This window comes from Portunus trituberculatus, chromosome 27 (assembly GCF_017591435.1).
Source record: "Portunus trituberculatus isolate SZX2019 chromosome 27, ASM1759143v1, whole genome shotgun sequence".
NCBI classification, from domain to species: Eukaryota; Metazoa; Arthropoda; class Malacostraca; order Decapoda; family Portunidae; genus Portunus; species Portunus trituberculatus.
The window spans coordinates 13097197-13162401 of record NC_059281.1 but is presented as its reverse complement, the minus strand read 5'-3'; the positions used below and the strand labels follow the sequence as shown (position 1 = coordinate 13162401).

Genomic DNA, 65205 nt, shown 5'->3' with positions numbered 1-65205 from the left:
GTTAAAGATCTTATGTAGAAAAGGAAATATGTATGAAACGAAGCATCACCAACTCTCAATCAATTTACAAAGTACTATTACGTCCATCTTATGAATTTACTTCTTTGATAAGCTGTCATGTGTTTGCCCCTAGCAGTTAAGTCCATTGAGGGTTTATTGCACGTGGAAGTAGCAGTAGTAGTTGTAGTAGTAGTAGTAGTAGTAGTGGTGGTGGTGGTGGTGGTGGTGGTAGCAATAGTAACAGCAGGAAAACACCACCACTACCACCACCACCACCACTATACCACTACCACCTTCACCACTAACCAGCACCAGCATTGCCTTTTGCCTTTCCCTATCAACAAATGCAACAAAAACAACACATTCAAGGTTCAAAAAGGGCAGTGACCACGTGCACATTTTTATATGAAGGTCATACGTCCACACACACACACACACACACACACACACACACCTGCTTTTTGCACACCAGAGAGCACACACACACACACACACACACACACACACACACACACACACACACACACACACACACATGCTAACAGGCACACACAACAACACTCGAGCGCAACCAAAAGCACACGCAAAACAGCTGGTGATTGAAAACAAACTAAAACTGAACCAAACAATATGAAACGGGCGACGAAGAGATGACATGTATATGCGTTCACTGCGACACACACACACACACACACACACACACACACGTACAGAATCATCTTCCCAGGACTAATGTGTGTGACTGCAACTCCCATCCGTGTGTGTGTGTGTGTGTGTGTGTGTGTGTGTGTGTGTGTGTGTGTGTGTGTGTATGTGTGTGTGTCCCGTCACACATGAGCCAGGCAGACAAAGCACATGAAAGGATAACAAGTGAGAATAACAAGGTGAGGATACAAGATAGAGAATAAAAGCGAAGAGAGAGAGAGAGAGAGAGAGAGAGAGAGAGAGAGAGAGAGAGAGAGAGAGAGAGAGAGAGAGAGAGAGAGAGGAGGGGAATGAAAATAGATAAAAAAAGAAGAGGAAATGGATGATAACAGGAAGAGATAAGGACGAAGGGAAGGAGAGGAAGGAGGAGGAAGGAGCAATAGTGAGTAAGAGGAAAACAGGGGATGAGGAAAAGAAGAATGGATAAAGGGAAAAAGAAGAAGAGAAGGAAGAGAAAGAAGATGAAGAGGAGGAAAATGAGAAGGAGGAAAATGAAGAGGAGTAGGAGGAGACTGAAAGAAGAAAATCACAGCGAGTCCCACATTTAGAAGGAAAACAGCAGGAGGAGGAGGAGGAGGAGGAGGAGGAGGAGGAGAAAGTGAAAGCAAGAAATTATAAAGAACAGCTTATGGAGTGGAGAGAGAGAGAGAGAGAGAGAGAGAGAGAGAGAGAGAGAGAGTCATTTCGAGCACTAGTACAAACATACGTAACATCACCAACATACACCTCCATCTCTCTCTCTCTCTCTCTCTGCTCCCCAATGGCCCCTCTACACGCGTGGCACGGGGACATAACAGCCCTGCCTGGCCCTGTAGGTTCCCGTATTGGCGGCAGCAAATTCTACAAATAATGGTCCATGCATATGCAAATGAAACAGAATTTATACATATATATAGTATGTCTGTTATCTACCCCCCTTCCCCTCTCTCTCTCTCTCTCTCTCTCTCTCTCTCTCTCTCTCTCTCTCTCTCTCTCATATACGCATATACGTATGAAAGGGTAGAGAGAGAGAGAGAGAGAGAGAGAGAGAGAGAGAGAGAGAGAGAGAACTATAGACTGACAACGAAATTAAAAGACTTCTACTTCCTTATTTGTTGTTATTACTCTCTCTCTCTCTCTCTCTCTCTCTCTCTCTCTCTCTCTCTCTAGTGTGTGGTATTATCGTCATAAATTCCGGTGCTTCTGTATCAGTGTTTTCAATACGCACGAACAATACACAACTGATGTATTTTATTTTTATTATCTTTTTCGATGTCAAGAGATGTGGCGGGACGTGGTCTGCTACTACACTCTCTCTCTCTCTCTCTCTCTCTCTCTCTTAGAAGAACTCGTGAAGCCAAATAAGTAAAGATGCAGTAAAGATGTGAAAGTCAATTGAGGTAAATGGAAGCAAACAAGATAACACGAATGAGGAAGTGAAGGATTAAATAAATGTGAGAAATTTTATATATTAATAGTCAGCCAGAGGGATTGTTTAGTTAATACAGCGTTAGTGTATTAATTAAACTGTTACAAATTGATCGTGGTTATTATTGTTACCGTTATCAGTAGTAGTAGTAGTAGTAGTAGTAGTAGTAATAGTAGTAGTAGTAAGTAAATTTATCAGAGCAAAAATGAAAGAAATAAACGCAATAGGAGGAAAAACAAAAGCGTGAGTAAGTAAATGAATAAATAAACAAACTAATAGAGAAGAGAACAAAGAGTAAAGGAGTGAGAAGAAGAGACTTACTGATAAATAATCAAAGGAACACGATAAACAGATAAAGACGCCGTTAGGATGATAATGTTATGCTGTCTGGTTACTTCTTATCCTTTGCCTGCTGATCCAAGGCCAAGAGAGAGAGAGAGAGAGAGAGAGAGAATATCACACAACGTAACCTCTCTCTCTCTCTCTCTCTCTCTCTCTCTCTCTCTCTCTCTTTCATAATTTTTCACGGAAGTCTTTCTCGAACGATTTATCTGCTTGCTTTGTTTGTTTGTTTGTCTGTTTGTTCACGTGTGTGTTTGTGTTGTTATTAGTCAGAATGTGCTTTGAGGTGTGTGTGTGTGTGTGTGTGTGTGTGTGTGTGTGTGTGTGAGAGAGAGAGAGAGAGAGAGAGAGAGAGAGTGTGTGTGTGTGTGTGTGTGTGTGTGTGTGTGTGTGTGTGTGTGTGTGTGTGTGTGTGTGTGTGCTTCAGTTATAATTAGTCTGACTAACATTTTCTTCCCAGTGAGAGAGAGAGAGAGAGAGAGAGAGAGAGAGAGAGAGAGAGAGAGAGAGAGAGCTCAATATCACAACCACTAATATATAAGTGCATCGTGAATAGAGCTGAACAATATGGTGAAGATGGTGATGATGGTGATGATGATGATAGTGGTATGTATGTGTGTGTGTGTGTGTGTGTGTGTGTGTGTGTGTGTGTGTGTGTGTATCTTCGAGGACAGGTGGTGGTGAGAGAGATGGTGAGTTATGGTGATGTTGGTAATGGTGGTAACAGTAGTGGTGATTGTGGTGATAGTGGTGATGGTGGTGATGGTGGTGATGGTGACAATTAAGTCATTTTATGTCTTATGTGGTGAAAACGAAGGGCGTGTGTGTGCATGTGTGCGTTTGTGTGTGTAGGCGTGTGGGCAGGCCTTGGCACCTTCCCCTTCTCCTTCTCCCCCTTCCTCCTCCTCCTCCTCCTCCTCCTCCTCCTCCTCCTCCTCCTCCTCCATCCCCTATGACCTTACGAAATATTTATTGCAACACACGTCCAATTCTAAAAATATCAACAATTGTACCACGCATGTGTGTGTGTGTGTGTGTGTGTGTGTGTGTGTGTGTGTGTGTTCAGAACCATAGTGCTCTCTAGTGTATCGTAAACACACACACACACACACACACACACACACACACACACACACACACACACACACACACACGAACGCATTTGTTGTAACTTTGGTGTCCTTCAAGGTAATTAAACTTCCCTTAATGATGTTTCTGGGACAAAAGACAAGTAACCTTAATTGTTGAATCGGCGCCACACACTGACTGCCACAAACAGTTAAGAGGTGGTGGTGGTGGTGGTGGTGGGGGTGGTGGTGGGTGTAGTGTAGGAGGAAGCGACATAAAAATACAAGTGGTGATAGAAAAATAACAGAAAAGAAGAAAATAAAACCAGGAAGGAGAATAGTAAAAGGAAAATAAAGCAAAAAGAATAATAAGAAAGAGAAAAACAGCAACAACAAGAGGAGGTGAAGAAGGAGGAGGAGGAGGAGGAGGAAGTAGAGGAGGAAGGATTAGAGGAGGAGGAGGAGGAAGAGAGATGTGGGAAGGGGAGGGGGGAAGAAAAATGAAACGGAGCTATTATAATTATCTTCTGTCTACTGACCTGGGAAGAGGAGGAGGAGGAGGAGGAGGAGGAGGAGGAGGAGGAGGAGGAGGAGGAGGAGGAAAGTTGGTAATTACTCATATGATGCCATTTTTTTTTTTTTTTTCTTTTGGCGGGGGAAGGATGTGAGGAAAAGGAAGAAGGAAATAGCAAAGAGAGAAAAGAAGAGAAGAGAGAGAGAGAGAGGAGAGGAGAGGAGAGTAGAGAAGAGAAGAGAAGAGAAGAGGAGAGAAGAGAAGAGAAGAGAGGAGAAAAGAAAAGATAAGAAATGAGATGAAGGATGGGAAGAAAACAGATTTGAGAGAAAAGGAAGACGTTGATAAAGAAGAAGAGATAGGAACATGAGAATAAGATTACAACACGCTAGTTGCTTAAGTCACACTCATTATAAGCGTGTCTTCTTTTTACTACATCCATAAACATTCTCTCTGATCTTCTCTCTCTCTCTCTCTCTCTCCCCGTGTCACCAATAATCTCCTTTTCTCTCGTCTCTCGCCTTTCTAGTGAACGAAGCTTATGGTGTAACTCATTTTGATAGAGTGAACATTTCTCAGGCCTTGCATAATCCTATCCACCCTCCTCTGCACAGACTCCAGCTTATCTCAGGCAATTGAGTCATAAAATTAATCTGTTTTCGCCCGGGATCGAACCGGGGACCTTGCGCGTGTGAGGCGCACGTGATAACCACTACACTACGAAAACGTTAAGAGATTAGAAACTTAGAAAGAGTCAACCCAAGAAAAGTTGAAAGAAGGGAAGGTAAAGGAGAGGGAAAAGATGGTGAAGAGGAAAGAATTAATGGTGAAGGAAAGATGAAAGGGAAACAAGAATGATAAAAGAAGCAATGAGGAATTGTAAGGAAGGGAAAATAGAAAAGAAGGAAAATTAAAGAACGAATGTAAAAGGTATAACTGTAAAGTAAAAACGAGGAAGAAACGATAAAAAAAAAAGAATAAAAGGAGAAACAATAAGGAAAAGTAAGGAATGGAAAAGAGAGAGAGAGAGAGAGAGAGAGAGAGAGAGAGAGAGAGAGAGAGAGAGAGAGAGAGAGAGAGAAGACAAAATATAAGAGACGAATAAGACAAAATGAGGAAAAGACACGTATAAAGAAAGAAGAGATGAATGAATAAGATAACAAAAGACACGAAGGGAAAATAACTTCGTGCCAATGTAGCAAGCAGAGGAGAGGTGTACGTAAACAAGAGTAACAGGAAACAAAGCCATGAAAAGTAATAACCTTGAGAGTCTTGTTCTGCACCAACTCGTTCTCACCTCAAGGTCTACTGTTCCTGTTCTCTACTTGACGGTATAAGTACATTTTTTTTATTTCGTGTGTGTGGCTTTCTACGCATCACTGACTATCCCTTGTGTGTGTGTGTGTGTGTGTGTGTGTGTGTGTGTGTGTGTGTGATTCGTTTTGTAACATTGCTTTAGTGATTCGGATAACATGCACCATTGAAGTGTCTGAAATGGTTGTGTTTGTTGTTGTTGTTGTTGTTGTTGTTGTTGTGGTGGTGGTGGTGGTGGTGGTGGTGGTGGTGGTGGTGGTGGTGGTGGTGGTGGTGGTCGTGGTGGTTATTTTTTTTATCACTGGTGTTGTTGTTGTCTTCATTTTGGTGTGATAAAGAACGGAGTTTCAATATTGCTTTCTTGTTGTTGTTATTGTTTTTTGTCATTATTATTATTATTATTATTATTATTATTATTATTATTATATTATCATTATTACTACTACTACTGTTATCAATTTACTATCTAATGTACACCTCAATTCCATCGTATGTTTCCCTTAACTCTATCAATTTATACATTTCAAACAATCACGCACACACATACATACGCACACACACACACACACACACACACACACACACACACACACACACACACACACACACATACTAGAATCACCAAACTTCTCCATCGTTCCCCCCGAAGCACAGTGGCTCTCCGGTGTCTGAGTGGCTGAGTGGCTGCATGGCGCTCACTGGTCAATAGTTCGATAGTAGAAATGTAAGATAAGTTGAAGTGAAGCAGAAACCTTCCTTCCACCACCACCACCACCACCCTACCGTGAGTGGTGGTGGTGCTGGTGTGGTGGTGATAGTGGTAGTGGTGGCGTGCATGGAGAAGGAGGAGGAGGAGGAGGAGGAGGAGGAGGATTGCGTGAGGACGTGTTTCTCCGTCCATTTATGAATCAATCGTGATGAATATCCAGTTTTGCCTCAGATATGGTGTTGGTGCAAGGTAAACAGTAGTAGTAGTAGTAGTAGTAGTAGTAGTAGTAGTAGTAATAATAATAATAATAATAATAATAATAATAATAATAATAATAATAATAATAATAATAATAATAATGATAATAATAACAACAACAACAACAAATGATAATGATAACAGTGCAAAAAAAACAATAATCAGACAACAACAATAACAATTACAACAACAAACGCGAGAAAACACAACAATAACATCTACGTACATCAACACAACGGACACTCACATCACTTCCTTCGCAGTTCCCAAAGGATACAAACAAAGGAAGGATATCCACCACCACCACCACCACCACCACGTCCTGTCAAAAACTCTCCCTCCCACGCCTCCGCACCACCACCACCACCTCGTGTCCTACAACCGTGACGCGCGGCGAGGAATGTGATATATTGGTAGAAAGTCAGAGCAAGGCGACAGGTGTGCTAAGGGTGTGGTGGACAGGTGTAAATGGTTAGGTAGGTACGTACAGGTAAGTAGAAAGTCGAGAGATAAGGAGATTGATAGAAATTAAGGAAATGGTATAATGATGCACGGGTAGATAGAGATATAGTGTTTGAATGGTAGATAGATTAGTTGACAGAGTTGGTTGATTGATAGATTGATACATAATGAAAAAAGAGAAACATATACAAATTGACAAAAAAAAAAAAAAAAGCCAGCTACATTGATAGATAGATGAATAGATAGATCAATAGACGGACATGTAACCAGATGGCACACACACACACACACACACACACACACACACACACACACACACACACACACACACACACACACACACACACACACACACACCAAGCACTTCCTGACATTGTGAAATACCCCCACTGTCACTTTATTTTCTCACCACTCCCTCACCACTCCACCGCCAACACTACCCTCCACCTATCTTTGCATGGCGAGTCCCACTAACTACCCACTCACTCTCCCATGCACAGACAGCCTTCTAACGTAACACTCCCACAGAGGGCGCTTATTATTACCGTCAGTGGTCGCTTGGCTGGCGGGGGCAATATGGGAAGGTTGCGTTGCCTGAGGAAGTAGGAGAAAAAGAGGAATGAAGGAAAGATGTGTGTGTGTGTGTGTGTGTGTGTGTGTGTGTGTGTGTGTGTGTGTAGGGTAGGGAAGGATGATTAAGTATATAAGGGAAGCTTAGGGAACAGGGAATGGGAGAAAGGAAGAAAAGGAAAGGGAAAAGGAACAGGAGAGATAATTAACTTCCAATATGAAGAGGGAAGGAGGAAAAGAAATGAGAAAAACGAAAAGGAGAAGGAAGTGAGAAGCAAAAAAGAGGAAAAATGAAAAATAAAGACGAGAAGGAAGAGAAGTGAAGGAGGAAAAGGTAAGATGAGTTGGTGGAGGTCCAGAGGAGAGGGAAAAAGAAGAGTAAAAGACGAAAAGTTACGTGAGAAGAAAAACTGAAAGGAAAGTCAAAATGAAGAAGAATGGAAGGTAAGGAGGAAGAGAAGGAAGGGAAGGTGTGAGGAAAGGGGAAGAGGGAAGGGAGGGAAGGGGAAGTAGTGCGTGGGAAGGTGATTAGAGTTACCGCGGATGACGAAGGAAGGGAAAGGAGGAAGGAAGGAATGGGAAGAAGGATGAGGAAGAAACGAAAGAGTTACGTTATCTTTTTTCCAGCCTTTCCCTTCTCTTCCCTTTCTCCTCCTCCTCCTAGTAGTAGTAGTAGTAGTAGTAGTAGTAGTAGTAGAACAATAATAAGAACAAAAATAAAAATGATCAGAAGTGGTAAAGTGGTGGTGATGGTGGTAGTAGTAGTAGTAGTAGTATAGCACCCACAATCAATCGTCCTTGTTATGAAAAGGAGTTATTTTTACAACTTTTTTCCTTCTTTCTTTCCTTGAATTACGAGTTCAAAGCCCCGGCTGGTGAACACACGATCAAAGTAAAGATTTCAGAGTACGATTTTAATGGTTTCTACTCCCTTTGATGTAGTTACCTATAGTAGTACCTCTCTGTACCCCTACTCCCTCTCCTCCACCACCATCACTTCGTCTATCAATAAGTGGGAAATACGTAGGCATATTCTACACGGGGTGCCTTGTGTAGGTTTGGCTTGGCTCCCAGCGGCTTCCTTCCTTTCCTTGTGTTTTGATATGGGGAGCTACACGAAGCTATCAAGCCTGCACGTGTTGGTTACCGTGTATCATTCACTTTACATAATAACTACACAATGCCCAGTAGTCATTCGTGATTAAAGCTCCCATGAATTTACTAGCTACCCATTTGGAAGTAACTTTTTTTTTTCTCTCTATAACTGTGAATATGTAAAATCCCCCTTTTGACACAACTAATCTAGCATCCATTAAGCAATTATAAAGAACTATATGTTTCCCTTTAACTTCACCAAATCTGTATCTTTTTCTTCCTCCCCATTCATTCTTGCATCCTCACCTAAGTAACCAAAGCCTACACGTTCGTCCTAGTCCTACGCTATGCCTGACCAGTGACCACCGCTGCACACATCGTGCACTGCTGCTATCGAGGGGAAGCGAAGCGAGTCGTCAAACTTACCTCCAATAGCGTCGGTGTCATATTTCCTCCAGTGTCGGTCATTGTTAAGAGATAACACCGCTAGCATTCCCTTTGCACCTTTCCGCCTTCCTCTTTCCTTGATACGTGATACGAAGATAAGAATGTTAAGCTCCACACTAAGAAAGATAAAAATCTTTAATTATGAGTTTTATAATAATCTTCCAAAGAAATATATAACTCAGATCTCTCAACTAATAATCAAAATAATCTTTCCTTATCGTCTTTACGCAATACTTGAAAGCATTACCCTATTTCCATTGATTCTACAGTATATGGATGCAAGAATCGTTAACTGCGCAGCACAGACTACGCATATTATAAGAAAGGCCAGAAAAAATACCAGAGCTTCTAATGGCAAATCCTCAATTTGTTTCCCACTTATTAGCTTCGTGCATAACACATTACCGTAATCGTCCTGTCCTGATGAACCTTCACTAATGGTGCCCCGATAATAATGAGTCTAGGAGCAAATGACCTCCAATATCTAATATAATTAGTTGCCTAGTAATGAATGGGAAATTATAGAAATATGTATGATAAAGAATAAATTAAGAAAGATGAAGTATTTAAGATTCATAGAAACATGTAATATTAAGAATAAATTAATAAAAGTAATACATTTAAGACCTGGAATGTGAGAAGGGTACACATGCAACCTGAAGAAAAAATTAAGAAATAAAGTATTGAAGAAGCATAGCAAATTATAACACTAAAAATAAATTAAGAAAGATGAACCATTACAAAATCATAGCAACATAGAAAAAATAACCCAATCTTCAGTTTACATACAAAAAAGGGGAATATAATATGATGGTCTATAAATTAATAAATAAACAAAACCTCAGGAAAGTTAACAAGAACGCACCTTACCAGTTACCTTTCCTTATGAACAATAAATGCATAATACAAAAGACCAAGATACAATTTATATTTTTAATTCCTCCTACAAACCTACTGTCACTGCAGACTAGATACATTAGCACAATACTGAAATCAAGCAAGTTTTTTTTTTCCTTTTTTTGTTCTCTTTTTTTGCAGGGGAGGAAAGGACTCAAAGTTGGATAATAGACAGTATACAGTTAGGTAATTAATAATGCCCAACACACACAGATGAACAGGGAATGTACAATATATACTCCTTTTTTTTGAGCTTACCACCGAGACATTGCACCTGTTAACAATTCCACAGAGTCCCTACAAGACCTGTGGCGATGTGAGCAAAGTTCTCGGTCCTTACATAAGAGTATCCTGCTTCATTTATGGCTCACAACTCAGAATTAATGGTTCATGCGAGATCCTCTACAATTCCTTAGCCAAAACGACTGAAAATTGTTTAGAAAGTGAGAGAAAAATTAGACCAGAGAGAGATTAGGTGGGTCATATAATTAGATGACTAAATTTGTTAGTAATTGAAAGAAGCAACCACAGTAAAGATCATTATGGGGCATGAGAACAGCAGGAGAATAATGTACAAAGAATGAAAATTATCTGCAAAGTGAAGGAAAAGGAGAGATACTGATTTAATGAATATTGTGATTGGCTGGCTAAGTTTCTGAGTTGAAAGAACCATCACAACTGAGATCATATGGAGCATGAGATCAGGGAAAGGACAATGACACTAGAGATGGTGAGATTCTAACTGAAGACTGTTAGGTGGTTAAAATAATGAAAAGTTAAAATGAGGATCATAACAAAGGAAGAGCAGATGAGATGGAATGAGAGTGAAGGTAATGTCTACCTTGCTGATTTAGTTATTATCCAGTTAATTAATGGGATAAAGAGGCAGACATTTTCAGGAATCCAGTGACACTATGGTAAGACAATGGCAGATGGCATAGTAAGGAGAATGACATGGCAGTGGGAGTGGGATAGAGGTATGTGAAAATCAAATGGTCAGAGAAAGGTGATCACTAAGAAAAGATGACAAGTCTTGCCTCTCCATCACTCCCTCTTTCCACTCACCACTCACTCTCCTCTCATTCACATCACTATTGCCATGGGTTCTGCCTTGTCACCTTGGATGAGAGTGCCTGGCAATGCAGCGCTTTCACTCACTCCCATCTCACCGTTGCCTTCACCCTCCAAGTCTCCAGGTTAAAGACTGGAGAAATATATAATCAAGCAAGTGAAAAAGGGAACAAGGAAGAGGAACAAGGAAGATGTTAAGTACATCCTGACCAACCCCCACAAACACCCATACCCACACACACTTTCAAATATGAGATAAGAAGTCCTAAGATATCTTTTATTCTTTTATAAATGTCAATTGGTATGAAAAATCACACTCGCCAAGTTATCAAAATTAAAAACCACCTCTAAAATCATTCATCAAAATTCACGTCTTCCCAAAATTACACTCAATAAGTTATCAGAATAAATAACTAGACCCAAAAATATCACTTAACTATTTGTCAAGATGAAAACCATCCTAAAAAATCCTTTCTAGTATTCAAATTAAAAACAAGTCCTCAAAAATTACCAATTTCTCACCAAAATGTAAAATCACATCCCTCCCCTCAAAAAATTATAAATACCATAAATAAAATAATACAGTAATATTAATAACAATCTTAAATATTTCTTTAATTGTTAAAATGAAAAACTATACCTTACTTTGCCAATAAGTTATTCAGCATTACAATTAGTTGAGTTTATGTGATGCAAAACAGTTCACGTGGTCACTCCACTGGGACACTGATCTAGAGGTGTCTCCAAACAGAACAACAATACAAGAACATATATGTATGGGTAATGAAAAAAATACATTGCTGAAATTCACCTCCAATAGCTATACATAAGAATATTGAGAAAAATCCTGAGACACTGACAAAAATTTAAATTTTGCAATAAGACTGTTAAAAGATACATCTTTCTGAAACATGATAGGAGACTCGGGCAATGAGCACTGGCTGTACCTTGATCTAGTTATAGTTTCCCTCTTTCACTTCAAATTTTTGGAGTGATTTATATCGGACTTCCCTAGAGTATCTGGGCCAGGAGGGTGCCGGCCCCCTAGAGAAGGACTTTGGATTGGCATTCGGAAACTATCATCCTGAGTGAATGCCCTTCCTGCCCTCAGACCATGGCCAGAATTCAAATATGTGCACCTGAAGACCCCTCAGCCCCCAAAGGGACTGCAGTCCCAGTGTACAAGTCTCCTTGAAAACACAACATGATAAATTAAAGTCACAAGTACACACAAGAAAAATTAATGTAATACTGTAGAGAAGAATGTTTCCTACACAACCCAATACTGGCCTTCAGCTTCCCTGCCAGCCAAGGACTAGATAGGATGATGAGAGCTGCTGGTTGCTCACCCTCTCATCCCACAGTGAGATCCTGGCTTGTGGCAGGACATGAAGGAATTCAGGACTGTCTTTACAGCAATGAGTGGACATATATGCATCATCACTGCACCACCAGGTACATCACAGGCAGGATGGAATGACGAGGTCCTCCTGTGTCCTATAATACTCATTCCTTAACCTAAATGTCCATCACTCCATCTGCCTCAACCTCAAGTTAATGCATCATAACAAAGCAGCAGCTTCTCTGGAAGTGCACTGCCACACCTCAATGGTCAATATTTACAGGAATGAGAAAAACAAGCTAAGCTAAAATGCCACAAGTCACGCCACAACACCTGCAACACACCTCACCAAGACTGAAATTGTCATGTAAAATCAGTTAACTTTGTACACTAATATTATGTCCAATAGTAACCAAACTCACAGTCCCAAGGATTACTATCTCAAAAAGGATCAATTAACTTTCATAGAGGACTGTTCCTCCTTTCAAATTTCACATTATAGCTGCATGGAACAGTTTGTTTCAAGTTCTGTAGTGAGCTGAAGCAACCAGGACATAATTCTGATAGTAATCTGAATACCTATATTACTTAACATAAAATGTAACAATGTTTTCATTGTGGATTAGAGCATAATATTTCTTGAAAACAAGTGGAAATGTACATTGCATATTGGCATCTTTAATTTATGTTAAAATTAAGTCTTATGTTAGAGCATTCCAGAAGCCTTGGATAAAACATGGAGGAGACCAAGCTAATTCATACTTTGTCTGCCTCCTCAACCATTAAGGTGGAGATGTCTTGTAAGATTCAATGTCTTTCATACTCTTCCTCTTTCCCATAACAGCACATTGAGCAGTAAACACCAATTTTTAACTTATCTTCAACTTTTAAACATTAACAATATAAACTGACTCACAACTGCACACCAGCCCCACACTCACACCTTCCAAGCCGCTGACTCCTCCACGGCTGCGGTCACAGTGGAAATGAATCACAACAATTAACACAAGCAAAATGGATTATAGTGTGTGTGCATAAACACACGCACACAGACACACACACACACACACACACACACACACACACACACACACACACACACACACACACACACACACACACACTTGGGGTACAAACTCAAGCAGAGAAATGAACTGTTCAGCAACACAATGCAGGTAACACTAACACTAGGGATAAATGAATGAAGCTCAGTGTTAAGTGACTCATCCTGAGCCTCATGACAGTCATCCGTGCACTCTGCACAGCAGTGAGCACTACTCAATCCAATATCACGTATCTAGAGCTGGACTAGTACTGACCGGGTGAAGTAAAAAACTGGATATGGCAGTGATGTTCAACTTCATCAAGGTGCACTGCGTCTTAGAACAAGAGAGAGATCACCAGTCATGGTTAACAACACAAACGTCTGCGTGTTTTACCCCCTGCTGTGGTAGGAGGATGGTTTGATGGCACACTGTGGCCAAAGTGGAAGAATGTTGCCACAGCATTCCCTGTACAGCATTAATTAAAGGTAAGTCACAGGGGCCAGCTGGGGACAGGGAGCATCCTCCTCTGTACTATCTCTATTTCCATGAGAGAAGATGATGTGTTATGAATATCTGGGTGATCTCCATTGAAGGGAATCTCAGCCTGGCATACAGAGAGACACTGACAGATTCTGAGTCTTTCTCATCCTGAGGAATGTGGATACACTACAACAGTGTATACATATTAGTAGTTAAAGCTGTCTTATATAACTAAATGCGTTTCATCATTACTTCCAAATACGTAGTACACCACTAATATGACTTCTCTTCATGACGAACATACTTAGCAGACACAGAGTTCAGTGCACTCATCTCCCACATCACTGTACATTTCAGTGTACAGCAATATATATATATATATATATATATATATATATATATATATATATATATATATATATATATATATATATATATATATATATATATATATATATATATATATATATATATATATATATATATATATATATATATATATATATATATATATATATATATATATATATATATATATATATATATATATATATATATATATATATATATATATATATATATATATATATATATATATATATATATATATATATATATATATATATATATATATATATATATATATATGACACACATGTACGAAAATCTATTAAAGTAACAATACCATAAATCTCAAAATATAAACTGTCATAACTTTCTTCCCAGCTTGCAAAATGTTGCATTCAGGAGCAGGAGGAGACCATCAGGGGATGCAAACAGTCTTTGGTGTAAGTAACAAGTGATTAAAAGATCAATAAAATACTTAATCTCTCTCTCAACTTGACAACCAATGAGTTAGTTTATCTTACTGACCAGATCACCTTAATGATTAACAACTACAACTACAGACTCCTTCATCCCTTGCCCTGACTCACTGTGACGAGCAATGGTGTGAAGTCTGGAATGTATGGAGAAAGCTCTCAATCATTCATTCACTTACACTCGCTCACTCACACACACACACACACACACAAAGCCCGTGCCACCAAAATGTGTATCCACTCAGTGCCTTGGTCGGTATATGGATGCCTTCTGGATGGTACTAGTGGAGCAGCATTAAGAGTCATGGCGTGCACGGCCCTCACGGCGCAGCTGTCCCCTGGTGCGAGCATTGCCTCCCCGCTGCCCGCCCTTCTGCCCGCTGCCACCTGACTTCTTGCCCGAGCCTTCCTTGTGAGCCTGATTTAACCAGGTAATTAAGTTTTCTGTTCCTCACTAAATGGCTAGTTTAGTTGTGAAGAAATATGGCATTCCTAGGAATTCATCCCTCAGTAAATGATAAATACAGGCAACCCCCGTTTAACAAAGGTTCACACAACAAAATTTCGCTACAACGAAGGTTTTATTTTACTACCATCTGCTCATTTAACGAACACCAAACTCGCTTTAAAGAAGTTTTATCCAGGTAATTTTTTCCAAGTTTGAAAGACCTGCCGTATCATGCAAGCCGACAAGCTTTTGAATACACCAGGAGCCGCAAATACTAAGGCCTGCCTCAGGAGAAATCCTGGGACACCTGTAGAATCAAGATCAAGCCTCTCGTGGACAACACACGCACCACTCACTCCCATAACAGCATCAGCAGCAGCTCGTCTTCACTCGCTCAACTTACCACCAAAACGCCCTGCAATGTGGCCTAGCATTCCTAAGAAGACCAGGAAGTCTCTTACTCTCGAAGTGAAGCTGGATATTATTCACAGACACGAGAGGCAAGAAAACTATAGCATTGCTGACCACCATCTTGACTCTATCTACTGTCTCTATTTTCAAGTCAGCAGACTCTATTAAGAAGGCTGGTGAGACTGTATCTTCCTTGCAAGCTAAAAGAACCACCTGAACTCGTGACTCTACAATGGATAAAATGGAAAGCCTTGTGGAAATGTGGTACATAAGTTTTGCATGCGGTACAATGATGCACCCTTTGTTTACATTCCACAGGTTGCCGGTTAGTGTCTTTCCCGTTTCACTCTCCATCCCTTCATAAATTTAAGATCATCAACATTATAAAGTTACATACATACATACATTAGTGTACATTATAATGACTTACATTAAACTGCCTAAATGTTAAACTTCATAATTTCTACTTTCATTAAACCTTTCACTGTACTATGATGCACTCTCGCTTTGCTTACTCTCAATGGAAGTTCAAGTCAGGTTAAACTTATTATAATCGGTTCGCTTAACGAAGTTTCGCTTAACAAAGTGTTTTTTGGGAACGTAATCCCTTTGTTAAGCGGGGGTTGCCTGTATAGGAAGTTGTGAGAAGAAATGGAGTTTTCCTAGCAAATTATTCCACATTATATAGAACATCTAATCAGTGGTGAGGGAGGGAGGAAGATAGAAAAAGAAAGAACAAGCAGTACCCAGCCTCACCTGTCCGTCCTGCCTGACCACACCATTGGCCATGTGCTGCTTGGCTGAGGTCACGCCATTGTGGGTGATGCCGTTAGCTCCTCCCTGGTGGCCGGCGGTGCCATTCTTGCTTCCCTTCACCCTCTTTTGCTACTCAAGGAGGAATACAAACACACACACACATTTAAGAACACTTGTCATAAAAGGAAATGAAATCTAGAATATTATGCTTCCCATGGTATTTTGTGTAACTTTTTTGTCACCTTCAATGAAAATAATCAAAACTTGCTTATCATTACTACATCTCATTTAAGAATGCCCACATCAGAGGAGCAGTGCAGCAGGACATTTTTAAAGCACATCTCATGAATATCCTTCTATCAACTTACTTCTCTGAACCAATCTAAACAGAAGCACTGAAGGAGGAGTGAGGGGAGGGGAGAGCCTTACCTTGAGCCTATAGTGCTGGACATAGAACTGGCCAAAGAGGATGATAAAGCTACTCATGTACACCACCAGAGCATACTGCATCCAAAGGGGGAAGTCACATCCCACTACGATGGCCCGGGCCCCCAGCACCCCTGCACTGGTGAACTGGATCTGAAACCAGGCAGTGAATCACTGTGTTTCTGTTACAGATTCACAAATGTAACACAATGTATGCTCTCCCTAAAAAACTTGGAGGGAGAACTAAATATCCATCTGTACACTTGGGCTTGTATTAGTAAACATTCCATTCCTTGAAGAAACTTGGTGTGGAAAACTGGTATTTATTCAGTTTTTTATGGTAACTGCTTCTTGCAGATAAGTGGAAAGACAAACTTTACTTGACATTCTAGTTCTAACTTCTTACACACACACACACACACACACACACACACACACACCACATAATGACTTATATATGAACAAAACCATCTGCATCAATATAATACTTTCCACACACACAAAACTTCTTTAGTACTCTTTATCTTCCTCCTTTGCCTCACCCATGCAGACCACATGTTTTTAAGGTGATACAGTGAAAAGGTGATGAAATTCTATACAACCAGGTGGTAAAGCTTTGAAAATCATGACATGTGAGAGAACAGAGACACAAAACAAGCAAGGAAGGTCGGTCAGTCAGTCAATAGAAGCTCTCCATTCAACATGTGTCCACCCCTGTGTCAGGTGTGAAGCCGCTGAGGTGCACTATAGGTGACTTAACAATAATTTTCAGTCTATATGAATTCACTTTTTTTGAGACAATACACAGCAGCAGATCTGTATGTATTTCCTATAACTTTAAACCACATGCACAGACACACACAAACATAACTAACTGACTGTCTTGATTCTTTAAGTCACCGCCGCAATGTTGCATCTTTATCTGTCTTCTACCGCTGTTTTCATGCTGTCTGCTCTTCTGAACTTGCTAACTGCATGCCTTCCCCCCTCCTGCGGCCTCGCTGCACAAGACTCTCTACTTCTTCTCATCCCTATTCTGTCCATCTTCCTAATGCAAGAGTTAACCAGTATCTTCACTCCTTCATTCCCTACACTGGTAAACTCTGGAACTCTCTACCTGTGTCTGTATTTCCACCTGCCTATGACTTAAACTCTTTCAAAGAGGTGTCAAGACACCTCTTACGTTAACTGGACCCTCCTTTTAGATTTTTGTTTTTCTCTTTCTACTTTCCTCTTAACAGGGCCTGGCAACCAGCGGGATTTTTTTTTTCCAACACTTTGTTTGCCCTTGGCCAGTGCCCTTGTAATGTAAAAAAAAAAAATAAATAAAAAAAATTAAAAAAAAAATTCATAGATGAATTTGGACCAAGAAAAAGCTTTCTCAAGCAAATTGCATACTAAATGTAATCTTTTAATATTCCAAACAGCACCTATACCATACACGGCACTCATTCTCACTCAAATACTTCACAGAAACAGGAGACAAACATGAAATTAAAATGACACAACACAGCAGAATGAAAAACTAGAACCTCAATGTGATCAGAAACAGAATGAAATGGCAATATCAACCTGACAAGAAGTCTCTACCAACTGGAGAACAAGTGATGATGATAATGAAGAAAAAGAAGGAGGAAGAGGAGGAAGAGGAGGGCCACATAAGACTCAGTCCCAAGATGCTTCAGGTATGGGGAGGGCGATCAACCCAAACAAACAGACCATCCCTACCAGCTGTATGCAGGTGATGTGCTTCTTCCACCACAAGTACTTCTGCACCGCTGGGCCAAAGGCGGAAAGGCCATAGTAAGCATACATGACCACGTGCACAAAGCTGTTCATCATGGCGGCCAAAAAGGCTGAAACATTTGAGGTGCGTTAAAAGGAGACGCTCCAGGAAGGGAGGACAATGCGCTTCAATTGTTCACGAATCTGTACTCTCAAATGTTTTGGCATCTGACTCCATGTTAAAAAGGTTCCATTGGAATAGACTCAATAAAAAAATCCTTAGTGTTGAGTCAGAAGGCAGCCTTAAAAGATTAAAGACAATTATGGATGATAGGTAGAACTGGGCAGGTGTGTTTCATAAGGGGATTGCCACACACAGAACTGACAATTTCTTGTAGCTTCTCGTGTGTGTGTGTGTGTTTTTTTTTTTTTTCATGTTAAACGGACTCAGCACCATATGTATGACAAAACACCATGGGAACCCAACAAATCAACTCCAATATCCTTTGAATGAACCATTTGAGAATACAGACTGCTGAGTAAAAGCTTGATAAATAGAAAAGGTTACTAATGTGGGAGGACTGAATGCACTCCCTCTACTTGACTGTGTCTCTTAGGTGTGTCAATAAAATGTAGGTGTGTTGGCAGCTTAAGTCATCTATCTACTATGTGTGCTGGTAGTCTTTAAAAAAGTGCTCTAAAAGGATAAAATAAACAGGCTCACATGAAGACCAGCCACTCCAACTTCTCTTGGGTAAAGTAAGCTTAGATTAGGTTATGTAACTTGACCTAATCTAACATATCCCAGTCCATCCCAGAAATTAGTTAGGATGGCTGGTCTTTGTGTGAGTCTGTCAATGCTTGGCAAGGTGTTGGTACATTGAGAGGCTGACAGGTGTGGTGTGTTCCAGGCCTAGTTGTGATTTATACTGTTTAAGAGACACACAAAGAGAAAAACAATATACAATAGAATGTCAAAGAAAATTACAGAGAACTTAAATAATTTCACTGCAGTAACAAGTGCATGAACAAAGATTCTGTTGTTAAATTGTGATATCAAAGGAACACTGATTCTTTCATTAACTATGTACATAATATATTTGTTTGATAATGCAGCCAACATCGTGTATGAAAGATGCATCCTGAAAAGAGAAGACAACCATGAAAATAATATCTGGTCAAGACAAGAGCTAGTTAGATTGATTACATAAAGAACACAGACATGAAAAACTGAAAGAAAGGGAAAATACAATGACCACACTTAAATAAAAGACAAAAAGACAAAAATAATAGAAAATAAATGAACACAAAAAAGCAAAATAATAAACACTGAAATAAAAAAAAACTATAAAAAATAGAAAAGACAAAGAAAAAAAAACACATCTAGGGAATCAAAATAGAAAAAGAACAGAAAATAGGAAAGAAGCAAAAACAAAAACCCAGAGTACAAAATATATGAAAAAAAAAAAAAAAACATCAAACAAAGAAGAAAGCAAGAAAAGCAATAAAACAAAGAGCATGATGGCCTGATCCACAATTACTCCACTCACAGGATCCACCAGCGACCCATTTGATGCCAATCCACCAGAGGCAGAACATGGTGGAGTGGTGGTAGATGTGCAGGAAGGTAAGTTGGTTAGTTTTCTTGCGCAGAATGAAGAACAGAGTGTCAGTGAACTCCACCAGCTTGGATATGTAGTACCACCATAGGGCTGCTGCTATCTGAGGGAGGGACCATGGGATGTGAGGTGGAGGAGTGGTGTGGTGGAGGAAATGATGGTTTAACTCCTTCAGTACCATGATGCATTTATGTATTCATTCTGCTTATTATTTGGTGATTTTAAACAGCTTCAGAAAATTAGGTTGGGATTAAAATAGTGAAGACTGTAACCATTAATCTTCTGACCTCCATAGACCCTTTCTGATGTCAATAAAATGGTCTAATCATACTCAAAACTAAAGGCAAAAATGTGCCCCAGTACTGAAGGATTTTAAGTGTTAGATGAAGTGAAGAAAGATAGAATTGAGTTTTTTCCTTTTTAGTGGGGTGGTGGAGTGATAAAGTGGAGGAAATGATTAATGAAGTTTTTTTTTTCTTCATGTGAGGTGGAGGAGTGGTGAGGTGGTGAAAATGATGCTTTGAGGTGTGAGGATGATAGTTTTTTTCAAAAGCTCTTCAATTTGAGAGAGAGCTGGAGTGATGAAAGAGGGACTGAAGAATTTGAGGGATGGCAATGGAGTAAAGAAAGAGCAAATGAAGACTTATATATTTTCTTATGTAAGAGCAACAAAAACAATTAAACAAAAAGACCCACTTAGATGCCAGTCCCATAGAAGGTCTACTGAGGCAACACTCACCCAGAGCAACCAAGAGGTGAAAAGATGGGTATGTCAAGGCTTCACTATCATGGATGACTGAACACTTACCCTCATTTCATCAGGATTGGTGGAGTAATCAACCGGCTGGCAAAACCAACTGTACCGCAGCCTCACTGACACAATGGCCAGCTGTGAAGATGACAAAGATACAGTGTTAAATGATCTGCTACATGTAAGTACATAAGACCAGGAACTGCAGGGTAACATCCACTTTGCAATAAATAAATCAACCCAACCTAAGCAATGAACAATAATTTTCATCTTGGAAGAGAAAAAAATTAATACACAACAAAAGAAGCAGCAAAAGTTATGGTATAAGTTAAAAATACATTAAATTCATGGCTAGTATTGACCAGCTGTACGAGTGACACAGATACAATGTTAAATTATCTGCCACACGTAAAACATACGCATCAAGTACATAAGATCAAGAACTGCAGGCTAACATTCACTTGGCAATATATAAATCAACCTAACTTAAGCAACAAACTAATTTTTCATCTACGAAGAGAAAAAATGAATACACAACAAAAAAGTAGCAAAAGTTATGGTATCTATTAAAATATACTGAACTCATGACTAGTAGGTAATATCATCATAGCAAAGACAGTGTTTGTACTATTATACCTACAACACCACTTATGTACAGCACACATAAATACCACCACCACCACACTAGCTCACCTCCACACCAATGTAGAGATTGAGCAGCATAATGGCAAGGTTGTAGACAATAAGCGGTATTCTCAACTGGAAGGCAGGGCGGTGCTGCATCAACCTGGGGCCCACCTTCACCATGGTAAGGTAGGCTGCCATCAGACCCAGCGTCGGGAGTGGGGAGGACATCAATGGCCACTCCCTCACTCGATCATCTGTGAGGAAATGTAGGGGAATAAATACGGAAACTGTCACATCTTGGGTATACAGAAACACTTTGCTCTCTCACTTTCATTATTTACAAAAGGCTACATAAATGGTAAACTGTGTTCTCAAGAGTGTTTCTGCTAGTAAAAGTGTTTAAATTTTGTCAATCTGTATGCCAAAATTATAATAGCACCCATAAAAATTTTCTGACTTAATGAGAGAGAGAGAGAGAGAGAGAGAGAGAGAGAGAGAGAGAGAGAGAGAGAGAGAGAGAGAGAGAGAGAGAGAGAGAGAGAGAAAATCTTCCACAAAACAGCCTCACACACCTGCTATGGATAGGGACCAATCATAGAGGTCCTTCATCCTGTGTAGCTTTTCTTGAACCACCTCCATCTTGCCTTACACTGTAACAGGTGTAATACTGCTGCTGCTGCTGTTGTTGCTGCCAGGGAGACAAGAGTGACACTGATTTCAATATCAATGCCGAGCAGGGTGGTGGGTTAAGCACTAGGTCTTTGAGAGACAGAGGTTGCCTGCCCCTACAACATACACACACACATGCAACTCTAGTAAACACTGTTCAATAAAAAAAGTGGCTTAATTTACCTATTTGAGCAATTCAGTGTTAGAATATAACACATCCTAACGTTACACTTACTGAAGACAAACACATCAAGGTTAATGTTTACTATCAGTCCTTGTCAGTAGAGCATGATACATCTACATGTTACGATGGTAAACTCACTGCACTTTGTGCCTATAAAGGTTTTTTGTGCTCAGCCATTACTGCCTCATATTGATGCCTTCATAAGCCAACACATCGTGCCAGAAACAGAATTAGATTCGGTTTAGGGTTAGGTTAACTTAGATTAAGTTTGTTTTGGTTTAGTTGGTCAGGGATTCTGAAATACACAATTTTGGATTTAAATATTCAAAAGTCTAAGGAGACAAATGACAATATTTTGCAAACAAGGATTTCTTGTAAATATTTACCCTTCTTAATTCCAAGGTGTAAAATAAAGTACTTCAACAAGCCACACATCTGGCAAGGTTGCCATGTCTTGCAGGGTCACTATGCCCTCCATCCCTTGATACATGCACTGGACATCGGTGAGGGTGACACAATTCAGAGGATTCACCTAAAGCTTAGAATAAATCATGGTAATAACATAGTCTGAGTTGGAGATGATGATTAAATTTGACCTATCCCATAAAAAACCACCCCATCAACTTCTCCCATCACCACGACACCCAGGCAACACTCCCACGGCACTTAACATTATTCTCATCATTCAATCATCGATCCCACTGCATCCTAACCTCACATATCCTTATTGAATCACTACAAACAACACTCCTGCAACACGCCCCTACACTTCCATGCCACCACACCACACCGCACACGCACACACTCCCTCTCCCCTCGCCGCCTCTCCAACCCTTACCGCCTGTATTTCTCCTCACCACGCTCCTCAGGGCTGCCACCGGGTCTCACCTCACTCTGAAGAGACAAATTCTAGGTGGACGGGCAGGAAGGGACACACAGTGACTAGGAAACACGAGAATTAAAAGGAGTATTGACTTGCCCGCCCCCTACACTGTCACAAGCAGACGCCGCGTGCTCGACTACCTGACTCAAAATGTCTAGTAGTGTGAGGTTTTGTTCTCCGGAGTTTTTATTTGTTTCCATGTAATATTTTGAATGAACGTTATTTTTTTATTGATTTTTATTATTATTCTTTGAGTAGTTTTGATTTCCCTGGTGTATTTTTGTATTTCATTGTTCGTCTGCTAATTGTGTGATTATTGTGTTTCTATTTATGCAATACCAATATTTTTTAGAGAATATTTTGGTTGTTTTCTTTTTGTTATTTATTTGATTTGCTTTTTTTTTTTTTTATGTATGGTGTTGGCTTTCTTTCTCTTTTTGGTCTGGTACTTGAATCACTGCTATATACTATCTATCTACCTATACAATGTCAATGATTTTGCAGACTATTGTACAAAATTTCATGGATTGTTATTTACATCTTTCTTTGCTTTTGTTTTGTATCATTTAAATTTGTTTTGAAACTTTTGATCCAAGAGCATTTGTTGTATACTATTGCTACTATTAAAATTTGTGAATATCCGTCTTATTCTCTTCATTAAGGATTTACTAACTTTCTATTTTCCTTGTAACGTTAGAAATAACTTATTAGAGAACACCAAGTAACGTGTAGACGTTAATACATTCTCCTTTTTGCCCTTTCCTCTAGGTAGACAACAGTGGGCTTTTCCCCCTTTCTTCATTATCCGTGACAATCAATAAATAAAACAATTTGGTTTTAGTATCCAGTAAGGATAATGTGATGAACCATCACATATACTTATCACTTTTAGCCATTACTTTACTTACACAAACAAAATGTTTATGCCTCACTGGACTTATGTTGCTCTTCACGTCACTAAAAATGGGAATATGACACACATCAAAGTTCATCCTAATATATATTTGAATTACACTGACTCCAACTCAATTTCATCACTATTGATAATTTTAGTACACTGCTTATTCTCATTATTGCCATATTTCTTTGTCACTTCACCTCCCCTTCTCTTAACCAATCAAATATAATCAGCCAATTCAACAATCATCAAACACTATATGCCTGACTTCAATGGGCATAACATAGACAAAGACATAGACAGTCAACTCCTCACTGTAAATAACCAGACATCTATTCTCCACAGGTACAATAAATGAAGTAATAATATATAAAAGGGTGATATTGATTCAGTATCTTGACACCATACTGAGTTTCAATCCTACAGGAAACACATCAAGTTCCACTCTTCACTGGTGGATTAATAGACAATGGGAGGTTTCTGGGTGAGCAGCAGACCGAATCTTCTCTTGATGGTAAGGCGGTAGAAGGAATACTTGTCCTCCGGGCTGAATCGTGCTGTGGGAGATGAGGTGAGGTTACTTAATTCCTTCACATGTACACCTTCATGGGATTAACATAACATTTTATTTCATATTGTATATACTTCTTTTTTAATATAAGAGGAATACTAGTCAAGGGCATCAAAATTTATGAATACTGAAAAAGGTAAGGTTAAGTTTATATAAGTCTGTTCTTTTATTTCACTGCTGATCTTTTCAATGAAAAACTAGATCACAATTTGAGAAAGCTATCATATTTTGCTCAGAAGTACATGATTACTGCCTCAAAATTAGAAGACTAAGATTATGTTATATTTTGCCCACATACTGTTAAGATTCTAAAAGTCTGTCAACAGTCACCCTCACTTAAATTTGAAGAAGCAAGGTTGAAGTATGACTAAGTGTAAGAACCAGTAGAATGACAGGGTGGAGGGAAATTATTTGTTTTTGCTGTGCATTGATAAATAATTTGTATGTATTGAGATTTGGGACTATAAAGCCTTGTATATATAAAGCAACAACGCAAACCAATATTTTCATACCTGGGTGGGCAGAGAATGTGGGTTTTCCATGTGGATCCTTATCCTGAAAATATAAAAAAGTAAATACATAAGAATCAATCGGTATACCAAATCTTAGTAAAGCATATGGCCACTCACTACCTATCCTCTATTGGGGTGAACCTTCCCTGACTGCTACCTGAATGATTGACTGGATTAACTCATGTGTCTTCCTGCCTTCCCCACAATTCACGCTTACCTTGAGTGTGTAGATCTTCTTGCCCGTCTCATCGAGGTAATATCTGAGGTCCATGCCCATGTGATGTTGAGTACGAAGTGTGAGAGTGAGTAGCCCTTGTTGTGCCTTCTGATGGCCCACGTGTGATGTGTTTAGTACTGAGCCAGCGTTCCTTCGCTCTTTAGTTGTGGCTCGTTCGGCGTAACAGCTCTTGATCTTTGCAGTTTTATCTCAATTTATTTATTATAGTAGTTCAGCTTTTCTTTTTTCTTCATTTTATGTATAACTACCCATATACTATGCCGGCAGTCCCTTACACATGGTTAGTAAAGCACACCCATACACACACACCCTTCACATTCAGTCCTAGACAAGGCCCAATCCTTCATATACACAAAACAGCATAATCACGCACAGACTTGGACGAGGAAAACACACCTCTGCCACAACAAACCCCCAAGAAGAAGAAAACACACCTCTGGCTGTTTCCTCAACATCTTCACTTCTGCTGTAAGGGATGATTATTTTTTTTATCTGTCTGGCAATAAGATAAATTAGTTTAAGACCTTTTATTGCTGTAACAACAATGGTTCCTTAAGTCAAAGTCTTGTTTATACAAGGCTCTACCTTAAGTTTCCTGTTGCTGCCCTCTAGCAAGCAAGCCCTGGGGTATGTTGGGAATTCATGGGTTTGGTATAGGTATGGTAAAAATAGGCCAATTTTTTCAAGTCACTATAACATTGCTGACTGTGATGGCATGTCTGCCATCACTCGTCCCCGCTAGAGCCGCTACGCTATCCGAACAGACGAAAATGCACTAATTGTCCAATTTTTCTTCTCCATCCTTAACAGCCATGGGGATTTTAGGGTGGGCTGATCCAGAGACATAGATGAAAAGTAAGGATGGGATGCCATATTTTGATAAGAGATAATTTGTAGGCTAACCAAATTTTACTTACTTTATTACTACCTATATATCCTATTTTTGTAAACATTGTTATGGAGGCTTTGTTGAGCACCATCTTATATTAGAATAGAACCAGATAAACCAAGTAAAAATCAAGATAAAGCATTTGTAATTTTCGAAGATGTATACAATTTCAGCATGATGAGGTGACCTAGGGGGAACTGCCAGGATGATGCATTACCTTCTCATATCTAAGGATGGTAGTGTGCAGTTTTCCCACTACTTCACCCACAGCAGCCCCTCCAGCCGCCCCACCACAGAGGCCCGGGTCATTGCAAAGTGCACAAATGCTGACAAGGATGCTGTGAGTCTTATTGATGATGATTGGTGGTTGGAGACGTATTTAGCATAGCTTGGTACGACAAAAAAAAAAAAAAAAAAAAAAAGTATCACAATATCCTTATCAGTGATGATCAATAACTATAAAAAAAATAGCAGTAAACTTATTGCCCAAATAATTAATTAAATCCAAAATTTTAATTCTACCAATACATAATGTTAGATATGAACTTTAATCTGACTCAAGAAACTTCAAACTAGGGAATAAAAACTTTTGTTATGCTTGGAAGCTAAAGCATTTGTATAAACATACATCAGACCAACAAATGTAATTCTTAGCCATCCTTCCTGGTGTATTCAATAATGACTAATATCCATTTCAAATCCTCTTAGTGTCACTTCCTGGAAGATGGGCCACACACTCTCGTGTTCCGCTGGTTTGGACCCTGCATGTTCGTTGTTGCAGCTGACCACTCAGAGAATGAACTAATGATCTATGAGTTCTTGAGCTTGTATGTCAATGCTCTTCATAAATACTTTGGCAAATTTTCTGAGAAGCACATCCTCCTCAACATTGAACGACTCCACATGGTTTTGGAGGAGATGGTGGTGGCAGGAGAGCTACTTGAACCCTCTATTAGAAATGCTCTGAGTCCCATACAGATGTTAGATACTATCTCCTCCAGATAATGCACCCCTGTGTGTGTGTGTGTGTGTGTGTGTGTGTGTGTGTGTGTGTGCTGGGTGGGAAAAAAGTAGGTAGATGGATGTGTGTGAAAGATGGCATGAGAACCAATTGTTGTATAGTTATTCTAGTCTTTTCTCTCCAAGATGTTTGAAATAATTTCTCTTTGGATACAAACTGTTAGGTTTGTATCAAACTAAACTCTTCATGTTAGACTATTTGCAAGCTTGTTTTTATAGTAATATATTAATTTATGTTTATAAACCCAAATGTAAAGGATTTCAAATACTGTATAATTTATTTTGTAAATTACATTGCACGTAATCTTGTATACAGTAGCAGGTACAGCAACATGTTCCTTCAGGTTTTCATGCTACATTATTAAATCATTTGTGGCATCTACTTAGCTATTTATATAAAAAGCAACAGTGACTATTGCTTCAGTTTACTCTGAATAAAAATTGTAACAAAATGTTTAAATATTTAAATTTTAAACTTTTACACAATTATACACTAAAAAGTTCTAAGATATTAATATTATTTTATTAAAGTAGGAAACTCCATCAATGACATTTATTCAAATAAATTCATTTAGTTTGTGCAGAAAACTGCAAATCACAGATTACATTTGTTCATTATTCTAATGGACACCATACATAATATGTGGCCATTGCTTGGTTGAGTTGCTTAGACCTAATTCTCTCTATTTATTATCCATTGTAACATGAACCACAAATTCCTGTGCTTTACATTTGTTGGTATGGTGATATAATTCATGCATGGCATACTAACATGTAGTTGTGCTGTTATTTAAATTAAATTAGCTACCTATGCATATTCTCACCTAAAGTAATATCACACTCAAAATTTTCTTCATCTCATTCTTCTGCTCTCCCATGCCAGACTTTTGATAACCACCATGTTTTTTGCATGTCAGAATCTCTAACAGTGACTTGGTTGCTGAAACTTTCCCCATTTTGTTTTTCCAGATGTTGCAAGCTTTGTCATTGAACTAAGCATCCATACTTTTATACTTATATATTTATTACTATCAATTGAGAAAATATGACTTTAAAAGAGCCTCTTAAGTGTACATTTTTTTGAAGAGATAAAACAATAAACAGTAATGCCCAAACCAATTCTTTTCTTTACATTTCATTGATGCATGTCATTAGCTTTGTTCAATAGGCAGTCTAAACATCAATTAAAAAGATTATTCAGATACTGATTATCACCTTTTAACACTTGCTTAAGCTTTTACTTACACTCTTGAATAACTAAAAGGAGAGAAAAGGCTATGTAAAAAGGCTATTTGGCTACATTAAAACAATGTACCTACTTTATACACAGTCAGTGTTTACTCAAGCATTCTTTACATCTCACAGCTGGCCTAGTCACATGTATTCATAAATGTTTTCTTTGGTAGTCCACAAATGAACCTTATGACTCAACAGCCGTGTCTACGGAATGAACTTTGACATGGCCATAAAACATATACACCTGGCCGACACAACTTTATCAAGGGCAAGATGCCAATATTCTTATCACATGACAGGATAAACTTGAGAAATCATCTAGTCAATTTTCACATTGAGAAAACAAAGAAAGTGACTTTAAACTCAAGAGAATATGAATAAAGACACGTCCACTTTCCACTGAGCATCACCCACCAGTAAGACAAAACTTTTGTGATATCAAATGTAAATATAAAACCTTAATTTCTGAAGCTCTCAGGCAAAAGTCATCCCTGAGAAGGAACACAAGGCTGCTAGGAAGCAATGTCACTCGGAACCTTATAACTGTATTTACTTGAGTTAAATATTACACTGTCCACAGGACAATAAAATAGCATAAGATGCAAAAATTCCACCAAAGTGGTAATGCAGTGTACAGCACTTACATAAAAATCATCTAATTTCTTTGGAGCTGATTCACAAGTAAAGATTTCCCTAAAGCCCAGGACCACAACCTCTACTAATGATGGCTTCTATTCCCCATCAGATATACAAGCTAACTTTAATACTGTAGTTTCACGAGACATTTTTGTTAATTTAAGCTTCATCTCGTTATCACAATCAGCACACACACACACACACACACACACTTTCCAATGAGGAAGTTGATGAAAATATTTTGAAACACATATGTTACGACTTTGGCAATAAACAACATACTAGAATCAGGATTAACAGAACATTATCATTTTACCAGTGTAGAAACAAACAATAACAATAAGAAGGTACATTTAGTCATTCTGAGTTTTAGTACTTCTCATGAGCTGTGTTGTGGTGGAGGCTACATTCAAGAAAAAATGTACATACCATTGTCTATACCAGACTTGAATTGTTTTTTGTGATGGAAGCTTTGTCTTTTCACATTATCAATCGAGATGAACAACTCCCTGTATAATGAAAATGTTGATATATTAGTACAACATGAGTGACTGAAACATCCTCAGTCTTTTAATAGCTATGAAGATCATCAACACAGTCATTTACAAAGGCTTCATACCTACTTGTGTTTTGGCTGCATCCACTTGGTGACAACCTGTCTGGCAATGTGTTCATTAGCATCCTGCACTGCACAAGCCTTTATCTCCCACTTCATTACAAATCACATCATTCCAAGTTTTCTTGGAAAGTACAAAAATAAATACCTTCACAAAAAAGGCCTAGTAAGTTAATATCAATCAAAAAAATCAGATTAAGTACAAAACACATACATGCAGATTCAAACAATCCTATGACAGAACCTCCCTCCCCTTAACCACAGCAGTTGTCACTTAAAATTAAAACATGGACACCCTTCATGCACAATTCTGCACACTTCACACCAGTCATTGCCTATGCAGAATTACAACCCAATGTCATCAGCGTAGTCTGGCTTGGGGACTGGGTTGGAGCGCAGGAGGTGGGTCAGCAGGCTGAAAAAGTGATGAAGTACGCTAAACACAATTCGAGTCAGAGTCAAATACTGCCTCCAGTACGTACTGGACAAGTTACATTTTTGTCTAAATCACAGACTTGTCAGTGTCTCCTGGAATATGCCTCAAAACTGCAAGATGCCTACAGTAGTTTTTTTTTTTTTTCCAGAGTTATTAGTGTGACATTCAACTGGACAATGATTTGATGTTGATATTCAAATTACAACAAAACAAACAAAATCTTAAAGTATCAGTATAAAGGCTACATTTGGAGAGAGAGAGAGAGAGAGAGAGAGAGAGAGAGAGAGAGAGAGAGAGAGAGAGAATGATTCTTTAGGTAATATACTATTATGAAGAATATATTGATTCAACCCATGGATTTGAGCACCTGGCTATAAAGAATGTAACCTTAATTATTGAAATATCTTACTGTATCCTAAAAAGTCACTTACCAGTATAGATAAATGAAGAAGAAGACCAAGTAGTAGCCCATACCAATGACTGAGTCCCTCATGTGAGCCTTGAGCTGACCCATGCGGTGGATTTCTGTTGGGTCATACACACCAAAGTTCCCAGCTGGCACCTTGACATACCTGAAAACACATCACCTAAATTTTAGTCTTCATTTTTAATGTCTTCATCATATAATCAATAATATTATTAATACTTGTCTTATTTTTGTTCTTAGCTAGATAATCTTTTTAATTTTCAATATAAAAGTTTATGCAATCATCACTATTAATTTCATTACATCTCCCATGGGTGCAATAGATGTAACAAAGTACCTGAAAGCTACAATCTACACTCATCCCTACACAGACCAAGAGATGAACTCACTCGCGGACAAGGAATGCAGCGAGGGGCAGAGAGGCCAGGAACAGATAGAAGTGTCCCGTTAGCAGGAATACTAAGGAGAGCAGTAGGTGGGCAGCCAGCTTGGGAATCACCCACTGTAACACAACCACAGACCACTCAGCATTACCACTATCTAGTTTGTATAGCAATTATTAAAAAAGTGCACCAGACACATTCTCTGGCTGGAACAAATATTAATTCAAAATTTCTTAACTTAGACTACCTACTAATGAATTCAGAATTTACAATAACAAGCTCATCAGTGTGTGCAAATAACTATACACTATCTTTAAACATATTATGATAATAAATAATCAACTACTACTTATTTCAATAAAAAAGGAAGAGACACTTACTAAATTGAGTCTGTAGCAGCACTGCTGAGCATTGAGGTAGTCACACTCCAGGTCTGAGAGAGTGATCACCTGTGCATTGGTCAAGGAACAATATAACATCTGGATATTAAAAGTTGCTACAATGATAATAAAGGGAAGAATAAATTCTGTACAATATTTACAAGAGTGTAAAAATCTATCTTATTGTAGTGACAAAGCAGATTTGGAACACTGATCATTACAATGTAAATAAGTTTTTTTCATGGACACCTGTGAGTGATGCACACCATGATCACGGCATTGAAGACCATCTCAACAGGGACTCCATTCATAAAGTGTATGTCCTGCCGGTGTCATGTGAAATCCTTGAGCTGCAAAAATACTGATGAGTTGGCCTTCTGCGCATGTGCATCCAAAGGAGCAAGTTATCTCACAGGTAGAACATGTGAAATTTCTAGGATAGGTTAGGTTTTGTTCATATCAAAAGAAGCCTGAAAGTCATTATTGAATAATTTTAGAGGTTAAACAATTTATTAAGACATGTAGCCTCATGGAATGCATAAAATGAAAGATGAGATTACTAACATAACTGGACTTCACTTAACCTAACCTAACCTAATCTAGCCATACCAAACCAAATCGGTATTACTGCAGAGTTTCACCACAATCAGCTACGTGTTTTTTACCCACCTCAAGAGATAGAGCTCCTGATTACGAGTAATTTGAACCCCATATATACTAGGTGCAATCTTTTTGAATGGTGACACAGATTTCTTAAAATTTAAGTGTGTTTTGGTGATCAGCCATGACAATAGCCTCCCGCATCAAACCCTGCCGTACATTGATGGTGTCATGCGCTCGCGGCGGCTCAGCGGGCTCCGTGATATACCATTGTCTGAGCATGCGCTTAACTGTTTACACTGATTGGTTCTGTTCTTTGAAACTGAAGTGGAGGCCAATGAAAAAAAAAAAAAGCATAATTATTTCCACCAATCACGACGGCTCCTGAGGTTAGGTTTAGTTAGGTTAGGTTGGTTGGGTTAGGTTAGGTTAGGTTTAGTTAGGTTAAGTTAGGTTAGGATGGGTTAGGTTAGGTTAGGTTAGGTTAGGTTAGGTTAGGTTAGGTTAGGTTAGGTTAGGTTAGGTTAGGTTAGGTTGGGTTAGGTTAGGTTAAGTTAGGTTGGGTTAGGTTAGGTTTAGTTAGGTTAAGTTCTTTTCTGGACGAAACTATTTTTTTCTGGTAGATTTCGGCTTGTTTTTAATTAATTTACCAGATGTTTTTTTATGCAAATCACAATATGTTTCGGTGCTGTAAAAAAAAAATTGGTTGATTTGCGCCAAAAACAAGTGGTATTTTAATTAAAAGCAAGCCGAAATCTACCAGAAAAAAATAGTTTCGTCCAGAAAGGGCAAGGTGGTGAAACTCTGTAGGTTTACCACCAATCAAACCTAACCTAAAACCCTCTTCTGTTCTGTGAAAAATAACATTAACTTTGGGATGTACATACACAGAAAGGCAATTCATCAGTATATCAGAAAAATAAGGCCATAACCACAAATATAATCCCATCTTTCGAAACCAACCAAATATGAACTCGTTAAAACACCCTTTCTTCCATACCGTGTCAACTTTTTTTTAATCGCTATACAATTGATACGAGTTGATGACATAAATTATGCGTTCCTCCTAATCCTTTAACTGTTGGAGATGGAGGATGTTGGATAATCAGAACTACTGAATTCTATATAGTATTCACAAAGTCACAAATGCTTCTCCCGTCCTTACCTCACCATGCCCCAAAGTTTTTGATCACTTTTGTTATGTGTTAAAGGAGAATGAAAAGGATACATAGTAGACTAGAAGAAACAGCAAGGCTCCGGTGTCAAACAGGGAGAAGACAAAGACTGCGGTGTCCAGAGATACAGAGGTGTCAGGTTGAGGAGGGCCCTCTTCTAGCATACCCTCATCCATGGCTGTTTACTATCTCACTGTCGTCTGCAGCGCCACAGCAGTCACTGTCCACCACCGCGGGAACACAAAAAGCTACGGGCCTAATATGTCTTCTTAATTTTTATGACAATTAATTCGTAGCCTTTTTGTAAGATGAAAATGTATAGATACCTTTCTCTTCTTCAGCTAACAATTAATGAAAAAAGTTCGCATGAAGAAATTGTCAAAAGAAGTGCACAGGCGCTTTGTCGCAGTCTTGTCCTCACAATTAACGTTCCTGCAGCTCCTTCCATCAGCACTTCTCAAAACTTTCTCTCTCTCTCTCTGTTGTGGCTCTTTTTTAATGATATCTTCGATCTTTAGCATCTTAGTACAATCTATAATTTGGCAAAACCTTAAAATTTAGGTGCTTTAGGCATGATAAGCAACTCTCACCTTTTCACTCAGATACTAAAATTATCTTTAATAAAATTTTCAGCTTTGGCTGTTAGCACTTTATCCCACAGTTATTTCACTGGCATTGTATTCTCTCTTGTTCCAGGTGACTTTTGACATACTATACAAACCTATTTTTTTTTAATTCATTACTTAGTTTTCATTATATTACTCACCATCAAAATGCAGGAATAGTTTAGTTTGAATTTAGGAAGACTTTCACACTCCATGCTTCAAATCCATTCATATCTCTTGCTTCTGAATCTCATCTATCCTCCTTTCTAATCAATTGACCCATCATATCTGACGGAAACTTTGACCATGTTATTTCTACAATTTTTCTTGCCTCTCCTGAACACCAATACCAATGTAGCTTAAACTTCCTGTTCTGGTGGTCTACCTTGTATCCTGTAAATCGTGCCACTGTACACTCAAATCCATTCTACTTAGTGCTTCAATTGCTAATAAGAGCTAGCTGTGGAAGTTCTACTATCATCACAAACAACTTTCCTTGTGCATTCTTAGCTTCACACATTCTCATGCATAACCTTACCAAAAATTTTGACATGAATTCCTGCACCAGTGTAAGGAAAACCAACTTTAGAACTCTATATTTTCAAACAGAACTTCATTGTGAAACTTAGCAAATAGACTCTTTGGGGAGTATTAAAATGCACAGTAAGGATCATGGCACTGTCATTTTGTTTTAATTCCAATGATTCTGAATGCATAAAATTACAAACACGATACGTACAGCTTCCCACACGACCTTGGGTGGCACTAGTAATTTTTTTTTTTTTTTTGTGGATAAAACTGAACAAAGGAACAGATACAACAAAACCAACATGATCCCCAACACTTGCAGCCTCCCACCTGTTAAGAAATGAAGGGTCAGATACTTCTACTGACACACTGTATCTGAGGGACACTGAAACTATCTTCTTTCAGTTGTTTATATTTTGCCGTTGATCTGCTGCTGTACATAACTAGCAGGATTGTACAAATTAACTATCTCTAGATTTATGTTCTAAAATGTGGCACTCGTCTAGTTTTGCAGCCTTAACCCTATATGTACAAAGTTCAAATAAAAAAGATGTTCATCACTGTATAGAAGATCTACTTAATTCAAAATTTTCCCTGATGATGTTGTATATTACGACAACGCTGTAATGTATTACATCTAAACATTTAAATTTCCTGGCTCACTCAGTCTTAATGTAATGATTTGAGCATGATTCATGTGTGTTTGTAGGCACACAGTAACTTACTTCACAAAGAGCTGCAACAGAAATAGTTCCACGGGCCAATAATGCCATCATAATGTCATCGTATCAAATTACAGGTCATTGGCGCAGCAATAAACACACCCCACGTCCCTCCCTCACTCTACCACATGTACAACCTCTTTGTTGTCTTTTAATTTAATTTAATTACACTTTAAATCAATATAAGCTTCTACTTTGAAGGATACTTTTATTAAAATTGATTTATATTAAATTAAAAACAAAATTGTCATAAGAATGCAACCTCATACTTTTACAAAGCTTCATCCCATCTGCATAGGTATCTAACTTATCCAATGAGGCAAGAGGAGCACTGCAGAGTGGTTTGGGAGTGGGGTGACTAGAACACCACCTATGCCAAGCAGATCCACCACTTGCAAAGGGTGCAGGTACTCATGCTTTCAAGATTATGTGCATAATCTGACCTTTCTACCTAATGATGATAGAATTATAACAATAAGGTAATCAACCAAAACATCTGATCATCCTCCAAGAAAGAGTTGGTAGGGGAGGGGAGGGTGAGAGAATTTGTTTCATACATATGCAATTATTATCCTCCCCACCCCAACAGGTGTAATTCAAAGTCTGTACACACTTTGCAATACAAACTATACACAAGAAGAGTAGTGAACACCTGCAAAAACATAAGCCTCCATCAAGCACCCTAAACAAGTGTAATCATCTGAGCACACACTGCAGGAAGATTGAGGTTGAGGAAGGGTGACAGCTTCCAAACATAACCTGCAGCATCACAAAGACTTCTCTTAAAACCCACTCATCAACTGGAGACAGGAAACTGATCTCATTCTCAACACTGCAAAGCTAGATGCAGTTCTACAAGGCAGCGAGTCTGCTCATCAGCTGCAATATGCAACTTTTGCCACCTTTTAACATCATAACATTTACCATACTTTGCAGCTGCTCTACATTAAAGTTTTGTACCAGTCCTATTACATTTAAAGGCAGCCGCATTAAATCCTAACATGTTTTCAACCACTAAGCCATTTGAAGCCATCTGAGGCAGTTCCAGCCAAACCCAGCCATGTCTGGTATAAAACAGCCACTGAACTACAGTATACAATGTCCTTTGTTACCTTAAACAAAAATATCAAGTATCTGGAGGAAGATGGCTAGGCTTGGCTGTTACCACCTGGCCAGAACTACTGAAGACAGGTGTGGGGAGGCAGTTCCTCATAAACAACCATTGCAGGGGAGTCAGGTTTTTTTTAAATTAAACAGAATCCAAAAAAAAAATTGAACAGAAACAGTACACATCAGTTGCCAAGTGGCGACACACTCAATCATTTACACAAGATACCTACACTTAAACCTCCAGTATTTCATTGTTAAAAAAGTCTTTGTTATGTACAAAATATAGGCTAAAACTTAAAACCTAAATGCTGTACAAAAGGCATCGGTAGACTAAGCTTATATTTCAGTATCAAATACAACGGCCTCAACAGAAGAAATGAGCACATTAACCAATCTTCTTAACAATTATTGTACCTAAAATTGTACAGTTTAAAAAACCACTGCACCAAATACTTGCTTGTTTACAACCGGGAAATTCACATCAAGCCCATACAGTACAGGACCCAGAGCAGCACGACCTTCAGAAAAACAAATGATGTAATAAGCACCACCTTTCCTGCACACCAAAATAAATGATCCAACTACTAAAGTTTCATCAAGTATTTCTAAGCAGCATAAGGAGTGTCTACACACTGTATTTCTGTTGCGACGAGGTATTAAAAACATTTACTTTATCATTATACCTTAATCTTACTCAGATATTAAAGAAAATTTACAATAGTAACAACAATAAAATTATGGACTATGTCTTTAACACTAGTGAGAATCACAATTTTTTTTTACCTAGAAAAACTACCTTAAAAAATTAAAGTGACATACATGTAAAATATGGTCAATATTGCTCGTCCACTTTCAAAAATCAAAATAGCTAGGAAGAGAGCAAGTGCCAAAAAAAAGTGTATAAAATTACAATTGAAAATGAAAAAAGAAAAAGCAGAAAAGTGGTCCTGTACAGGGCAGTTCTTGATACGAGCTAATCTTTGGTCTCTGTGTTGTCTTACTTCTAACCTTAGACCAGGTGGATAGAGGTTTGCTGTGGTGGGCTTTGAAAAGTAGTGGTGGAGTTGTGGTGATGATGGTACATTGCTCGATATTCAATGGTAGGCAATACTGGGATGTTCTCGCTTTTTCAATTTTTTTTCTTTTTTTTTCTCTTTGATAACATTTGTGTACTGTTTGTTGTCGCGAAGGAGGCATACTGTTTCTACTACATACCTGCTTCATTACACTGTGCCCATAGTGGAAGGGTGCCAATTACCTAAAATACTCTCAGAGCAGTCAGCATTGATATTTTCTTAGGAGGCTAAGATATCATTAAGCACTGAAAAAATAATTAATTTTCAAAAGATTCAACACTCTAACATTAACATTCTGAAGAAGCTCGATACTCTCCTGACAAGTTACACTATCAGAAAATCTGAGCAATAGATCATTTGTTTAAACAGAGGCTATTTTCAAAAGGTACAACCACAATAGAAACAGCTACATCCCGCACACAAAACACCCTCAACCCCATGCTCCCACTGCTGATGACAGCGAGATGAAGACTTTCCCCACACAAACACCTGACAAGTTGTAGTTCTTACCAGACACACAATGCTCCTAAACAACTTTTGTGGTTCATTCCTTCTGATGCATGGCACTCTTCCAACATGGGCTCAAATCATCTACACAATGAACAGTCAGAATCCATGACTATAGTGAGATATATGTCTTTTGCTCAGCATCACTGGGTGAAGGCCGCCCATTGGCATGTGGATCCCGACCCTCATGCATGAAGTAACCCTCACTACCATACTGAGCTGCCCCTAGAACACAAGAAAATCAGTTAGCACACATTCTGCTACTAAAGCTATAGAAGATAAAAATAATGATTCAAACCATTAATAAAATTTAACTTTACCTTATTTTTAAAAACCCATTTGTTTAGAATTTTGTCACTAATTCTAGAGAGCCACAACAAGTGTTGAAGGCTTGATACAAAGAGACTTTTTCAATTTGAGTCTTTAAAATTTGGTATAAAAACTAACTCATTCTTTCTAATAAATTGTAGGAAAAAAATAAATTAAATTTGGCTAAATCTGTACAAATTGATAAATCATACATTTTGCATAAAAAAATAAAAGAATAAATAAAATAAAAGTATAACAATAAAGAAATGATTCATCAAGTAACTGTTAAGCACACATTGAGAAAGACCAGGTAGGTGATGCGATGCAGGAGTGTAATCATCTAATCTTACTTGCCAAGGTACCTTCCTGAGCCTGACTAGCTAACTCCTCCTCACCTGGGCCTTTTCAGCTTAGTCTGTGGGAAATGGTTGAAGGCATTAGCTGTGTTATTTCTCTACATTAGCTTCTGTAGGTGGTCGGTCTCCAAAAGCTTGGGTCCCTTATGATAAAATTAAATGTGACATCGGAGGCTCAACTCTCAGCTGAATATTATATTACAGTAAAATTTGTTCTGCAGTTACCACATGTAACAATACATAAAACAAAAAGATGACTTGAAATATCAATGGAGCAGTTTGGGAGGTCAGAATGAGAGTCGAGGAGGTCCTGTTCACAGAACGAAAGAATGTGAATACTTACTCACCCTGGTGGGCCGAAGCTTGACCTGGGGCCCCTCCATCGTTGTACCCACGGCCATGGTTGAACGCCACAGCTGCGGCAGCGGAGTTCTCCCCACTCATCTGGTTGTAGTTAAACTGTCCCCAGGAGCTATAATCGGCAGAAGCTTTCCCACCAGGTTGAGGACCTGCTGCAGCTGCAAGGTTTGGAGAAGGAGCGCCAGGTGCCCCAGTCATTAGTGCACTAAGAGGTGCATTTCGACCATAGGGATCCCCTGAAAAGCCCAACACCTAAAGTTACATAATGAGAAGGGTATGCAATTACTGGAGTACAAGTAGCTTCTCTGAGTCCTTTATCTCTATTCTTGAGGACTATCAAATTTTAATCATTTCAAGAACTGAGAGTGCATGAAAATAGCTGAGTTGAGTCAAAACATAACCTGATCTTAATGAATTTGAGTAAATACAACTAGACACAAAGTACTAATATCACTTAAGCTTCAAAAGAAGAAGCACTTACATCTAATCATAAGAGCAGTATGGGCTTTTAAATGCATAATACTGAATAAATATAATCATCTATCTGCATGGGTTAAAGGAAGACCCTACTAACAGCTTATTCCCACCGAGGTTATCAAAAGGGGGCAAGCCAAAATTCTATGATTACATCTTCTGCCAACCCAAAATTTTGCTAATTTGCCATGCACCACCAAATACTATAATCATTACACAAAATACAAGCAAAATTAATTGATATTGTTATTATACTTGAGAGCACTCTTAAAGACATTTTAAGAAAATAATGGTAGTAGTAGTAGTAGTAGTAGTAGTAGTAGTAGTAGTAGTAGTAGTAGTAGTAGTAGTAGTAGTAGTAGTAAAGAGAAGTTGTGGTAGCTGTAGTGGTGAAATTAGGAAAATGTTGTAGTAGTAGCAGCAGCAGTATATCGATGGGCTGTGTTAATACCCACTCACCAACCAAAGAGGGTTACTACCATGTGTCAACTAGTCCTTTCTATGGTACAACTACCCCCAACCTAGTAGTGTGCATTGCTATACAGAACAGGAAGTGTAATAGACTCATTGCAAACAAGGCCCACTAGGATAGGTCTTATCTTAAAGCTAGAGTATTGTCTCAAATGAAAAATTAACTCGCAGCACTTGTTAAGGAAGACTGAACAAGCTAACAAGTGTTCTTAGAAGATAAATGATGTTAAAAGGCAAGGAAGAAGCAAAATGCAACATATTATCAAAGGAGGCAAAGAATGGGCATTACTGAAACAAGAGTCCTTTAGCATTTTTCACCAAGACTTTTCCCTAATCCCTTATTGCTACCCTAACCACTCACTATTTACACTGAGTTGACCACACAGACCAATTGTGAGGTGTAGTTATGCAACATTCACTAATATAACTTATGCCTTATGGTATTGGAAGCTTACGAATGCATTTCCATTACTGAACTATCATATTGCACACAACATACTAGTACTTATTCACTACCCATCACAAAGTTGTTTACTCCACATACAATAGAGCTGAACCAGATTTGTTGTTAGTTTCAAGATGGAATAACAAACACACTGCATCAGTCAGGATGTTGCGACTGCAAAAGGTGAGACCTTATGTATGTGTATAGACCTAAGTGACAGATCAACTAGTAGAAACTAGAGATGAACTGTTACCTGCCATATTTTCAACACCAACTATTCTATCTTCCAAGATATGAAGAATCAAAATACCACAGCAAAGAAGTCCCTGTAGGTTAATCTAATATACATCTAATAAAACAAAAACCATACAATTGTGACTGACTGAATACTTAATCGAGCTAACGAGTGATACCAAAACATTCATCAGTACTAGCTAGGACAGCAAGAGATGACTTTTTGACGTGTGCTGGATGCCACTGCAGTCAGCTTTCCTTACTTCTTATCATTGTGTGTTATTTGTGTCTCCCTCAAAACCTACTTTTCTGAGGCAAATAAATAAACAAAACTACTATAATTAATAAACTGCTGATAATGAGCACGTTCAGGGCAAAGATTTTCCATAAATTAATTGCAAGATGAAGGCAGCAAAAGCTTGCAATGCTTGAAAACCTTAGTTGCTTAGCTTCACACAAAGAAAAGCCATCTGAATATCTTTACAGTGAAGTTGAGAAAGCAAATCCCAAAATACAGAAAAAAAAAAAAAAAAAAAGCCCATTTGCACTAACTTGGGACAGCACCAGTTAGCTCAAGCCTCCACTACAGCACACACACACGCACGCACCCCCACACACACACACACACAATTAATTATATCATTGCAACAGCAGAAAATGAGCTTTCAAAGCTGCCCTCAAGTGTCCATCCTTTGCCATCATGGTATTACATTTTTCAATCCTATCAATGTCATTCGTAACCAGTATTGTGACCCTAACGGATGTCTTCTGTTTCCATTCAGTTGCAGGATTTACTTCGTTGGTAAACGAAATACTTCTCTCCTCATCATCATGCCTTTCAATAATGCCATCAATATATTATAGTGATTTTAGTTTATTAAAAGGACCCCAATAGAAAATCCAAGATCTGACAATCAACTTAAATTAATGTCAAACACCTACTAAGAATTCCCAAATGACCTGCTTTTCAGGATAATACTCCACACCATACAGCTGAGCCTCATGATGACTTCACAATAACACAACTCATTAGCCTATAATCTAACAGAAATGTTATTACATAAAACCTCTGGGTAAAAATTAATCAATACAATCTGGCAATTGTGAAAAAAAACACACATCCAAAATCAATAAAATCTATTTATGGATGCTAAATTGATGGAAAAGAAAGCAGGAAGACTGAGATGAATAGTTTGAAATGTTCAAGACTAGAGGATGATGGAATGATCAGTGAGACGATTTAAAAGTCTAAATGTAGTTTATGTACTATCTTTCTTTATGTTACTGAAATTATACCTACAGTACTAGTCAAAAATATTGCAACCACAGGCTTTGTGTATATACACATCCTATATCCACTGAACTCATTCAGTGCTAGCCTTACTTGAAAGTACAGAAGACCAACTTTGTATGATACACATTTATGCATATGAAATAACCCTCCCACTTATCTCCATGCTAAATGCATTGACCATTATCTTAACGAAAGAAATGTTCTGTTTTCCTATCTTTTTTTTTCTTTCTTTCTTTCAATCCATGCAGTAAGGCTCATGAAACACCACCACAAGTAAGACATTCAGATCTAGCCTTTCCCATTATGTTTCTTAGAATTCCATGCAGCCAGCCTCAGTCAGGAAGACTGTGAACACCATGATAGTTGGTCAACATCAGTTAAATTCTAACCCCCAAAACATGAGAGCAGTACAGTAGGACCTTAATATATGCAGATTTTCAATGTACACATTTGCTAGAAAGCATATTGTATATGTACACATTTAGTAAAAAAAATTTTTAGAGCTCAAAACTTAATGGAAGGAATAAAGTTACTCAGCGAGCAAATCACAAAGCCTACCCCATTTTTTCTTTTAATCCTTTAAGATATATTACATTACAAGATGAATCAACAACATGTACAGCAAACAGGAATGGGCCCAGAAGTCATTAGTTCTTCATGGAAGAAACAAATGGAATCAAGCATAATTAGTCTTGTCTGAAGTTGCTGGCATTTGCCAAGGGGTCCTGAAACTGCCCAATGTGTCAGACCAATATTGTATTTTTCAGACCATAAATGATAAGACAGATTTTAGATGAAAAGTGCAGAACATGTAAAAGTAATAATGAAAGTAGTCAGTGACAAACTTCCAAAAACACAATTACATAACAACAGCACTGTCTTCATAGAAGAGTAAGCTCACATCTGTCAAGAGACAACTTTCTTAGATTTAATATCAATTCTGCAAGTAGTTTCAACTTTTTAGTTGCTGCTCACTGACATCAGGTCGCCATTGCTCCCATATCTCAGCCTGTCTCATTGAGAGATATGACAAATATCACAAGTTGCTGCTTGTTTCAACAACAGCAAAACACCAAGACAGCCTGGTTTATTATCAATCTTATTTCTTTAGAAGCAAGCTTAGTGTATTTCAATCTAAAAACATGATCTCTCCAATGATTTCACCACTGTTCCATAATCAACTTGGTGAGCTTTGAAAATAGATATCATGACTGGGGCCCAGACACTTCATGAGGTATTGTACATATGTAAATGTACATTGGTAACCACACATGCTAAAAATTCTTTAGTAAAAAGAAATATAATTTTTCAAAAAAGCCATTGCATATCCCTACTAGTCCCTCTTTCCTTCTCCTCCACCCATGCCAACCACTTGGTGCTGACAATACTAGCCATAGTTGTGTTTTTCACTTATGTGTAGAGTTTGATTACCATTTGTGTTTGAACAAACTAGTCCTTCATGTGACAATGTTGTGTATTAAAAAAATGGGGCCTTTTAAAAGGGGCTGGGCAGTAATTAAAGAATATAAGTTTTAAATTTCAATACATGTGGGTGTCTATTATATAATCACTGCACATAGTAAGGGTCCACTGTACTAACTAATCCTTCAGTGAGATTTAGTGTTGCCTGGGTCTTCAAGGTTAGTTGTAAGACTTCTGTACACAGGGACAAGGACCCCCAAAGCAAATGTCAGTAAAACTCCCAACATGTACAAATCAGACTCCAAAGGGAAGCCCAAAAAAGCCCAGTCAGGAAATACTGTTAAAAGACTATACCCATGACCACTTTGGCTAAGAACCACCAAAACTCTACACAATCAACTGGAAAAGAATTAGAAAAACCTTGCAAAGGAAATGCAAGCTTTCAATAATTATCTAAGGTTGGCATATGTAAAACAAGAAGGCATTAAGTGAAGGAGATGATATGGGATGTTAGCAGTACTGTGACCAGCTATGAACCAGCAGTCCCGAGATCTTTCTCAACTACAGCTCCACACACCTCTTGCCTTCTTCTCAGCATAGGGCTTCAACATAGGCTTTTCGAGGCAGTTACTGAACAGTACTTCTCTGGCAAACTTTACTGTGCACAACTCTAGCCTTTCCTGGCCTTTAGGTTTTTGATTTTTCTTACAGTTAATAAAAAAAAAGTTGGTTTACTTCCTCAAAAAGCCATAATCAACTCCAGCATATGTATATGCCATAACAAGAACACCAATGTGCACAGACACACACACCCGCCATGCACGACTCACGTTCGTGTGGCTGAGGTGTGGAGGGAGAGGTGGGGGACGTCCAACCCCACGTTCCCCCCTCCATGGGCCCTGAAACACACCCCTCCGTACTTATCTCATGTCATGGCACTCACCACTAATTATTATGAACATCCATAGGAGGTGGAATTGCTTTTTTTGACATTATATATAGGCAGTGGATTTAAAGATTCTTTTTTCACATTTCTTAATGTTCATAAAAGGTCCTTAAGAGTTCAATCTATGTATGAATTCTGACCTTAAGACAAAACCTCATACATATGCAATATTCATCTATAACATTTACATCATACCTGTCAAGACAGGACACTATATGGACTATTCTGAAAGAACAAATGGTGTTAAGCAAAACTCAAAGCCAACACTCACCGAAGCTGCCATACTGCTGGCCTCCAGGAGAGCCATAGCTAGGAGCTCCCCACTGCTGGAGTTGCTGGCTGGCACCCCATCCCTGATAGCCTCCAGGGCCCTGAGGGGCACCATAACCCTGTGGAGGATATCCCTGTTGCTGTGGGGGAGTGCCCCAGCCTTGGTAGGGGCTCTGCACCATTCCCTGTGTGCCCATGTGACCTCCCATCTGACTGTTGTGAGGGAGCGGTGGACCCATAGGAGGCCCCATGTTCCCAGGTCCCATTCCCTACAAAGATAAATCACACACTTAAGTCAAAAAGTAGATACACAATGCTATCACACAAACATAAATAGATATCAATATTCAGTGTACTGCCAAGCAGGTTCCCTTTAAGCAAGATCATTGACCAAATTCAAATATTTTAAAGACTTCTTAAGTAAACCACTGTGGGCCTGTAAAAAAAAAAAAAAAAAAAAAAAAAAAAAAAAAATGCATCAGCTCACCCTCCAACTTCATGACTTCACAACTATCCTTTAAGTTCAGTGGAATATCTAGCCATCCATCATGCTATCAATCCCTTCTGAGGCTACCCATCAAAACCCTTTATCTACTACTACTACTACTACAGTTTCTCACATTGTTGAGGCCTGGCATCCCAGGTGGGCCTACAGGCATGCCCCAGTGGTTGTCAGGATGAGCACCCCACTGTCCTCCCTCCTCCTGGGCCTTACTGGTGTCCCGTGGCTCAGCCTTCTTGATCTCCACCTTGTGGTTGGATAATAATGGTGGGTTAAAAGAGGGCACCCTCAACCTCTACCAAATTGGCTCATAAGAAAAACATGAGGAATGAATTGTACATTTACAAGGCAAATTAAAATTTAGGCAAACTTAAGCATACAATTCATCCTCATCATTCATCTTTAAATAATTACATTTATATTTACGAAGACTTACCGTATTTGTTCTTAAGACAACTACAATGCACCTGGTAACTAAATGAAGATAGTCTTTTACATCTAATATTACAATTACACTTACGAAATGTACCAGAGTGCAAAGCTTTAACATTAAATATACTGAAGCATGCATTTTTGGTAAGATTTACTTCTGGAAAAGCTTTCAAAGATTACAAAATATATTCAGATTGATTTGGTATAGCAAAACTGAGAATTATGAAGCATTTGACTCAAAAAATTCATTCCAGAAGTTTTCCCAATACCTGGGAAGCAGAACTACCCTTCTGGGTGTTTTGATGAGCAATATATATTAAATCAATCATTCTCATTGCAGATAAAAATTTTAACAAATTCATCAAGAAGGGAAGTCTCATGATATAGTAAAAACTAAAAATACTTAAAACTAATACCTGCTTTCCATTTATGTTGACAAAGTGCTCTGCCACCGCTCTATCCACTGCCTCTTCCGTTTCGAAGGACAAAAACCCAAAGCCTAGTGTTGTGACAATCAAACAGAAAAACAGCTTAGCTTAGTGAGGAAAGATTGGACCTACCTATTGTGAACTACCTACTAGGTGGGTGCAAGACACCTATTTCAACCAAGTCATCACACTCAAACTTTGACGCAAGGCAAGGTGACTAATTATAACACATGAAACATGGAATGCAACTCATTAATACAGAGTACTTGTACCATACACACAAAAAATATACAAATAAATAAAAAAAAATAATGAATGAAATATCAATTAATTAACTTGAGTGGGGAGGAGAAATGTACTTGAAGTGTGATGTCTTAGGAGTAGGAACAAGTACACAACAGATGGTCCATGGTTGACAGACATAAATACTTGATCTCCCAAGACTCCAGTCATAATTCATCACACAATGTTCCCTCAAAGCTTCAAAGGGTTAAAACTGCTGTTTCACTTCCACAAATTTCAATTGTGGAATGATGATCACCAACACCAGCAACCCAAGCCCTGGGGAACATCCTGACTGCACCAAAGTCTAGGCTGCTCTCAAGGAAAACTAGTACTGGTGTGGAACATGTTTGTGGTTGGCAATTGAAAGGCCAATGCACTAGAGAAACACTCCAGCAAGGCATTACTCAAGGAAAAGTTACTCCATCCCCATGATGGGCCCTGATCCATCACACAAATTTGCTGCCACACTTGGGTAATATGTATAATTTTTTTTCCTTACATACATGAAACAATAAAATTGAGGCATTTCTATGACATATACTTAATCCTTATGAGCCACATCAATACTTAAGAAATAGTAAATGCCTTAAATACAATCTTATTAATAATTTTCTTAACATAATACAAAAATATTTATCATGCAGCAATCATTACACTATATTATCAGTACTTGGTAATTTATACAAAAAATCTAGTTATATATTAACAATGGTTTATTAAAAAAATGAAAAGCCTAATTAATCAATTAGCTAGTAGATAATTAAATTAGTTCAACTGCTGCATAAAAAACAATGAACATAATGACGTTTTCTCTTTGGCTAACATGCACCATTGCTCTCAGCCAATCAATCAATCAGTCAATCTTGTATTTACTGAACTTTGTCATTTTTCACAAGAAAGCTTATGTAGCTGAGCATTGTATAACTACCTTGCATTTATCAGGCAGAGCTAAAACCCAAAAGAATTTAAGTGTTTGATTATTTCTTTGCTGCTATTAAATTTTCTATGAAGACAGCTGAGCATAGGGAAATTGGGAGGGACCACACTGCCTGAATCTAAGCAGTAAAGGGGAGGGGGTAAGAGGGAGCCTGCAGCAGAGCAGGTTAGCACCAGCATGCAAAACATTTTTCTGGGTAAGGTTATAATCAATGCTCTCAAGACCAATGTTTCAGCAATGAACATAATTAAACTTCATAGTATGTACAATTTAGAGAAAACAAAAGATATCAAATAAAAATATGGGAAGCAACATCTGGATATGAACAAATGTTTTCAACCTACCTCTTGATTTCTTCTTCTCCTGATCAAACATAATGACCACCTCCATCACACCACCAAAACGGGAAAAGAAGTTACGTAAATCCGTCTCAGTGAGGTTGGACGGCAGGCCACCCAGGAACACCTTGGGCCAGTTCCCATTCCTCTTCTGCTTCTGCATGCTACGTGGGTTGCATGCTTTGGGATCAATCTGGAAATCACAGCATTCTTAGTTTTGCTGTGCATAGAACAATGACCTCTGCACACTAACTATACCAGATATTTTCTAAAATTTCAGAGTATGGATCCAAATTATATACAATTGTCACTGGTGTCAACCACGGTACAAATAGGAAAAACTCTACAAAGTAAAGCTCTTTAAGTAACAATAAACAGAAATCTGTAGCCATCTGCATGACAACTATGGTGTGAAATTTAAAATCACTCTAGGAGCAAGCTATCACAGGAATAAGACTGAAATAATAACGAATTAACACATCTTCAATTGCCTTAGTACTTTCCCAATACTCACCGTACGTCCATCCAGTTCGTGCGGTCCACTCTTTAGCACAGCATCCACTTTGTTAGGGTCTGCAAATGTGACGAAGCCGAAGCCCCTTGACCGACCTGTCTCGTTATTCTTCATGACCACGCAGTCTATCACTTCCCCATACTGGCCAAAATAACGTTGCAGTGACTCCTGAGTGGTTTCCCACGACAGGCCGCCCACAAACATTTTCCTGTAAAAGATGACAAAAGTCTATTTATTAAAACTAAGTTGTGAATATACCAAGAATCAGCAAGATTTTAAAAATATTCACTAAAAACAATGTGGCAGCTCAAGTTTCAAGATACAATCTACTACAGATTAAAACTATTTTACTATACTGCAACATTTGAGTTTTATGTGCCTGTAGTTCAACTAAGGCCTATTATATAAACCATATACACTGGCAAGTTATAATCATAGCCATTACATTCATATCCCTTCAGTAACTGACAACAACAATGCTTCTCCACAAGGAAGGACAGTTGCAACCATATGCCACAAGTCCTCAAAACATTCCCTAAATCTAGATGAAACACCATCTTAGCCTTGCCTCAAGCACATAATTTTGATAAGGTTGAAGGCAAGGTAAAAAAAAAAAAAAAAAAAAAAAAAAAAGAAGTTGCCATTTCAAACATGTATAAAAACAGTAATTATAGCTGAACCAACAATACCCATAAAATTCTTCTTAATATTAATGTGAAGAGCAACATCAATTGAATTAAGAAGAGCCTTTGCCTGTGATAGACTTGATCTACTTATGTGTCTACAGTGTGTACCAGGACTGGTCCATCAATCCCACAGCAGGTAGCCCAAATAAATCACACATCATTCACACTCTTAGTTCCTGTCAGCCTCTAGTGAGAAGTCATGGGCCTACTTCAATTCTGAGAACACAGCAGATATAGGGTACTTCCTACAGAACCCAACACCCTAATACTATATACTAATGAACCCCAGCAAGTGTCCCCATCCAAACTCCTATGGGTTAAAAAGACAATGTAATTTTCATACTCACCCCTATTGCTTTTCATTTATCTATACAATGCACAAATACTATAGCCTGCTGCACAACCATTCTGAGCTTTCTTTACTCATTTTGGGCAGAGCCTATCTCTTAAACCTTTCATTGCACATCTACCTACATTTTCATCTTTCAGTCTTCCATTTTCTCTGCCCATACCTACTCATCCAAATTCTCACACCACTGCTCCTCTTAACTCATTTCTTATTCTACCTCTCCATGTTATTCTCCTCAAATACTGATTCCATTGATTTAAGATACAAAATCAAGCCACACAGGAAGGCAATAGTTGAATGGTGAGGTGGAACTGGTTACATCTTTAATATACTGTAAGATGTAGAGGTGCTGCATACACATTTAGAGTAGTCGTATAAACATTAACTACAAGACATTCAAGTTATGATACAAAATCCTATCAGAATTGCGTACTTACAATTGCAGCTCTCTTCTCTAACTTATACACTTCTAAATATTGTGTAAATCAATTTCTTGCCTAAATTTTATCTTATGCTTACTTCTTGACCAACATATATATAGCAGTTATTTTGTCAATTAAGGATTTTCACCATTGTATAAAATAGTATTCAGTAATCATTCCAATATGCAAATCTAGAATGTTAAATGTCAATGGAGATAAGCCAACTTACACACAAGTTTAAGACTGCAAATGGTTAACCACTGAAGATGGCATGATGTGATGACACCACTGCCTGAACCTACATAATGCAGGATAATTGAATAATAAAAGAATACTTAAAACCAGCTGAAAAGAAAAGCAACATGTTAAAAAATATAAATATTTCCTGCAATATTATTCTAACAGCATTTCATGAGTTATACATGACCATACAAGCACAGCCAATGTGCAAGTACAGTACATACCTTTCAGGATATAGCAAGTCCATAGACATTTCCACTGTAATGTGATTTGCTTCAGCAATCTGCTAGGGTACTATAACTCTCTTGTTCAGCAAATATAACTGTACCAATAACAAGAAGTCGTGTGGCACAATATGTCAGTGTTCAAAATCATACTACTCCGCTATGAAATAAAATATTCCCATAAAACAAATAAACTAATGAATAAATATATATCCTTTTAAACAAGATAAGGAACCACAGCAACTCAGGTTATGTGAATACCTATCTGACTGTGAAACTGCCACAGGTCAAGAAAAGCTCTCACTGAGAGAGAGAGAGAGAGAGAGAGAGAGAGAGAGAGAGAGAGAGAGAGAGAGAGAGAGAGAGAGAGAGAGAGAATTAAATAGGTACAAGTTTTGAGTAAGATTTCAATACAAGTAATCAAAATCATCAAGTAACCGTAGTTGTATTTGTACACCATTATCATTTACTCATAAGTAGCCAATGAAATAAGTGCACCAATCAAACAAGCAATCAGTAGCTGATAAACTTCATTCTTCTTGCACTGTTATTTTTTCCTAAGTCCTTAGAACAAAGTGTATGTATTTCCACCTCTACATCTCTCACCGTAGGTACTAAATATCAGCGAAAAAATGGTAAATAAACAAATATAAAGTCAAGAAATTAGTAAATAAAAGTAAAAAAAATTGAGAAGTGTTAATCTACAGGTTTGGGGACAACCGCAGGCAGGAAGCATTTCCTCCAAGCCGCGTGGTTCCCACATAACCCACAACCACAAGTAATTTCTGGTCTGCATCATCATATCTGTGGCCTACTGGAAGCAATTGGCACGTCGAATAATTCTCAAACACACACGGAAGCTTTCATCGGCTCCTGGCGTCCCTCGGCATCCTAAGACGACCCACGCCAGGCCCCCACACGCTAGGCCGGCCTCACCCCCTAACAATGCCAGGCACACGCAGCACCCACATACCCCTCTGAAACACCCCATTTAAGGCACCCATTGACACCACAAGCCTCCAAAAGGACCCAGGGGCATACCAAGTTGCGCTACGCGGGGTAAAAATTACTAAAGTTAACCTGGAGAAGACGCCTAGCCAAGGTTCCACGAGGGAGGGAAACCACGCTATTCCACGCTAAAAAGGACGCTATTTAGCCCAATTGCCACTTTACACTTCTCCGATACCCTCTAGCATGCGTGAAGTAAAGCTGCGACCAAGATGAGAGCATCAAGGCGTAAAGGAACGGGTAGCATTGGGCGAGAAACACGCCAAAAGGGCCTCGCCTCGTACCCAAACAAACAGAAGCGCGTGGCACCAACACCCGCCGTGTGCGCGCCATAATATTTACCAGCTCTCACGACCTCCCCGGGACTTATTTCCGGCGTCAAAGACAACTTACCCTTTCTCCTCGCCATCGTGGGGCATATTCCGTCCCCGGGGTCCGTTGCCACCGCCCGGGTGAGCCATCATATCGCGCCATGCACTATCTTTCTTCATGGTCTCGCCGCCGCACGCCGAACATGGAGGCCGCGCGTCCTCCCCCAGGTGGCGCCAAAAATCCAGATGGCGCCAAACACGCAACTATTCTATTTCACTATCTTTCCATGCTTTCTGGCACCCGAAAAAGCACCCAACAATTTTAGATTTCAAAATAAAGATGAAGTAGTGGATGCATGATGTTTTTCGGAATTAATTTCTTGTCACCAAGCCACCGATGCATTCCACATTTCGTCTCTTTTTATACAATATAGGGGCTTTTTGTCAAGCTTATCCCATTTATACTTTAGGTAGACATTGTTTTTATCATATATAAGTCATTTATATGTTCGCTTTTAAGTGTTGATACAAGAGAAAATACAAAACTAGAAAAGAACCGTCAGAAAACACGTGAATTGTGAGGAGCGCGGCCGGGTACGCCACGATCAATAACCTGCTACGGCCACCGCCAGCATTTACGCACATTTTCTTGTAGTGAATTCTCTTCGAAACATGTATGTATAAGTGATACATCATGAATCGATGTGCTTGAAAAGAGCAAAAGAATTGCTAGATAAGCTATAAGGCCACCACGGTCATTGCCTCTTAGGATATTTATACTTATCACTCACTATGTTAAATTAGTCTAGTTCTGATACGCCATGACCCAAGCCATCAATGAAATTGTTGAATGCAAAATACAAACTCAACAAGTTGATTCATTATCTTGATGTATGTTAGTCTCTTCCATATAATAAAATAAGGCAGATGATTGAGTAAGTGGCATCATTTCTTACTCCTGTTTCCAAGCGCTCAGGTAGAATGTATTTACGCATCAGAATTATCTTCGAGCAGTAAAGACAACTCCATACTTCTTTGTAATATGAAATACTAAGGGAAATCGCAGTATATGTATTATTTTTTAAGAAGTTATATCTTAGGATGACTGAACAGGAAATTACCTGCCGCCACACCTTGGGTTGGAGGCAAGAAGCAGGAATGGAGGGGGAGGGAGGAGGAATAGAGGAAGGCATGAAGCAGGAATAGAGGGGGAGGAGGGGCAGGGTTCACTCAACTGCACAGACGCCAAATCTTCGGCTTTTTCTTCTTGCAAGACAAGTTGATATTATTTGCTAGAGAGTTCTCATGTTTCGTTATTTTTCTCCGTTGCACAGTTTGAAGGCCAGTATGTAACTCTGCGTACTCATGATTTTCATCTTCCTCACCTTCTACTGCGAGCTATACACCATTTTCTCCTCCGCCTTTCCTACTTCCCCTTCGTCCCATTCCTTTTCCTCCTATATATCCCTTTCGTTTCCTCTTGTTTCCTACTTTGATCGTCTCCTCGATCCTCTTTGATTCCATATTTTTACAATGCCTGTTCATCTTAAAAAAAAAAATTGTTATTCTTCTATTCTTACTCATCACCACTACATGATCAAAGGTGAAAAAAACTTGTCATCTTCAATATCCTATCAATTACTGCATGTTCTCTATGTTCACACACACACACACACACACACACACACACACACACTTATGTACTACCTATTCATTACAATACCGGTTCTATGAGTATGTGTAAATCTATCGCAAATTTACAATTTCATTCTCAATATGCAATAATCATTCAAAGAGCCATTGATATATTCATATTTTGAAAAAAATGATGTAATGATTAATAATTGTTCTCATGTCGTCTTACCGAGTTAGTTGTCCTAAAGAAAAGAAAAAAAAAGAAGATATACGAAGTATATTCTATAATTAGAGTAACTAACTGGGAAGATTGTTATATCAATATCCTGTGCAACTCTCTCACTACCACCACCATCACCACCACCACCACGCCCCAACTCTCTCTCTCTCTCTCTCTCTCTCTCAAGAGATTATATGCTGTTTTCCGCACATTCGGTTAAATTGTGATCACTTATGTTTTATTATTTTTGCAATGACGTTAGGAATAAGATGGTACATTAATAATGCGTTTTGCCGGAAATCGCAAATGTTAACAGCTAGTGATTTTTTTTTTTTTCCAATAGAGTGGTGGGTGATTTAGTATAGGTACATATCATACAGGATATATTGGACAAAGCCTTTTATTCCATGAAATATTGCCCACACAATGAAGAAAGCCATCAAGGTCATTTTGTATGAACAGATACACCGTACGGATAATAGTAGTAGTAGTAGTAGTAACGGCAGTGCCACACGCATTCCAGATGCTGTGGGATATTAATCAACATATTTCATGAGACGCAAACGTATGTAAAGCCAAGGAGTTCAAGGATTAAATTGGTGGTTAGAGGGGATGAAGACTGAAACGTAGCCACATGATGATTTAACGAGACCATAACAGGGCTACCTAAGGCTATTATAAGATTCCGAGGCAAAGACCAATTTTCCATGAGACATTCCCATTGTCTCCCATTCACTTATCACGCATGCAATTTGGTTACATTATAGCTGCATCCAATTAACCTGGTTGCATTGGTTGCATGCAACCTAACTAGATTGATTGCATGCAGTTAGGTTGTATGCAATTGGATAAATTGGTTGCTTGCAATATGGCCTGGTTGAATGCCCACCATGTAACCTCACTGATCTCTTCCTCCTCCATTACTCTCTCTCTCTCTCTCTCTCTGAAGGAAAAACAATAAACATATATGTTCTTCGGACTTCTTCCTCCACAGAGAGAGAGAGAGAGAGAGAGAGAGAGAGAGAGAATTTTTATTTACCTGAACGAGGCCTCTATAATACTATCAAAATAGTTCAATAGTTCCGTCTGTTTCTATTCTTTTCACGTGATTTTCATACCAAATTTCAGCTTTCCCGGTAGTGTGTAGTAAAAAAACACGGTGTGAAACTGAATGAAAAAGTGTAGATCGCTTGCTACACCAACACAAACATCAGAACAAAAACTCTGTAATCAGTATACTGCAGAATCGGTGTGACTATCTAAGGAGAAAACTTCTTTTTGACTCTTGTGAGTTGTGACTCAAGTCACTCCACAGTCAGTCATAATCAGGGACCACTAACAGTGACGGGTGAGTGACCACTTACCAGTCTTCGCCCTTCGCTGTGGAGTGACTCGCAGCCTCGCACTCGCAGGAAGCTGAGTGCAAACCATCTGCTCAGGGGCGCTTACTCGGGTAAAATCACAGAAGTTGCTCTCTTAAAGCACACCATAGTAAGGATTTGATGTGATGGGAGGAGAATAATAGCATAGGTGTGTGTGTGTGTGTGTGTGTGTGTGTGTGTGAATCAGCTGAGTGAGGCTCTTCGTCAGCTTATAAGGTGTGTCCGGCAGGGTGAAGTTAAGTGTTTCCTGGCGTGTCGTCAGGATTGTTTGTAGGGCTGTGATGTCATACGTTTAAGGAAGCAAGTTTGACCTTTCGGGAGTGACATTAATGGGGAAGATATTGAATTGATAAAATGAAGATAACTAAACCAAACCACATCAAATATAAGCTTACCTTAACTCACTTCGTAGGGTCTTACCACCCTGAGTTAGCCAAAATTGGGTGAGAGATGAACAGACCCAGAGAAGTTCTAAACATTAACTCCAGTTAGATTAACAGGCACCACTTCTTTACGTTTTAATGCTTTCTGAAAAGAGTATTCTCCAAGAGGGCGCCCACAGCTGGGGTGCTTCCATCCATCCCTCTCCAAACATTAATTTTTGGTTGTTCAACTGTTTATCCTTTGCTAGCATATCCCACATACTGTACATACCCTTTCATCTTCCAAGTGAAAATTCAAGTTTAATAACTTTTTAGAAACTCTGCTCCTCACCAATTATTTTCTCTTCCCTAAGCTGAGTTTATTATATGAAGGATATATTGTATGGTAAAGCTTTTGCTTGTAAGTTTTTTATTGTCCTCAACTGCATTGAGCATCTAGAGGTTACTTTTTCAGAGTTGGGCATTGTGGCACTTAGTTGTGACTTTGTGACTGCTGCACAATGAATTTCAATTGCAAAGTAAAAATCACAAATGTCTAGAAAAGTCAAAGTCGTAACTGAAAGATAAGTCACTTCCAGCTCTGTACTTTTTATAATTGACATAAATCTGAAACTTGTGGTGAAATTCTCTTTTAAATTGCTCAGATATTGCAAACCCTAATGGTGGGCCTATAGTGGTGACGAGGACTCTGGCGAATACATGTGTTACATACAGACGTCACTCACAGCATCAGTCATCCAGCATGGCTCTGCAGTGCTACAAGATGACAGTGGAGCCTGTGCTGTTCCTCTATATGCTTGGCATGTTCATGCTGTTGCCAGCACTACAAGACCTCATATACAACAAGGTAAGTAAGATAAAGTGTTAATGTCTTTAGACTTCAAAATTATGAGAATTTAGAATATTGTGAGTGCCACATCTTTGTAATTCTTATTTATTTTGTATAAAAATACCTATGTAACTACTTTGTGTTTCTTTTTTGCATATAGGTATGCCTGGAAACGTTCAGCAAGGACGTATGTGATAACCTCTACTCCAGCAAAAACAGTGAAGCCCTGGATGTTGTGCAGAACAATTCATCCCACTGGGTGCTGGGATCCACCCTTGCTCTTGCTCTGACCTCCATCATCACTGCACAGTTCCTTGGATCTTGGAGTGACACCTATGGTCGTAAAATTCCCATGCTTCTTCCTCCCTTAGGTGAGGTAATATTACAGAACAGAGAGCTGTGGCAGGTCTTGTATTCTGTCTCTTAGTTATTATTGGTCTTGTTGTATATAAGACCTTTTTTTCATAATGCTTTGTGGAATGATATGGTGTGTATATTTCATCGCTGTTTTTGAACTGAGACTATGGTACTAATTATCATAGCTTTGCCCTCTGCCTGATAATGTTCAGTGTTGTGTTTGCAGGTGGAGTGTTTGCCAGCTTTGTGTATATTGTGCTGAGTGTGGAGATGACTGAGGCACCAGTGTCTCTTATCCTGCTGGCATCAGTCATTTCTGGCCTAGGTGGTGGCTTCACATCATGCATCATGACCTGTATGAGCTATGTTGCACAAGTAAGGATTCACATGTAATTTCTATTCATCAGTGTAAATGTTGCTGAATTTTGTGTCAAATGATACATTTGCTGCTATAAGATAACCTTTTATCCATAACACCCATCCATCTCTCAGTTTGCTTACCTTATCTAACCTTTATTGCTTAAGCTTGAAGCTCATAACACTGATGCAATGTGAGTTTGTCTCAGCGGTGTGTCTGCCCTCTAGGTGAGCGACACCCAGGCGAGGACTGTACACGTGGGTATCCTGGAGAGCATGATATATGTTGGGGGTACTCTGGGCCCATTGCTGGGTGGGTGGATGCAGCAGACCTGGGGCAGGTCAGCAATAGGTGCATGTATTACCTGAAAGGTGTGACTGAAAAACTCCCAATGTATTCTTAATGTAAAGTAAAGGTACATAGTTACCAATGATTTTTATATATCTCATGTACTGTCAGATGACCAACTACCATACATTGATTGCAGTACTACAGTCCAGTTACTTTTTTTTACTCAAGTTTTCTGAATTATATATAAAGCTATAAAACTGTATGGTGATCAGCTCCAATGCATCACTCACTCTCTGAGTTTGAAAATGTAAACCATTTATCTTTGCTTGTTTTTTATGTAAAATTTTGATGATTAGCTTCATAAGTTTTGCTCTTTTTTTTTTTTTTTACTAAAGTTAATACTTAATATAATTGTTAGGAATGTTATCATTTGGTTGTATGATATCCAAAAGAAAAGTGTTTATTTGGTTTATTCATTTATTTATTTATTCTTATACTTTGTCTGTTTGTAAGCAATCTTCAAAATATTTTGTGATTAACACCACTGTTGGTGCTGCTCCACAGGTCGACCACTTTCACTGTCATCATGGCCGTTCACGCAACAATAATTGTCTACATTGTCATGTTTGTTCGTAATATTCTTCCTAGGTAAGTCTCTCTCTCTCTCTCTCTCTCTCTCTCTCTCTCTCTCTCTCTCTCTCTCTCTCTCTCTCTCTCTCTCTCTCTCTCTCTCTCTCTCTCTCTCTCTCTCTCTCATGAAGGTAAGCATTGGTTAAGCAAGGTTACATAAGAACATAAGAAAGGAGGGAAGCTGCAAGAGGCCGCCATGCCTATACGAGGCAATCCCAGTGTGCTTAATCTACCTAATTCCATCTATCTTCCCCATCCATGAATTTATCTAACCTTCTTTTAAAGCTCCCTGTTGATTCAGGCCTGACTATTATGCCCACTGAGACTGTTCCACTCATCAACCACTCTGTTTGAAAACCAGTTCCTTCCCATTTCCTTCCTAAACCTGAATTTTTCAAGTTTAAACCCATTATTTCTGGTTCTGTCCCCGCTACTGATCTTAAGAACTTCATTCATGCCCCCTTTGTTAAAACCCTTATACCACTTAAATACTTCTATCAAGTCTTCTCTTAACCTATGTCTCTCTAAGGAATGCAGACTAAGATTTTTCAGTCTCTCTTCATAGGGAATATCCCTCATTCCCTGTATCCTTTTAGTCATCCTTTTTTGCACTGATTCCAATTGAGCTATGTCCTTCCTGTAATGTGGGGACCAGAATTGTAAGAGCCTCTGGTGAAGTACTTTGTCAAAGGCTTTACTGAACCTCACCAGAGGCTCATAAAAAAGGTTAAAGCACACGGTATAGAGGGTAGAATATTAGGCTGGATTAAAGCGTGGTTAGACGGCAGGCGACAAAGGGTAGTAATTAATGGTTCAAATTCTGAGTGGGGAGATGTAGTTAGTGAGGTGCCACAGGGCTCAGTTTTAGGGCCATTATTATTTCTAATATATATCAAAGACTTGGATAGTGGAATTAATAGTGATATCAGTAAAGATAGGTAGATTAATTAGGTCCAATTTGGATGCCAAGGATTTGCAGGCTGACTTGGATAGGATGAAAGAATGAACAAATAGATGGCTAATGCAGTTCAATATTAACAAGTGCAAGGTGCTGAGCGTGGGTAGAGATAATCCAAACAATAGGTTACTTCATGTAATCCAATAAAATCTTACCACCTAAAAAGAAGTTGGGATGTCTGATCTTATGACATTCTAAAAACATTATAAAAGCTTAAAAATGACTCAGTATGGAGTTTATCTTATTAGGCATGTTATTTATAAGAATGTCACATTTGCATTATTCAACTTTACTTTGGTTGTGTTCATGACAGACATCCTCCAGAGGCATCATGGGTGAAGAGTGGCTGCTCATTCCACCACCTTAGGCGTTCTGTTGCCACAGTTCTCAAACAGCGACAGGAGAAGCGCCGTACGTGTCTGTTGTGGCTGTTGGCAGCAGCATCACTCGTCATGTTCTGTACCGCAGGTGAGTAATTACAGCACATGTTCCTTACTTATCATCTGTTTCCACACCATTCCACAAGTTGTCACTCTAGATTGACTAAAATTGGCAGAGTTAGGGGATTGGAAACTTCCTTCGTGTTTTTATTTCTACGACATGTGTATAACATTTCATCTGAACTACTTTCCGTTTGAAAGGGATTTTATTTGCTTAGACCTAGTGGATGGCCATATCTAACTCAGTAGGTTAATTTTGTGTTTTCCAAAGTTAATGTAATTAAGTTAGATTGTAAGAAATTTTTTAAATTCACAGGAGAGATAGACATATCCTATCTGTACGTCAAAGATAAGCCCATCAAGTGGCCCTTTGTGAAGTATACGTGGTACTTCTCCTTAAAATATGGGCTGGGAGCACTGGCCCTGGCAGTGGTACTACCTCTGTGTGCCCGGGGACCAGACATGCTGTTGGTGGTGGCTGGATTAATTAGCAAGATTGTGGGCCTGATTATCTTGGCACTGGCCTGGAATGATGCCACAGTATTCAGCAGTGAGTTTGTTTTGTTGCATGTCTGAAAATTATGTATTGGTAAGGCACATCAAAACTTATTTGACATTGTCATGCTTATAACATTTTGATGTGATAGCTTCAGTTTGTTATATTCTGTAAAATGTGAGTATTATATGATTACCTTTACATGGTGGCAGGTGCTGCAGTGGCTATACTGAGTAGTTGGCCAGTGTCCATCATGCGATCTGCCATGTCTAAGTTGGTGGAGCCCAATGAGCAAGGTGAGAGGGAACTGCAAGATGGAAATATGAATGTGAGGACAAAATATTAACATAGATTTATGTCAAAGTTGTCCACTATAAAGCTGTAAATGCACAGATATAATATTATAGGTGTTACATGTTGCTAGGAAAATCCACTTTTAATGGAAAGTTTACGAAAACCATGTACATTTAGATAGAAAACATAAAATGCACTTTGAAATATGTCTTTGCAGGTAAATTATTTGCCTTTGTGGCACTGCTTGAGAACAGCTGTACCCTGCTGGCCTCAGGAGTGTTCAACAGTCTGTACCCAGCCACCCGACACTTTCTTCATGGCTTCTCCTTCTTAATGGCTGCAGTGCTGCTCCTCATTGTTGTGCTCATTGTCAGGTAGTTTTTGGCTGCCTTGCACTGCCATTGTAAATCATTAGGATGATGAAAATAATAAAATAGTGATATGATATAATTGTTCTATTTATAGCTTCTAGATAACATGTTAGATTATTAAGGTTGTCAAGAAAGTGGAATCCTTTGATAATATGTAATAATTCACTCATTTCGTATCTGTTTCCCTTAGTGTGCTGCATAACTCACTGCTTCGCATCAACACAATTGAATTTGAGGAGCTATCTGAAGAAAGAGTGAGAGGAGTAGAGGAAGATGAAGAGGAAGGAGAAATTCAGAGAGCAACACATCCAGAACCCATCCCAACTCAAGAAGAGGAGGAAGAAGCCGTGTTAACGGAAGGTACCGTAGAGCAGGGAGTAGATGGGATCAGAGAACAAAGCTTTGAGGGAAAATGTCTTGGCTTCGTTGAAACTAACAATGGCAGAATGTAGTAGATGAGTATGTGTATGTATGTAGATCACTAACCTGGTTTTAGACACTTCATAGAATTGAATTTTTAGCTTTTCAAAGAGATTAAGTTATTCAGTTACGTTATCCTGATAGATTTCACCATAAACAATACTGGTTTAGGCTACTTATATATCAATGTATTTCAGTATATCATTACCGCTCTTCCTACTTTATTCATGTATATTTATTAATGTCGGTTGTTTAATTTACTTGTAGTTACTGAGTAACCAGTGAAAAGAACCACTGGTTGATGAACTATAGGTGTGTTGCATGTGTTTTATGTTGAAAGAAACTCACTGATGGTGGCTTCTGACATGTGATATCTGATTCTAAGGTGAAATACTGGTGTGTGCACACTCCAGCAGTAGTATATGTACATCACTGAGATGTTGCAGAGTGATATGAATTATGCAAGTAGTAGATATTAGACAAATGGAAACATTTGTGCCATAGTAGGCAGCTTCTCTCCAGAGATAGGCAGCTGAAATATTTGATTATGAAATGAAAACTAAGCAAGTTTTTTGTGATGCCATAGCCTTTAAAGTATCTTGAACTGTCTGCCAACTGAGCGTTTGTGAAGGGTATTGTGATACCGCTGCTGTTGAGAAACAGCTACGATAACATGTGAATGCTCCTATAGGATAGGCTACCACTGACTGTACTACCGCGCATTTGCTACTGCACATTTGAGAACGGCTTGTGTGAACTGGTCTGAGTGTTGGTAAGCAATGCAGCCATAGAGGGTATTGTTGGTGATGGAAGACCTGTGTTCATAACATATCAATAATATAATCTTTTTGTATATCAATGAGTGGCTTAAAACTACCACTGCTAAACATTAGCTATAGTTATAGTGTTCATTACACTTCCTCACCTGCACAAGGGGAGGAAATATTCTATTACTACTATAATATAGGTCTCATTCGACACGTTTTGATTGTACACAAGTTCACAAGATGCAATGCTCATCCAGAATATAGCCTTTCCTTTTTATTTATTTATTTTTTCATGAGTGGAGTTAAAAATTACAGAATAAGTGTCTTGAATCCTCCCTCTTGAAAGAATACTAGTGAGGAAGGTGGAAATGTAGAAGTAGGCACTGATAGTGTACCTGATAATGAACTTCAATAATGCAAGCATGCTTAAGTTTTATATGAAAGTTGATATTATCATTTACGTACGTATATAAAGAAAAATTATAGTTAGCAATTCGAATATAAAGAGCTATAATTTTGGTGGACTTTTCTTATTCTTATTATCATCCTTCCTTTGTGGATATATACATACATGAATACATGTATACATACATACACACATACAGACAAAACAACTAGCTAGCAGACAAGCTGGCAGATACACAGGTAGGCAAACAAGATAGAGGGAAACAGGCAGAAACAGACAGACTGACAGACAGATAGTGGACAACAGGATGTGTGGACGTGCAGGTCACTGATTTGTGGTATAGTGTGGTGGTGGTGGTGGTGGTGAGGGAAGGAGGGAGGGGTAGGGGGGAGGTAATGAAGGATGTTGGTAGTAGTAGTGTAGGTGATGGTGGTAAAGAAGCTGCTCTCTCTCTCTCTCTCTCTCTCTCTCTCTCTCTCTCTCTCTCTCTCTCTCTCTCTCTCTCTCTCTCTCTCTCTCTCTCTCTCTCTCTCTCTCTCTTTTTCCAGGACCCAGACATTGTAGGTTACGCCTGACATGCACACACCACACACTTCCATGCAAAGAAAGCTGTTCATGGTGGGAGCATTAACCCCTTCAGTGCTATGATGCGTTTTCATAAATTTTGGTTACTATTTACCGATTTTATACAGCTTCGGAAACTTATGTGGGGAATAAAATCTTGAAGACTCGAACCATTAATCTTCCAACCTCCATTAACCCTTCGGAATGTAAATAAAATAGTTTGATCACACTCAAACTTTGTGGTAAAAATGCGTCCCTGTACTGAAGGGGTTATATTTATGTCTTACTATTTTATATTATGTGGTTTTTACATTTTTCTACGTATATTTTTTCTATATTGTGGTCATATTATATTTATTTGCTAGTTTAATTTTAGTTACATGGTCTATTGCTATTTTCTAAGGTTTATATTAATTTGTTTTATTCACTTATTTCTCACGTATTATTTAATGTATTTTAGTTAATTCTCTATTCATACACATATTTTCTGGATCTGCTATACACTTTTTATAATTTATTTACGTAGTTTCCCCGGTTCCCGGATCTGGCAAGCATTTTTTCTTTCTGTTTCTCATGTCATTTACCGCTGTGGCATCGTATATTCTTATTTTTGAGGTTTACCACGGTCGCAGCTGCAAACAAGCTTATTACCTCACTTGAACACAGGGCCTCACACTTTCATTATCCAGATACCGCGTGGCCTCAGAGAAACCAGGGGATGGGGAGGTGGGGGTGGAGGAGAGGAGGGTGCTGTTAATTAATGCTTTTTTATCATTATTTTTTTTTCGTTCTTTTTTGAGTTCCCGGAAACACATGTCAACTTTCTATTTGCACATGGAGGTAGGTTTATATATTGGAGTTACTGAATACGTTTGAATGAGGTGTGAGTGTGGGGAGAAGGAAGGGGAGAGATGAAAGCCCTGTAAGAGTAGTGGGAGGAAACAGATGTCATAAAAAATGGATGGGGGAGAGAAAAGGAAGAAGTAGAGGCTGTGAGGGTGGGGAGAGAAAAAAAATGGAGTTATAAAATAGTTGGGAGAGGAAAGGAATAGATGAAGGCGTTGAGGGTGGGGAGAAAAAATAAATGGACTAAAAATAGATGGGAAGAGGAAGGGGAGAAGTAAAGGCGTTGTAAGAGTAGGGGGAGGACATAAATAGATGAAAAGAAGAAGTAGTGGCGTTGAAGATAGGGAGAAAAGAAATAGTAAAAAAAAAAAAAAAATGGATGAGGATAGAAAAGGAAGAAATGGAGGCGTTATAAGGATAGGGAGAGGGAAGAAGTGAAGTCAGAAAAGGGTAGGGAGAGAAAGGGGAGAAGTAAAGACGTTGTGAGGATCGGGAGAGGAGAGAAGGTATAGAGGAGTTTGAGGAGCAAGATAAGGGAGCAAGAACCAGATTTGCTCTTTAGACGGTACAGGTTATAGGAAATCGGGTAGTTTTCTGACCTATACGCACAGTACGCCCTCCTTTTCCGAGTTCACAGCGTCTGTCGAACCATCACACATTATTCCATATATAGTACAGGGCAGGATGAGGAAGTAAAAACAAGTTTGCTATGTGGTACAGGTTACAGAGAGAACGTGAGATTGTCTACCCATACGCATCTTACTTCCTGCTGTTTTTGAGTTCATTGTGTGTGTGTGTGTGTGTGTGTGTGTGTGTGTGTGTGTGTGTTTTCCTAAGTAAGAGGGGAAACTAGTCAAGGAAAAAAAATAGAAAAAGGTTAACTTAATTACTTGTCCCCTTAGAGATCCCCATTAAGGAGCGAGCTCAGAGCTCATAGACCGATGTTCGGGTAGGACTGAGACCACATTAACACACAACACACACCGGGAAAGCGAGGCCACAACCCCTCGAGTTACATCCCGTACCTATTTACTGCTAGGTGAAAAGGGGCCACACATTAGGCTTGCCCATTTGCCTCGCAGCTTACCGGGACTCGAACCCGGGGCCTCTCGAATGTGAGTCGAGCCTGCTAACCACTGCACTACGCGTGTGTGTGTGTGTGTGTGTTCAAGCGTCGCACAGAACTCCATTTGTTGTCACACCACGATTGCAAAGGGAAATATAATGAAGACTTATAGAAAAAAAAAGCAAGGAATGATTCAGTGCTTCCAAAACTTGAGATAAATAACTTCTTGTGGGTAGTATAATTTTTTTTCGTTAGTAATGGAAGGACGAAAAGAAGCTACTCAAGAAAGCATTGCTGTTAGTTAACTTAGAAAAATACAAAGAAAAAAGAAGAAGCGTGAAGGAAACTTGGATGTAAATAAACGGAAATGAATATGCGAGGGAGAAAAAATAAGTAGAGAGAGAGAGAGAGAGAGAGAGAGAGAGAGAGAGAGAGAGAGAATAATGGAATCGTGAAGGTGGAAAATGATGTAGGGTGAGATCAAGGAATATACAGTCCTTGGGTGAGATCGGGAGGAGGAGGAAGACGAGGCGGAGAAGGAGTGGGGGCTAAGGGAGGCTGAGGCGGTTGCAGGGAAAACAGTAATTATTATGAAGAGGAAAATAAGAAAATGAGGGAAAAAAAAGCGGACGAAGTATGAGAGAGAGAGAGAGAGAGAGAGAGAGAGAGAGAGAGAGAGAGAGAGAGAGAGAGAAAGTGTACATACGAGGAGAGAGAACAAACAGGATAATTCAGGAATAGAAAATGAAGTGGAGAAAAAAAAATGAAGTGAATAGGAGGAAGAGGAGCAGGAGGAGCAGAAGGAAATGTTTCTTTTTTAACGCTGGCATGGCATCCCCACCCTCCCTCACCCCCTAACGGTTAACTGTAGTTGCCTGTAGGTCAGTGATCATCCCCGACATCTCTCTCTCTCTCTCTCTCTCTCTCTCTGAAAACATGATTTATCTATTCATTTGTGTACATATATATTTTTATTAACTCCCTTTCATTTTTTTTTATTCATCATATACATTCGTTCCTATATTAATTCGTCACCACTATTACTATTACCAATCCTTTATTTATTTATCGACATTTATTCATTCATCATTATTTCCTTCATTTCCTTTCGTCACATGAGTATTAGTGGTAAAGTGATACAATAGAGGTTCTGGTGCTGTGGTTGCTTAGAGTGTTAGAGTGATAGAGTGGTGGCTAGAAGTGTTAACATCTTCAATACTTGGACGCATTTTTTGCCATGAGTTTTGAGAGCCATTAGCTGATTTCATTTGCATTAGGAAGGATCTATGGAGGGCAGAACATTAATGGCCACAGTCTTCACTATTCTAATCACCCACTTAAGTTTCTGAAGCTGTATAAAATCGCCAAATAGTGAGCAGAATTAATATGGAAACACGTCATGGTACTGAAGGGGTTAAGGTGAAATAAAAAGTGATCTCTCTCTAGAGTGGTCTTGTGCTGTGGTGTTTAGGAATGTTAGAGTGAAATAAAGTGATACAGTGTAGGTGCTCGTGTTGTGGTTAGGAGTGTTAGTGATAAATGATGGTGGATGTTCTTGTGCTGTGGTGTCTAGGAGTGTTAGAGTGAAATGACAGTGATACAGTGGAGGTCTTGTGCTGTGGT

General features: G+C 38.8%; 5 protein-coding genes across 22 annotated transcripts; 2 read left to right on the top strand and 3 right to left on the bottom strand.

Annotated features, from left to right (window-relative positions):
* Positions 1-14378: 14378 nt before the first annotated feature.
* LOC123509590 (elongation of very long chain fatty acids protein 4-like) lies at positions 14379-23200 on the bottom strand. 4 transcript variants are annotated; one of them, XM_045264007.1, is made up of 10 exons: positions 23053-23187; positions 22551-22702; positions 21884-21999; positions 21378-21565; positions 20742-20822; positions 19865-20036; positions 18318-18445; positions 16593-16742; positions 16164-16292; positions 14379-14966 (listed from the first exon to the last, which is right to left on the bottom strand). In XM_045264007.1, the coding sequence occupies exons 3-10, from the start codon at positions 21948-21950 to the stop codon at positions 14844-14846; spliced, it is 1038 nt and encodes a 345-aa protein (XP_045119942.1). In that variant the 5' UTR covers positions 21951-21999; positions 22551-22702; positions 23053-23187; the 3' UTR covers positions 14379-14843. The 4 variants fall into 4 exon arrangements, with proteins under 4 accessions (XP_045119942.1, XP_045119941.1, XP_045119940.1 ...); XM_045264006.1 differs by having other exon boundaries at positions 23003-23183; XM_045264005.1 differs by lacking the exon at positions 22551-22702 and having other exon boundaries at positions 23053-23200.
* A 2247-nt stretch (positions 23201-25447) lies between these two features.
* Positions 25448-28290, top strand: LOC123509588 (AP-4 complex subunit sigma-1-like). Of its 2 annotated transcripts, XM_045264002.1 has the most exons (3): positions 25448-25734; positions 26329-26495; positions 26864-28290. In XM_045264002.1, exons 2-3 carry the CDS (start codon positions 26361-26363, stop codon positions 27158-27160), a joined length of 432 nt encoding a protein of 143 aa, XP_045119937.1. In that variant the 5' UTR covers positions 25448-25734; positions 26329-26360; the 3' UTR covers positions 27161-28290. The 2 variants fall into 2 exon arrangements, with proteins under 2 accessions (XP_045119937.1, XP_045119938.1); XM_045264003.1 differs by lacking the exon at positions 25448-25734 and having other exon boundaries at positions 26313-26495.
* LOC123509587 (protein cornichon homolog 4-like) lies at positions 27440-33301 on the bottom strand. Its single transcript, XM_045264001.1, has 5 exons — positions 33118-33301; positions 31290-31358; positions 30916-31028; positions 30531-30671; positions 27440-30078 (listed from the first exon to the last, which is right to left on the bottom strand). Exons 1-5 carry the CDS (start codon positions 33238-33240, stop codon positions 30009-30011), a joined length of 516 nt encoding a protein of 171 aa, XP_045119936.1. The 5' UTR covers positions 33241-33301; the 3' UTR covers positions 27440-30008.
* A 1032-nt stretch (positions 33302-34333) lies between these two features.
* Positions 34334-51108, bottom strand: LOC123509586 (heterogeneous nuclear ribonucleoprotein 27C-like). 10 transcript variants are annotated; one of them, XM_045263994.1, is made up of 10 exons: positions 50952-51108; positions 47630-47837; positions 47122-47308; positions 45544-45626; positions 44814-44942; positions 44195-44462; positions 43808-43876; positions 38621-38873; positions 38317-38336; positions 37710-37837 (listed from the first exon to the last, which is right to left on the bottom strand). In XM_045263994.1, exons 1-9 carry the CDS (start codon positions 51047-51049, stop codon positions 38327-38329), a joined length of 1305 nt encoding a protein of 434 aa, XP_045119929.1. In that variant the 5' UTR covers positions 51050-51108; the 3' UTR covers positions 37710-37837; positions 38317-38326. The 10 variants fall into 10 exon arrangements, with proteins under 10 accessions (XP_045119927.1, XP_045119924.1, XP_045119933.1 ...); XM_045263995.1 differs by having other exon boundaries at positions 37711-37837; positions 38625-38873; XM_045263992.1 differs by lacking the exon at positions 38317-38336 and having other exon boundaries at positions 34334-37837.
* Positions 51109-51450: 342 nt separating this feature from the next.
* On the top strand, positions 51451-61218 carry LOC123509584 (proton-coupled folate transporter-like). 5 transcript variants are annotated; one of them, XM_045263988.1, is made up of 11 exons: positions 51451-51543; positions 55134-55336; positions 55479-55689; positions 55902-56050; positions 56261-56373; positions 56889-56972; positions 58226-58380; positions 58669-58902; positions 59061-59144; positions 59360-59516; positions 59704-61218. In XM_045263988.1, exons 2-11 carry the CDS (start codon positions 55232-55234, stop codon positions 59963-59965), a joined length of 1554 nt encoding a protein of 517 aa, XP_045119923.1. In that variant the 5' UTR covers positions 51451-51543; positions 55134-55231; the 3' UTR covers positions 59966-61218. The 5 variants fall into 5 exon arrangements, with proteins under 5 accessions (XP_045119923.1, XP_045119919.1, XP_045119922.1 ...); XM_045263984.1 differs by lacking the exon at positions 51451-51543 and adding an exon at positions 53216-53289; XM_045263987.1 differs by lacking the exon at positions 51451-51543 and adding an exon at positions 53915-54072.
* Positions 61219-65205: the final 3987 nt, after the last annotated feature.

Excerpts from the sequence above, each read along its gene's own strand:
- LOC123509590 (XM_045264005.1), bottom strand. The coding sequence starts at position 21,950 with ATGGAGGTGGTTCAAGAAAAGCTACACAGGATGAAGGACCTCTATGAT. Across the intron at positions 20,037-20,741 it reads CCAATCCTGATGAAATGAGG|ATAGCAGCAGCCCTATGGTG; the intron begins GTAAGTGTTCAG and ends TCCCTCCCTCAG. Across the intron at positions 16,293-16,592 it reads TCCAGCACTATAGGCTCAAG|CAAAAGAGGGTGAAGGGAAG; the intron begins GTAAGGCTCTCC and ends CTCCTTGAGTAG.
- LOC123509588 (XM_045264002.1), top strand. The coding sequence starts at position 26,361 with ATGATGCATTACCTTCTCATATCTAAGGATGGTAGTGTGCAGTTTTCC. Across the intron at positions 26,496-26,863 it reads CAAATGCTGACAAGGATGCT|TGTCACTTCCTGGAAGATGG; the intron begins GTGAGTCTTATT and ends AAATCCTCTTAG.
- LOC123509587 (XM_045264001.1), bottom strand. The coding sequence starts at position 33,240 with ATGGATGAGGGTATGCTAGAAGAGGGCCCTCCTCAACCTGACACCTCT. Across the intron at positions 31,359-33,117 it reads TGTTTCTTCTAGTCTACTAT|GTGATCACTCTCTCAGACCT; the intron begins GTATCCTTTTCA and ends ACCAATGCACAG. Across the intron at positions 31,029-31,289 it reads GCTGCTACAGACTCAATTTA|TGGGTGATTCCCAAGCTGGC; the intron begins GTAAGTGTCTCT and ends GTTGTGTTACAG.
- LOC123509586 (XM_045263989.1), bottom strand. The coding sequence starts at position 51,049 with ATGAAGAAAGATAGTGCATGGCGCGATATGATGGCTCACCCGGGCGGT. Across the intron at positions 45,627-47,121 it reads GGAGAAGAAGAAATCAAGAG|GCTTTGGGTTTTTGTCCTTC; the intron begins GTAGGTTGAAAA and ends TCACAACACTAG. Across the intron at positions 37,838-38,624 it reads TCAAGCTTCGGCCCACCAGG|GGGCAGCTCAGTATGGTAGT; the intron begins GTGAGTAAGTAT and ends CTTGTGTTCTAG.
- LOC123509584 (XM_045263984.1), top strand. Across the intron at positions 56,973-58,225 it reads GTTCGTAATATTCTTCCTAG|ACATCCTCCAGAGGCATCAT; the intron begins GTAAGTCTCTCT and ends TGTTCATGACAG. Across the intron at positions 58,903-59,060 it reads TGATGCCACAGTATTCAGCA|GTGCTGCAGTGGCTATACTG; the intron begins GTGAGTTTGTTT and ends ACATGGTGGCAG.